This window comes from Chenopodium quinoa, unplaced genomic scaffold (assembly GCF_001683475.1).
Source record: "Chenopodium quinoa cultivar QQ74 unplaced genomic scaffold, ASM168347v1, whole genome shotgun sequence".
Taxonomy (NCBI): domain Eukaryota; kingdom Viridiplantae; phylum Streptophyta; class Magnoliopsida; order Caryophyllales; family Amaranthaceae; genus Chenopodium; species Chenopodium quinoa.
The window spans coordinates 741,471-802,418 of NW_018743977.1; the positions used below are offsets into that span (position 1 = coordinate 741,471).

General features: G+C 35.4%; 4 protein-coding genes across 12 annotated transcripts; all 4 read right to left on the minus strand.

Annotated features, from left to right (window-relative positions):
• Positions 1-5,571: 5,571 nt before the first annotated feature.
• LOC110689669 lies at positions 5,572-11,701 on the minus strand. 9 transcript variants are annotated; one of them, XM_021866445.1, is made up of 8 exons: positions 11,241-11,701; positions 11,080-11,137; positions 9,575-9,726; positions 9,362-9,394; positions 9,148-9,281; positions 8,554-8,665; positions 8,047-8,161; positions 6,191-7,103 (listed from the first exon to the last, which is right to left on the minus strand). In XM_021866445.1, the coding sequence occupies exons 5-8, from the start codon at positions 9,249-9,251 to the stop codon at positions 7,072-7,074; spliced, it is 363 nt and encodes a 120-aa protein (XP_021722137.1). In that variant the 5' UTR covers positions 9,252-9,281; positions 9,362-9,394; positions 9,575-9,726; positions 11,080-11,137; positions 11,241-11,701; the 3' UTR covers positions 6,191-7,071. The 9 variants fall into 9 exon arrangements, 8 of the variants coding, with proteins under 8 accessions (XP_021722137.1, XP_021722138.1, XP_021722134.1 ...); XM_021866446.1 differs by having other exon boundaries at positions 9,493-9,726; XR_002504932.1 differs by adding an exon at positions 5,572-6,115 and having other exon boundaries at positions 6,511-7,103; positions 9,148-9,726.
• Positions 11,702-11,776: 75 nt separating this feature from the next.
• On the minus strand, positions 11,777-15,108 carry LOC110689671 (pentatricopeptide repeat-containing protein At3g02650, mitochondrial-like). Its single transcript, XM_021866448.1, has one exon. It carries the CDS (start codon positions 14,971-14,973, stop codon positions 13,219-13,221), a length of 1,755 nt encoding a protein of 584 aa, XP_021722140.1. The 5' UTR covers positions 14,974-15,108; the 3' UTR covers positions 11,777-13,218.
• A 16,341-nt stretch (positions 15,109-31,449) lies between these two features.
• On the minus strand, positions 31,450-45,499 carry LOC110689672 (DNA-directed RNA polymerase III subunit RPC5-like). The gene is made up of 14 exons (XM_021866449.1): positions 44,624-45,499; positions 44,431-44,499; positions 44,234-44,341; positions 43,367-43,435; positions 41,478-41,627; positions 38,043-38,072; positions 37,573-37,679; positions 37,292-37,363; positions 36,441-36,492; positions 34,334-34,929; positions 33,386-33,595; positions 32,578-32,698; positions 31,976-32,094; positions 31,450-31,832 (listed from the first exon to the last, which is right to left on the minus strand). Exons 1-13 carry the CDS (start codon positions 44,948-44,950, stop codon positions 32,023-32,025), a joined length of 1,983 nt encoding a protein of 660 aa, XP_021722141.1. The 5' UTR covers positions 44,951-45,499; the 3' UTR covers positions 31,450-31,832; positions 31,976-32,022.
• A 12,252-nt stretch (positions 45,500-57,751) lies between these two features.
• Positions 57,752-60,626, minus strand: LOC110689918. The gene is made up of 2 exons (XM_021866744.1): positions 60,427-60,626; positions 57,752-59,418 (listed from the first exon to the last, which is right to left on the minus strand). The coding sequence occupies exons 1-2, from the start codon at positions 60,499-60,501 to the stop codon at positions 58,960-58,962; spliced, it is 534 nt and encodes a 177-aa protein (XP_021722436.1). The 5' UTR covers positions 60,502-60,626; the 3' UTR covers positions 57,752-58,959.
• Positions 60,627-60,948: the final 322 nt, after the last annotated feature.

The following is a 60,948-nucleotide window of genomic DNA, read 5'->3' on the forward strand; positions in this document are numbered from 1 at the left end:
AAGTAACATACAAGATTTTTAAAGATGTTCATTAAATAAATTTAAAATCTTTTTTTTTTTATAAAAAATTACATGAATCATCGTTAATAAATCTTACCTTTATTAATCTGCCAAAACTAGTCAAGTATTAAAAAAAAATTCCAAGCTTGTATTGAGAATCTGTTTAATTTACAACCTTTTTTTTTTTTAAATTTCATTTTCATATAAAAAAAAATTTATTGGATTATGGGTCATTAGGCCTTACATCACATTTTAATTTGGAATTTTGAATCAGAACCAAATAACTAAATTTTAATTCGGATTAGATTTGATGAGAAATTCAAATTGAATTGAATTAAAAATGAATAAATAAAAAACATACAAAGTAAATTTTATTTTGGATTTGCCCTTACGCCCAGATCCAAATGTAGTGATGTAACTATTTTTAAACAAAAGCTAGGTAGTATGACCCATGACCCATATGAAGAATCCTTTTTAATAGCCACATTTAATATGGAGGTATAAGAATCACATCCCTTTGATACATTCTCGTCCCAATATTCATTGGGCATATTAACAACCATCTTCATCCAGACCATGACTTAGTTCATACAGATTCATTTCCAAATTACCAATGGATCATTGTGGGTGACATGTATGTGATTATATATCAAACAATAATATGGAAAATAGGCTAGGTGATACATGCGTATCGTGAAAGCTTTACCTAATTAGGATTCGAACTTGTGGCATGCATCCCTACTAATCATAAGACAAGCTAATAATGTGAATTCAATATCTCAAAAGACCGACAATTATTTTACAATATTTATGTAGGAGATCTCATGTGATTTTTTTTTTTTTTTTTTTTTGTTTCAGACGAGGTGTCATTTATTTTTTACAAATTCGTTGCCAGTATTCACGGAAGAAAAAAAAAAATCTGATGTGATTCTCCTCAATTAGTACCTTTAATTATGTATATAATGATCCAAAGTATTACAATGTTTATTTCCATAAGCCAATCCATTTGCCTTGTTTGCAACAAGGTAAATTAAGTTTTCCTAAAAATTGCTCATTTTGTCAAACTAGCAAAGCCACCGAAACCCCTTCTCCACAAATTCAAATTACAACCTTCCATGGATTTAGTCACCAAAAATGTTCTGGACTTCAAGGTGACGAAGATAGATTGAGCTCACTTCTAACTTCAATTCTCATCGTTATTCTCTCACTCCTTCCTATCAAATCCGCTTTCATTACCGGTGTACTATCAAATAGATGGTGTCGCCTTTGGACCTTCATCACTGCTTTTCGCTTCGACGAATCAACTAGTAAGGCCTTAATGCATCTTCTATCATTAATCATGTTTTACCTCAACTTTTATCCCCTAAAATCCAAACCTTTGTACTCCTTCTCGATGACCACCCGTACCAAGCCCCTGAGTTTGGTTATTCTTACTCCTTATATAATCGCTACACAAGTCAAGAGACTTACCTTACAACTTTAGGAACCGATATCGCCTCGTGGATTCGATTTTTGCACACGAAAAGTTCAGACTATTGAGGTTCGATTTTTCGGAGATATTACTAGTGATGAAATTTCAACCACATTACCACCTTGTCTCTTCCAATGCAAGTCATTGGTATCTCTCATTTTGGGCATACAACTTGATATAATTACTTTGCCAGATGAAATTAGTGCTCCTAATCTAAAGATTATTAACATAAGTCATCTTAACAATAATCACGAAAATTTGTTGGTCAACCTGTTTAATTCTTGCCCTTGTCTTGGAGAGTTAAGATTGTATGGGAATTTTGATGAAGATTTTGATAATAAGGATGGGGATAAAGACATTCATGTGGCTCTTTCATGAACAAATTTAAAGTCATTGTGTATTCATACACGCAATGTGAGAGGAAGGGTTGGGACCAAACATGTAGATATTGATGCCCCTAATTTGACGGTGTTTGAAGCTTAAGATGTAAGTCAATCAGAGTTTAGGTTTGTCCGCGAACCAGGAGAGCTACAAAGTGCAAGCTTAACGTATTCCCAAGGTCGGATGAGTAGAGGCACATAGTTATTTTGGGCATTTCGCGGTGTTAAGGCCCTTATGCTGTGTTTTACTATGTTAATTGCTTTGAACGACTTGAATGGTGATATTCAATTGCTGGTATGTCATAATTTAAGACATCTTGAATTTACGAAAACATCTCATACTTGTTGGAAGACGTTGCTGCGTTTTCTTAATCATGCTTCCAATGTTGAGAAACTAACTATTAGGATGAGCTCAATTGATGAGATATTGGAAGTTATGTGTTCACTAAGTTTAATATCTACAACCCCAAGATCAATTCCTTTAGATACTCCACCTCTGTGCTCGTTGCAACGTGTAAAAGAGATAATTATCTGCCTTAAGGGGCTAGAATATGACCATGAGGCGATGTATTTGTTAATGTATTTATTGAATAGTGCAAGTGCCTTAGAATTGCTAGTTTTTGACGTTTCTGCTAGTGATGCTGATTGTCAGGGTGTTGGATATAGAGTCAAGTTGTTTAATATATACGTAACATTGTGGATGCTTCTACAGACTTCTTTGTCATGTCGTATTCAAAGTGTTTTGCAACGTGTTGAAAAGGAGGAATTGCCTTATATGGATATTTATGACAGTGAATTAGAAGAGAGCCCCAGTGAATTAGAGGAATAAATGTGTACCTTTGTTATGATGTAAGTGAGCTACATAGTAGAGAAAATTATACTTGTAGCCTAAGCTATATGTGTTTTATTTCAATGTTGATGCTAGTGATGTATTATAAGAATCAGCAATAAAATAAAAAGGTCAAATTAGAAAATAACACCTGCAAAAAAACCCAATTTTGATTATAACACCAAAACATTTCGAAATTTTATTATAACACCACTTAAAAAACAAAAAAATTTGGTTTCACCACCTAAATGGTGACGCCGTTAGAGGAACCGTTAGTGGGCCCCAATTATACAAGTGTCAAATATTTATTGGACAAAAAGCACGTGTCACTACACTATTGGTTTTTTAAAAAAAATATAAAAAAAAAAAGAAAAAAATCCTAAACATCCTAACCCAGCCCACTGCCCAGCCCACCACCGGCACCACCTGTCCCCCACCGCCAACTGCCTAACCCAAGCCGCCGAAACTCATGTCCCACCAAAACCGGCAAAACCCTCCCTTCCCCCTCCCCGAAAACCACCCTAACCCGACCTTATCACCGCAAATCACAACCACAACATAAAAATCACTCGGCGGTTTGGGGTGGTTTTAGGGGCTGGGTCTAGGTGGTTCGACGACGGTTTTCGGTCGGGAAGACAGCGACGGGGGTTGGGTTGGGGTGACGGCCGTGGTTTCATTACCTTACAGGCTTACATCTCCCAACGCTGGCGAGGGGCTGGGGGATTGTGCCGGCGAGGGGAGGAAGAGATAGGGATGTCGCCGAACTGATGCCAAGGAGGTCGTTTCGGGGGAGGGGAAGGGGAGAGGGTGGGTCGGGTTTTGGTTTTAGGGATGGTTTGGGGTCGCCGGTGAAAGGGAGAGGGTGGAAAGGGAGCACCGGAGGGGATCGAAGGTTTTCGATCGGCGTGGGGCTGGGTTGCCGGTAGTTGTTGCGTCGCTGGTCACCGGCACTGCTGGTGGAAAGTGGTGGCTGTTTTTTTTTAAATTTTCTATTTTTTTAATTTTATGGTTTTTTTTAATCCAATAGTTGATTGACATGTGTATAATGTGGAGCCCACTTAACGGTTTCTCTAATGACGTCACCATTTAGGTGGTGAAACCAAAATATTTGTTTTTTAAGTGGTGTTATAATAAAATTTCGAAATGTTTTGGTGTTATAATCAAATCGGATTTTTTTGCAGGTGTTATTTTTTAATTTGGCCAAATAAAAATTTGTCAAAAAAAATTAGATATAAATACTTTTTTTTTTCTTTTTTCTTTTCTCTCTTGTTCGCTTTTTTTATATAATGAAGATCATATCTAAGAACACCAAATGATATTCTTTACAATTTATACAATAATCCCATAATCCATGTATTTGTTAAGCTGTGTTCTCTACACCTTATTTTTATTGAACTGAAATTATTTTTACCAGTTATCAATTATATTTATTCTTTAAAATTACTGACTTTTACGATTAAAACTTATTTTTATTGTTTCTATATTATACTCATATTTAATTTTTAAAATTACTTATTTTTACTAATTAAATATAAAACTTATTTTTTGTTAATAAATCCATACATATAAAAAGGTTATAAGTGACATTTAAATATTTGGAGTAACTATATGCCTAGAGTGGACATTAAGTACAATGATGGAAGTAGCTAGAATGACCGGAGGTTTGTCAAGTTACTATTTGACGAAATATAATATTTAGGACGACATTATAAATGACCTATATACCCTTATAAATAATCCCTTCTCCCTAATTCAATCTACCTCATACACCACCATCTCCTTCACACTCTTCACCAAGCCGCCACCACCCACAATATCAACCTAAACGACAAAAACCTCTTCACGACGATAGCAGCCCACCACGCAACACCGGCCGAGCTCCGTTGACCAGGGCCTAAATGACAACAACCTTTTCATGATGGCAGTAGCCCACCACGCAACACGGGCGAGGCTCTATTGACCTGGGCAAGCGCGAGATAGACGCCAACACCATCATGCCTCGTCAAGGGAAGCAACTATGGGGGAAAACGCCGGCCACCGCGTCAGTAAGTTTTTTTTTTATTTATTTTTTTTGTTGGTTACAAACGTCTGTCGGAGACGTCCTCAATGTGGGAGACATTTGTCGCAGATGTCCCTTCCACTGTGGAGACATCTGTTGTAGATGTTCTTCCGTTGGTAAAGACATCTGTCGGAGATGTCCTTACCACGGTAGAGACATCTCCTACAGATGTCCACCGATATTTATTTATTTTAAAAATTTTTGAAATTCGTTTTTTTTTTAAATATTTTGAAAATAATTAGTCAAAATTAGTCAATTAGTCAAAATTAATGTTTTGCATCTAATTCGATTTTTCATAATTAGTCAATATTAATAATGCATCTAATATGTGTCGTCCTTAATTTGGTTTAATTTTGCATAATTATATATACGTTCATTAATGTGGCGGTGTGGTGGTGGTGGTAGTGGTGGTGATGGTGGGCGGGGTATTAGTGGTGGTGGCAGTGTAGGTGTTGACGTGTTGTGGTATAAATTTGTGGTTTGAAGGTAAGTATGGGTGAGGATATAATAATATTTGAAAGTAAGGGTATGAATGTAATTAACATTGCCAGCTTGAGTATGTTTATTTTGTCAAATAGCAATCCAGTTATCAAATCAAAGTGCATTTTCCACCGCCGTGATAGATGGAGGCATGGAGCCAAACTCTACAAAGTGGCTTTAAGCTCACGTGTTCAACTTATAAAAGCTACTAACCAACTGTCAATCTTTATTTATTTATTTTTTTTACACCAGAGAGTGTTTCTCTTTACACCCATAAATAAAAAATGAAAAATATTTATTTCGTACTTCGTTTCATTCTGTTAGAGTAAACGAAATTAGCCACTTTATATTACGAATTATACCAGAAATCCATCAAATATATTTTTGTAAATTAACAAGATTAAACAAATACAATATGATAATAGTAACTAAAATCCAAAATATCTCAAAATGTTTTAGTTTATAAAAAACATTGAATATACTATACATACAAATTTTGACCTTCTCGTTAGCTTTTCAAGTTGAATTATAAGAATTGCTTGATCTGAGATCATCAAAATTGAGTCAAGCCTTGATTGAGTCGAGCTTGGGAATTGTTTTACAACATTATCACCCATAATATTGTGGAAGAGTGAGGGAGAGGGAGAGTTTGATTGGGTATTGCTGATGCGACCGTAAGCGGGGAGAGAAAGGGTGTTTGGGATATAAGAAAAATTACAATACGGCAATACTCATGCTAATTGATACCGTTATCAAGCTAGAAACCCTCAAAATAACTGTCATTCGTAATTATCAAACAATTCACTATCGATAGGTTGCACTGGATTGAAACTAGTATAGTATATTTACGGCTGCATCATGTACTTCCCAGTTAGCAATTAGCAGGATCCCCCAGCCTACCGCAAAAAAATTATGGTTAGTGCTTCATTTATAATACTTGATAAAATTAATTTCACAGAATTCTAGTTATCTTGAAGGACATAACTGGCGGTTTAGCTTCTTTTTTCTAGGCACAAGCTAACCAGACTTATTATTAGAGTAAAGTTCCAATTTTTATATAAGTTGGAGGGAGTATATACACTTATAAATACTCTCTCTACTCCGCTAAGTACCATGGTCATCTCTTTTCTCTGAACTTCTGAAGCAGTGAAGTAAGTGGAGAGAAATAAGACGACCTGCACACCACCTATGCACCCTATATAATTCTCCGAAAATTCAAGCAGAATCTAATGTGTCACTTACAATAAAAAACTTGAGTATAATTCAGGTCACAAATATAGGAACTCCTTACCTGCAAACTTTGTGACATTGGAAAAGCCTTTTCAAAACCTTAGGTAGGGCTTCTTGAGTTTCTTTTGACATGGAAGTGCTTGCAGAGTGTGCCACAGTTGTTGCTCTTACAGCACCTTCATCAGAAGGCATTGAGGATTCAGCTCTGATGGAGCTTCTCGAACTTTGCCCTGCTTTACGATTGGCAAATTTTTGTTGTATCAGTTGCCCATTAACTTCCCATAGCTTCATTTGCTTCTCGACAACATCTGGATAGAGTTTCATAAACGAAACATCTGTAGCCTCTTTGAACTTCCAATCTTTACAGGATGGTCTCTCAACAGCTAATTCTCTTAGTACTACTTTCCCAGTAGATTTCTGGGATCCCAGGACATCTAATTTTGTGTCTTTTATGAATGGACTCTGGCTGAACAGAAGAAGAGCATAATCTGTTGCTAAAATTTCTGGTCCACGTGCATTTGGATTCCGGATGCTAGATTTTGGAACCCAGAGACCTTGTACTAAATGAGCATATTTTTGAAGGATTACAAGAACTTCAACAGGGTCATCAGGCGCAAGATGCTTAATGGTAATAAACCGTTGAATAGAAGGTCCCTGAAATATTTTGAAAGTTAAAGCTCAAAAGAATATTTTTTTGAATTTTTATTTTCTCCAAGATTGTTTTTTGCTTTTTCACCAAACAGGAACATAAACAAAAAAAAACAGATATAGTGCCCAACTTAACTAAAGCAGGTGCTTGTTTTGCATGCAACTATGAAAGGGTAACATGTACTCCCTCATTCCATAGAATACTACCCAAAAAAAAAAAAAAAAAAAAACCCTTTAATATGTGTGCAAAACAATAAAGATATATTATAGCATAAGAAAATAAGTGGACATACATAACACAATTTGCCAGATTGATTCACCCCCAGGCAAAAAATATTTTTCTATTATAATGATTACTTTTCAACAAATTAAATCCACCTCATCTGGTGACAAGAATCATCATCTCAGAGTCCATGACCATAGAGATTATCATGTTTAACAAAGTAAAATCCGACATTATGTGTAAGCGTGCAACTCCACACATCCAAATTCAAAAATACATTTTTTAAGGTTCTGCTAGACATAAGCTCCCAACATCACCTGGGGCACAATAGAGCAGTTCAAAATGCTCTACATGAGTTCTTGTGAGGTGTCGTATCAATCTGTCATTGACCAGATCTATTGACCCAGGTGAAACCGTCTCAGAAGAGCAGGTAAGCAAATTTATACCAAAAATCATGGACATAAGTGGCCTAAACTATCCAAACAATAATCTCTTACCTTTTTTCTTATACTTAATTATTAAAAGATAGACCCACATCATTCTTTTTTTTAAAAAATTGGGTATTATACTAGTCAGCATAATCCTATTGAGTGTTACTCTATAATCCCTAAAATATGGAATCCGTACCGAGTTCAGATAAAAAAATCAAAAAGTGCATCTTTCTAAACAAATGGAGAGGGGACTTCTAAGGTCTCAATAAAAGGCTTACAAAGAGAGGATACTTACAAGTTCCTCCTCTTCTTTTTGCCTCAATGTTGTTTTGATGATGGTGTTGCCTCAAAATCTCCTGTAGTCTATTTAGATCATTCCCAGATATGGCTTGAGCAAGTTTAGGATCCCTCTGCAAGTTTTATAGGCACGCAAAGGTCAGAATAAAAGAAAAAGGCAGAAACTTAAAATATAGATATGTATTGGGAGTTGATTTCCCTGCACGAACTTGCTGTTTATGAGGTCACTTCATGCTAGGAAATCAACTCTCATTACAATACTGCTTCTATGGCAATCAACAAGCACAATACAACAATTGATTTACATTTAATTGAACAGCCTAAATCACTAATTTTCCTGAATAAAGGTTTACAAAAACAAAGCATTTAAAACAAGAATTAATAGTTCCAATTTCACAACGTAACACAATGATAATAGTCCAATCGAAAGCTAAACAATTTTTGCTCCACTAGTCGTCTAGCAATTGCTATCTTATCAAAGAATATTATATGAACACATCAATACCTGATACAAGTCATACAACTGAAACATCAGATAAGAATCACCACGAAATTGCTGCTGAAAAACAGCAGTATTCATAGCAGAACCATCGAGGGCCAGGTCAATTGAAAATGGACTACAAGAGCAAAGGTAAGTTAGAGTAACAGTTCATATAGAAAGGATTGTTTATCACAAAAATCGTCTGAATTTGATATTAAATTGCATATACACAGATATTGACAATAACAGTTCTCATGGCACATTAGTAGCATAACAACATTATGTTATAATAAACATCCCTAAATTAAGAGTAAACATTGTTGTAAACAATCAAACATTCCTTTTAAACAGAAAAAAATCGTGATACAATTAGAGTAGAGTTTCCAGTCCTAATTGACATTTAAAACTAAAGCCTAATTCACAATTCGCGTCATTTTTAAAGCATCAAAAAAGTACTTGTAAAAGCAGCACTGACATAAATAATAATATGAAAAATTAGTTTCCAGTCCTAATTGACATTTAAAACTAAAGCCTAATTCACAATTCACGTCATTTTTAAAGCATCAAAAAAGTACTTGTAAAAGCAGCACTGACATAAATAATAATATGAAAAATTACCGAGAAGGCGGAGCAGCATTAGAAAGCATCATGATCAAATCGCCATCACAAACACCGAGTACACTGAGTTTGTCATGATTATTCATCTCCTTGCCTTTGTACATCAATTGTTGCTGCTACAACACCAGCCCACTCTGCTCCCCCAAATCAAAACCAGTGACTACAATTCAATCTGATCAAATTAACAAAGATAGATTAGTGGTTTTAATTGTACCTCGACTTCAACCAAAGCCTTGACATTTTTGACCTGAGAAATTCAATTAAGATCCATTAGAAATTCAATTGGAAAAATTGAAATTGAATGCAAAAATTAGGGTTTAAGAGATGAAAGTGTAATTTAATTACAGCTTCATCGGGGTCGACATCTAGGAGATGAATTTCTCATCGGCAATCAATACTGTAATCTTTATCTTCTTGTTGAACAAACCTGAACTGAAGAAAACTTTGTTGTAGCCCACAAATTGCAACCGCAATGGAGCCATCGCCGATACAATCCCACACAGACAAACAACCTTCAAGCCACTTCAATGGAGCAGAGAAGCTTCACACCACATCAATGGAGAATTTCCTCTCTGCCTTCTTCACCTCGTAGACAAAAAATAATTAGGGTTCTATGACTTCCATCAACATGAGTGAGGAAAGTGAGAATAACTTTATCAAAAGCAAAAGGAAAGGAAGCGAGGAAAATCAGGAATGACCCGTCAAGATGCCCAAGACAGCAGCTCACAATTGAGGGCAAAAGAGTAATTTCAGGGGAAAGGGCAAGGGAGGAAATTTACTGTTCATAAGCTACAGTAGAAGTTTGCCATTTAATACACAACTATTAAAAAAAAATGCTCTATCGAAATGGGCATAAAAGATTATACTACCTCCGTTAAATATTAGTTGCAATTTTGGAATATTTTATATCTCACAAATAATACCCCAAAGTTACAACTAATATTTAACGGAGGTAGTAGCTTTTTTAAGCCAATTGGTTACCTTAATGTGTTCTTCAGACATGCAAACAAATTAATTAGGAATCAACAACCTATCTGAAGAGTGAAGTACGCAACATACAAATTGACTGCTGGCTGGCTGAATGCCGACTGCTGCAGCAAAATCGTTCATACATGCTTATATATTTGAAGAGCCCTCCCCTAAAGTATCCTCTTCAATACACCTCCAAATATAATCTATGTGATATAGTAAGTCAACACCATTCTAATGCTTGGAACTTGGAAGAGTGATAATTCTTTTAAATATAAACTATTAATCATTTACTTTGCAGTACACACTTTGATCAGGTCATCAGTAGTCCTGAAATGCATTTGGTCATAGAGAATGGATGACTAAAGAGAAATGGAAGAAGAATAATGGAAATGAAGCTCCTTATAAGTTATAACTGAACAAATGTCAGAGCTATGGTACTTAGAAGCAATAAGCCAATAGAAGATTGGGTGCCTTGAATTAGAAAACGCAACACCAGGAAAGTGGACAATATCTGAAATTAGGATCATCAAAATGTTGCAGAACAAAATTGGTAACTTTTTTATTCCAGGTTCTGCTCTATCAAACTACAAGCCACAACAGCTTTGAATTAACATCCAATAATTCAGCTTGCCAGTAAGCAACTTACTACCAAGCCACCTTAGTCACCCAGTGCCACCTCCAAACACATATATGAAAGACAACAGAAACTACACAATAGCTTCAGCTACTACAGGACGAAAAAACCTTTTTAAATGATGATGGTGTCGCTTTCTAATCAGCACGACAAGTCTTTTGATGCTTTGTCCAATTTTTTTTATAACTATTGTGTTTTACTCAATTGCAAATTTGCAACAGAGCATGCCCAAGTAATTTTAAAATGTTTGATCAATTACAACAGTCACCTGAACGGCCAGCGGGGTAGGGAAAGCTAGAACTTAAAAGATTATAACTATAGTATACCTCAAAATGCCCCTTTTGGCATTCATTAGAAAACCGTCCAAGAAGAGCCAAATTACTCCTGAAAGAAGAAATTGATAATAATATCAGGAACTATGTATATAATAATGCATGGATAAGAATTGCATAAAGAAGCCATGAGATAATTAGTCATAAATTCAAACCTATAAAAACTCTTGTCGAATGCATGGACAACTTAACTGGTCAAAGTCCCATATCCCCTCTTATTCAAGTTCTTCTTGAAAGCAAACATAATTCACTCATTGGAGAGCCCCAAGAATGCTGCAACATGCTAAAGAAGGCATCTTGGTGGTATATTAGAAGATATCTATGCAGATAATTAAAAATATAACATTAAAAGTACATAAACAATGCAGATGAAATTTGAGCTTGTATATCCAACCCTACAAAAAAGACAACTCATGATAAGATGTACTCCCTCCGTGTTTTGATAAGCGTTACACTTACTAAATGCGGCCGTATTTTAATAAGTGTTACACTTTCTTTTTTGACTAAAGCTACATTTAAATATAATATCTCTCCCCTTTCATGGTCCCCACCCAAACCCACTACTACGTTTTTATTATTTTTTTCCTCTCACATTCATTACTTTTCAATAAACTATTAACCCCACCTCTTTCTTTTACAATTTTTTAATACTTTAACTACCACATTTACCTCTTATTTTATTTAAGTTAATTATATTGCCTAAAACTATGTGCCGGTCAAAGTGTAACACTTATTAAAACACGGAGGGGGTATAAAAAAAAGATTCGATCAACAAATTTGAGAAACAATTTGTAAATAATAAAAAAAATCAAAAATCAACACCAATATTTTAATCAAAAAAATACTTAAATCAAGAAAATCAGACTATTCCATCACAAAGTCTAAAGCAGCTTTGTTTCTACATCAAGCTTGATTAACATATCTGATTTCTTTCCAGTTTGTTGACACTCTAATCAACATTTAGGTCATACTTGTTTATCACACAATTAACCTTTTGTCATCTCAATTACCATAATTCTAAATACATAATATGTTCTGATTGCTCGTTGTCATAGCAGCTTTAATTTGTCATTGATCTGATCATTTCTTTCCTACAAAAGAAATCAATTTATATTCATACATGGCCATGGGTACTCAGAAACCATTATACACAAATAACATCAAATACTCAAACATGCCTTGACCATAGAAGCGATTAACATGGAAATGTCAAGGTCACGAGTCCTTTTTATCATTAAGATAGTTCAGTCAATGAGCTTTTCACTCCGGCTCGAGATGGTATTATTTAAGGCCAATGGTTACTGTCTTAATGGCAATAAGTAAGCTACAATTGTACCAAAAAAATTGATACTTAAAACCTAATCCTGCTCCAAATTGTAAAGTCAATTAGACATTAAACAATCCTAATCAAATAAATAAATAAAACCCTAAGTTTAGAATGCAAAAAAATAAAATCCCTTTTTTTTTTTAACAAAATTGAATCAAAGCCATCTGAAATAATTGAATTGAATTAGAAAAACTCCAATTTTAAAACGAATTGAATTGAGTCGAGAAAACCCCTAAAACTTAAAGAAAACCTGCTTGACCAAATAATAAAAGGCTTGGTTCTTAAAAGCAAAAGAAACGGGATGATTACAGAGTTTAAATTACATACCTCTACTACTACTGTCCAACTCTCAAACAAAGGCTGGTGAAAACCCCTCAAAAATATATCCACCCATGCACCCTTAGCCAAAAGAGAAACAATTAAAAGCCACAACCTTAGCTTCCATTGATAAGGAAATCATACATAGAGTTAGTGATGTGATTATTTTGCTCACTGGAAAAAAAAGAGCAAAAATTCTTTGATGTTTCCATACCAACAATTTCGCACATATATATATAAGCACTAACTTCCTAACAGATCCAGCTACCACAAACGAAATGGCATAGCCAGCCAAATCAAAGAAGATGTACTATTTGATTAACAGTTCTGGAATCAATGCCATCCAGATTAATGCCTAAGAGCTCCAAAATTTGATAACCAAATGAAAATGAAAAGAATAAAACAAAAAGAAATACTACCACATGAAAAGGAACAAAAACGGCTTCAGCCACTTCATGTTACAACACTGATCATGGTCCACTAACAATCTATGGTTTGGCATGATCATCTTCAGATCCAACTGCCTCTTGCTCCAACTCTTTAACTGCACTTACAAGACCTCGCGTAATACCAGGTAGATACAAACCTTTCTCTTTCATTTCTTCCAGAAGCTTCTCTGCTGATTTCCAATCTAAAGCCTTCAAACAAAGTGATTGGATAAACTTATTGTACTCATCTACATTAGGCTCAACCCCGGAGTCCTTCATCTCACTCAGCAGTTTCATAGCCCTGTCAAATTCTCCAAGGTTGCAATATCCTCGAATGAGCGAATGGAAAGTAGCAGGGCAGAGCTTGGAGTGTTTCCTTTTTGCCATTGACAATACTTTGCGAGCTTCTTCCATCATACCACCCTTTGCGTAACCACTAATTATGACACTATAAGTATAGACATCAGGTTTCAGTCCTCTAGTCTCCATAAGTTTCAGTAACCTCTTGGCATCTTCCATATCTCCAGCTTTGGAAAGAGAGTTAATGATAATATTAAAGATTGCATTCCCAGGAGGCGGACCTTTTTCCATCATCTCAGCAAACAACTTCTTAGCACCCTCAATGTCATTTTTCCTACACAAACCACGGATGACCCATGAGAACGGATTGATAGCATGTTTACGAACTTCATCAGAAACATCAACCAGCGTCTCCTGTGCTAAGTCCACAGTTTCATCCACCTTCGACAGACAACTTATCAAAAAATTAACTGCCTTCTGAGAAGGATACTTATTATCCCTCTTGGCAGCAAGATAGACAACATGGGCCTCCTTGGACTTGTATCCTTTGCATAAGAATGATATGATCTCACCAACCTTCTCACTCTCTGGAAGCATTCCAGCATCGAGCATTTTCTGAACAACTAATGTAGCCCAGTCATAAAATGACCTCTTGCAAAGTGCCTCAATCGTAAGATAATAACTGTCTACATTCAGGACGCAGCCAAATTCCTCAAACTTCCCAAATGCCTCATATGCAGCCTTTCCCTTACCCAATTTCAAAAACGCCGATATCAATTGATTTAGCATTTCAGCATCAACAACACCACTCTCTTTCTCACCCATTTCCTTCACCAAATCCCACAAAGCATAAACATTTTTCCTCTTGGGTTCAGAATCATTGCAAATAGCACGGACAAGTTCACTTAACAACAAAGTATTACCTTTAAATTCATTTCGACTCGAAACCCATTTGTAAAACCTAATCAAATGATCCCCAGGAATAAGCGGTGTTTCGAGCACTCTCACCACAAACTCCTCATTCAACTTCAAATCCATACTATCAAGGCTAGACTCTAAAGACCCATCTACATCATTTAGAAGCAAAGACAATACATTTTCCAATTGTTCAACATCAACCCCAGTAATTTCCTCACTTACCCCTTCTAATCCCTGATCATTTAACCCAATACCACTCATCTGGGCATCATTAATTTCATCAAAATTAGGGTTCAAACCAAGTTGTTGAGAAGAACTAACATCATGGGTATCATCAAAAACCCCACCATTTTCCAATTCAACGTCCTCAGAAGAAGTGGAATCATGATTCTCAGTCTCAATTTCACTTATTGAAGAAGAATGAGAGAAAAACCTGTGATTCTGATAACAAAACTTGCCGGGATTCTCGATAACTGTAAAATGTGATGAAATCAAGGGTTTATGGATTACCTGAGATGGTGGTGTTTGGGTAGAAGATATCAATTTTCGCCCAAAACTTCTGGTAAACGAAGATCTTGATGCTATGGATCTCCACATCTCTTCTCTCTACTCTCTTTTCTCTCTCCTCTTTCTCTCGATTTCTGCGAGCGTGGGCTATGCAACGTCGGAGTAGGGTTTTGGGGTAGTCCTGTGTTGGCTGTGTAATTCAATGTCGCAACTCGCCGTTTACTTTGGTAGTGTAAGGTCATTAAGCCCTATAATCGGCTGTTGGTGCAATGGTGATTGGAGCTGTACTTGATAGGGAGAACCGCGTGTTCAATCCCCGAAACAACAATGGGGAGGGGGTTGGAACCTAACCATCTAGAACTGAACCCCGAATCCGAATTATCCCAAAGGGTGAACCGGGTGGAAAACCAAAAAATAAAAAATTAAGGCCTCTAATCCAAATTTTATTGCTTTAACATTTTACGCTCCATATGTGTAAATATGATTTTCGGTTACTTTTACGATTTTATCTCTAATTCAATGTGATTGTATATTAATTACGATAACGAGGTGTTAAATAAGTGGTTTGGTTTGTATTCAACTTTGAGCTATTTGATTCTAATTTGCTTTATGTATGAGTTTTCTTCAGATTTATGATCATTAGTTTACCATGAAACATGAAATAGTCTATAAAATCGGGTCATGTTTATGTGAGCCTATAATTAGATATAACCAATTGAGTTTTGATTATGATCACATTTGATAATCACAGTTGTGTACAAACACAAAGTCACTAAAACTAAAAGATTCATGTTCAAACCATGTAAAATTGTAAATTGAAGCTAGGTTGTAGAGAATCTTAATAAAGAATTTAGGCCCAAGGTTGATAAACAAATGGTGGCCAAGATAGACCCAATTTTGGATCAAATTATTGCATCTGTACTTGGGGAAGGAAATTCTAATGTCTACCTATGAACTCATTAGACATTTGAATATGTCTCATGGGGTAAAATGATTATTTAATAAATGTTTCATTTAGAATAACACCTAGATGAGAGGGAAAGGGAAATATGGAGAGAATTTGAGATATATAGGAGAGTGTAAAATCACAATTGACAGAATAATGCATGAAAATATATAAAATAGTTAGTTGGAACCACCACACAATTATATTGATACTCCGTGATTTTGAATACCATTTTAAGCATCGTGTTCCTATGTGTTACGCAATTAACAAGATGCAACGTGACTACATTTAAAAAAAAAAAAAAAAAAACTAGTTGTTGGAGCGCCCGCAACACGGACGCCCCCAAATTTTGTGAAATTAAACGGGAAGTATAAAACGCGTATTTTTTTAATTTTTTTTCATTAGAGCAGTATTTAATGTATATGTAAGTTTAAAGAGGCTATGTGAAAAACTTTTAAAATAATAGCGGTGGTGTGTTTAATGTAGTGTGCATTTGCAGTTTTCAATATTTGCCAAAATTATTTACGAGTTAGTTAAGCTTGCTTAATTCTCGTAATGACAATATGTAATACCTAATGTAACATTTAATTAAAGTGGAGCAAAGTTTTTTTTTATAATAATCTTTGTTTAAAAAGAAGAATGCATGACTAAGTTTTTATTTTGGGAAAGGATTGTTCTAAAATTGCGTAAATAAATTTGATGTATAAAATGTGTACTCATTGATTGGTAAAACATGGACTAATGTAAAATATATTAGGAATAAGTCTAAGTTGCAAATCCAAAACAAATGTAAAAAAGGAACAACGATATTAGTAGGTAGGTTACCTTGTTGCAAGTAAACTATCAAAAAAAGAAAGTGGTATAGTAGGCAAAATTTATCTAGGTTCCTTAAATTGGTAAAATATTAAAATTCATAAATGAAGGAATGATGTTGATCAACTGCCCAATTTTAAATTGGAATCATCATGTTGAACTACACATAAATTATATATTACATTATTATTTGAAGAGTTAATGTTTTAGGTTGAATAATCTGAATATTGATCTTAAATATATTAATTTAGATCGTGAAAGTTGAAGTGGTGATTTTTATATTAAAAAACAAGCACTAACACATTTTTTTTTTATCTTCTCACTCCAATGCATACAATGAAACAAGTATTAGCAACTGTTAATTTGAATAAAAAAAACAACAAAAAGTCCAAATAACATTTATCAATAGAGGTGTATAAGTGTTTGCTCTTTTTTTCAAATACTCTATATAGTCACTTATGTTTAATGGATAAGTGTTTTTTTTTTTCAACTAATTACTTTGTATTGGTTTGAAGTAGAAAATGAGGAAGCCCCAGTTAATATCTGGATAAACAAAATTTATTTATCACATGACATTTTGGTAAATAAATGAACAACTTTATCTAGTCATCATTAATGTAGGACCCACTTTTATGGAAAAAGTTGTTGATTTATTTACAAAATTGCCATGTGATAAACAAATTTTGTGAATCTAAGAGATTAACTTGTATTTACCCGTAGAAAATGAATAGTTAGTGTAGTGAAAAGTCTCTGTACAAAATCTATAAAACGTTTTACTCCGTATTTTTGTGCATTTGATTACTAAACTCTAGCTAATTGAAACTCTGTCATTTCTCTTTCTTCCATTCTTCTCTTGAATTTAGACATGGCAGGTGATAGGGAAGGTTGATCTTCTAATTCGAGGGTTAGTAGGAAAGAAAGTGCGATGATCAAGTATGAAAATGTACCTTTGTTGAGCCTTTTGGTTTTGATGGACAAATTGACAAACTCGACTAATGAATGTTTTGAGTCTTTGGTGAATAAAGGATTCAAGCAAAGTTCGTTCCGGAGTAGGAACTTGGATGCGGAGTAGCATTCTTTAAAAAGCCTCGTGCAAATCTCACGTTCTAGTTTTAATTGTGAGCACTCAATAATATAAAGTCGGAAAGGAAATCAATGACTTATGTTAAAGACTACTGGAATAAAAGTTAGTTTTAAAAGATAATTTCTTAAAGAAAAGATAATTTGTAAAAGTTTTAATAAAGATAATTATCGAAGATAATTATCTAGTTGTTTTAATAAATAATAAATTTATCTTTTCAAATAAAATCTTTTTAAACAAACTTTTGATAATCTTTTAAATAAAATATTTGATAAAGTTAGCAAGTGGTTTTTCTGTGAGAAAATCTTTTATACGGCTAATGGTTATCAAGTTGTTAGGATAGTGGTTTAATTAGATAAGGCTAGGAAACCTCTTCATGATCACAATCTGTCAAGATAACTCCACAAGTTGTTAGTGGGTTGTTGACATGTGGACGTGATTATGGTGGAGGTTAATGACTAAGCCTTCTCTATAAATACTCGTGCAAACTATCTCAGAAAAACATAACTCTTAAGCATAAAAATTCCAGTAGCCATCTAATAACATAAAGAGAGTTATTTTCCTTCATATATTCTTGAGTGCAATAGGTATTTGTAATCACAGATTGTATACAAGTACTTTGGGGTTGGGATTGTGAGTTTGTAAGGTGAGGTTAAGGAAGCTTCGTTGCTGAAGTCTTCTGTGAGAGTTGGGAACAAGTTCCTAATTTGGGGAACTTGTTAACGGGTTTGAATCTTCACTTGTACAGAGTTTGATTACATAGTGGAAATTTAGAAAAGCCTATATCTTCTCTCGTCATTATTTCATTTAGTTAAATTCCGCAAAAAGTTTTTAGATTTCACCTCAAATACAATTCACCCCCCCCTCTTGTATTAGCCAGTTAGACTTACAGTTGGTATCAGAGCGGGAACTCAGAGCACGCAGGCAACCCTGTTGAGTAAGTTCCTGGAAAATGGCTTACACAGAGGAAAAGGAATTCGGGAGTACATCCATTCAAAGGCCTCCATACTTCAATGGCAAATTTTATCCTTATTGGAAGGATAAGATGGAAATCTTTATCCAAGCAGAGAATTATCAGGTATGGCGGATTTTACAAGTAGGAGATTACGAAATTACGAAAACAAATGCTAATAATGAGGTAATCCCTAAACCTATGGATGAGTATGAAAAAACTGATTTTGAAAAACTTGAAATGAATGCTACTGCCAAAAAATTTTTAATTTGGGGACTTGGACCCGATGAACATACTCGTGTCAAAGGGTGCAAGTCCGCAAAGGAAATTTGGGATCTTCTGGAAGTTACACATGAAGGAACGTCAGATGTTAAACGTTCCAAAATAGACATTCTTTTGTCTCAGTATGAGCGCTTTGAAATGGGAAACAAAGAATCCATTAAAGACATGTTTACTCGATTTAAAAGTATTACTAACGAACTAACGTGTCTTGGCAAGATAATTCCTATAGATGAGCAGGTCAGAAAAGTCTTAAGAAGTCTTCCAGACAATGACAGATGGAGAGCAAAGGTTGCAGCGGTGCAGGAATCAAAAGACTTCACCAAGTTCAATCTGGAACAACTTGCGGGTTCCCTCATTACTCACGAGATCCAGTCGAACAATCGGACTCAGGAGACTGTCAAAAGTCAAGGGCTAGCATTAAGAGCTAATGAAGAATCCGAAGAGAAGTCTGACATCGATGAAGAAGAAGCTGCAATGTTGGTGAGAAGGCTGAAAAAATTCTACCGTAACAACAAGTTTTTAGACAAGAAGAAAGGATACAGTAAAAGAAATCAGGAACCCAAAGCCAAGTCTTCTTGTCACAAATGTGGAAGCACCAACCACTTCATCAAAGAGTGTCCATTATGGGAATCTGAGAAAGGCAAGGGAAAAGAAGCTGATCAAAGCAGAAATTCCAAGCCTAACTTTTCTAAAACAAATTTCAGGAAAGCAATGATTTCCACGTGGGGAGAATCAAGTTCCGAAGAAGAGGAACAGGAACACACAGACGATGAAGTAGCCAATCTCTGTCTAATGGCAAAGCATGATGATGAGGTAGTCATTCAACCTAGTTATTTGAAATCTCTCTCAAAGGATAAATTAATCTCTTTATTGTTAGAAACCTTAGATGAATATAAAGAATTATGTGCAAAACTAAGGCAAGCCGAAAAGGCAACTGGAATTTGTAGAGATCATGTTAAGTATCTGAATAGCTTAAGAAATGATGTTCAAGGCAGATTCTTTGAATTGTTAGATAAAAATATTATGCTAAAAGAATCCCTTGAAAGAGTCAAGAGTGAGAATATCATGCTGAATATTGAATTGACTCAATATAAAATGTTGTGTACTAACATTGATTCTTGCAGGTCTACTGAAGTTCCTTTAATCATGTTTAATAATGAACTAGAGCATGTTAAGAAAGAGATAAAGGAAACCAATGATAAAAATGAGAAACTAGAAAAGGACCTAGAAATTGCAAGAAAAAGTAAAAATACAGCAAGCACGGGTGTTCCCAAGTGGGTAAAGGAAGCTCAGACAAAAAGAACAGAAGGTCTAGGCTATAAGAAGAAGTCCACTGGAAAGAAAAAGAAATATGTGAACTTACCTAGTGAGACCGTTTGTTCTTTTTGTGGTAAAAAGGAACATCGCAGTGAAGAATGTACTAAGAAAGCAAATCTGTACAATAAGAATGTGAACTATGTTTGGCAGAAGAAATCTGATTTAAATGTGTCAACACAGGAACCCATGAATGAAAGGGTTCCTGCTACTAACCCTTAATTTCTTTTGCAGGTCGCAGTGAGGGGGAACAACCAGTGGTACCTCGATAGCGGTTGTTCTAAGCACATGACAGGAGATGAATCCAGATTTCTCTCACTGACGGCCTATACAGGGGGAACAGTGACCTTTGGAGACAATAAGAAAGGCAACATTGTTGCTGTTGGCAAAGTAGGAAGGTCAAGTTCCCATGCAATTGACAATGTATTTTTAGTCAAGGGTTTGAAGCATAATCTACTCAGTATTTCTCAGTTTTGTGATAAAGGAAACTCTGTAAGCTTTTCTTCTGAAAAATGCAAAATCATCAACAATAACACTGGTAAAATCGTTTTGGAAGGAACTCGTAAAGGGAACACATATACCGTGGACCTTAACAAAGTTCCAAAATACAATCTATCTTGTTTAAGTGTTATTGAGGATGATCCACTTCTATGGCATAAACGTTTTGGACATGCTAGTCTTTCATTGCTTGACAAATTAAGGTCAAAGGACTTGGTAATCGGATTACCTTCTATCAAATTCCTAAATGACAAAATTTGTGAAGCCTGCATCAAAGGAAAGCATGTTCGATCATCATTTAAATCAAAGAAAATGGTAAGCACCACAAAACCATTGGAACTCATTCATATGGATTTGTGTGGCCCCGTTAGAATTCAAAGTAGAAGTGGAAAAAGATATGTCTTAGTTCTTGTGGATGATTATTCTAGATTTACATGGGTCATATTCTTACATAGTAAAGATGAAACTTTTGATATGTTTATGACTTTCTTGAAAAAGACACAAAAATCAATAGGTAATCAACTTATTCATATGAGAACTGACCATGGTACGGAATTCGAAAATTCCAAGTTTGATGAATTTTGCAGAGAACAGGGAATAAGTCACAATTTCTCAGCGCCAAGAACACCACAACAAAATGGTGTGGTTGAGAGGAAGAACCGAACATTGGAAGACATGGCAAGAACAATGCTAATAGCAAGTGGGCTTCCAAGGAATTTTTGGGCAGAAGCCGTCAACACAGCATGCTATATCGTCAACCGAGCCATGCTCAGACCAATGTTGGACAAGACACCTTATGAATTGTTAAAAGGGAGAAAACCTAATATTGCTCATTTAAGAGCTTTTGGATGCAAGTGTTTTGTTCACAATAATGATAAAAGAAATCTTGGAAAATTTGATGAAAGGAGTGATGAAGCAGTCTTTTTAGGATATGCATCTAATAGTAAAGCTTATAGAGTTTACAATAAGAGGACTATGTGTGTAGAAGAAAGTATACATGTGATTTTTGATGAAACTAATAATTATGAATGTGTACAGGAATATGAAGATGGAGATTTCGAAATTGGTCTCACTCGTTCAACAGACCAAGATGAAGAATTAACTCCCAAAAAGCAGCCTGTTCGAATTACTGAAAATGCTGATAAGGAACCTACTGAAGTTCCAAACAATACTGAAGCCTCTGATCAAAATACAGAAGAAACAGAAAATACAGAAGGCGAAGCAAATGCAGAAGCAGAACACCATGAAGAAATGGAAGAAAGAGCAACTCAAAATAACACTTTTATACCAGCTCAATCATTCCAACCAAAGCCATGGAAACATCAAAGGTCACACCCCCTGGATAAAATTATAAGTGACCTAAGCAAGGGAACTCAGACGAGATCCCAACTGAAAAACTTTTGTGCATTCAATGCCTTCCTATCAACACTGGAACCTCGAAATCACAAAGAAGCTTTGGAAGATGCTGATTGGATTGTTGCCATGCAAGAGGAATTAAATGAATTCGAAAGAAACAAAGTGTGGCACCTTGAACCTAAACCAAAGAATCAAAAGGTTATTGGTCTCAAATGGGTATACAGGAATAAGCTAGATGAACATGGCACAATTGTAAGGAACAAGGCAAGATTGGTTGTTAAAGGCTACAATCAGCAGGAAGGTATCGATTTTGAGGAGACTTTTGCTCCTGTAGCTAGATTAGAAGCAATTCGTATTTTAATTGCATTTGCTGCATTTATGGGTTTTAAACTTTATCAAATGGACGTCAAATGTGCTTTTTTAAATGGTTTTTTAAAAGGAAGACGTCTATGTTGAACAACCACCTGGATTTGAGGATCCAAACTTTCCTAACCATGTTTTTAAGCTCGATAAAGCACTGTATGGATTAAAACAAGCTCCAAGAGCATGGTATGAAAGACTTTCAAAATTCCTTTTACAAAATGATTTTAAAAGAGGAAAAGTTGACAAAACTTTGTTCTTAAAATCAAAAGGAACTCATTTATTAATTGTACAAATTTATGTTGATGATATTATTTTTGGTGCAACTAATGAATCCTTGTGCAAGTACTTTGCTGATTTAATGAGCAGTGAGTTTGAGATGAGCATGATGGGGGAACTCAACTTCTTCCTTGGGCTCCAAATTAAGCAAACTAACGAAGGAATAATGATCCATCAGCAGAAATATGTGAAGGAGTTATTAAAAAAATACAGTATGGAAAGCACAAAGATAAACCACACTCCCATGGGAACAACCACAAGGTTGGACCAAGACCCCAAGGGAACTCGTGTGGATCAAACAAAATACAGAGGTATGATTGGTTCCTTGTTATATCTAACTGCTAGCAGACCTGACATTTCGTTTAGTGTAGGTCTTTGTGCAAGATTTCAATCGGATCCAAAGGAATCGCATCTAACAGCCGTCAAAAGGATTCTACGATACTTAAAAGGGACGGAAGACTTGTGTCTGTTCTATCCAAAAAGTGACTCGTTTGACCTAAGAGGATATGCTGATGCTGACTATGCAGGAGATTTGGTAAATCGTAAAAGCACGTCAGGTATGGTCCAATTCTTAGGCTCTTGCATGGTCTCTTGGAGTTCCAAGAAACAAAACACTGTTGCTCTATCCACTGCCGAAGCAGAATATGTGGCTGCTGCTGCATGCTGCTCTCAATTGCTATGGATAAAACAACAGTTGCGTGACTATGGCATTATTTTAGAGTGCGTTCCTATTCATTGTGATAACACAAGTGCCATTTGCATTTCTAAAGATCCAGTACAACACTCTAAAGTTAAGCATATACATGTAAGGCATCACTTTTTGAAAGATAATGTTGAAAAGGGCTTAATTAAGCTAGATTTTATTTCTACTGAATTTCAAATTGCTGACATTTTAACTAAGCCTTTAAGCAGAGACAAGTTTGAAAAGATGCGTGTGGAATTGGGGATGCTACGGCTAAAGTGATTTTTGTTTGGAACCCCTAAGGTAAAATCGGATGTAACTAACGATGCTATGCTCAATCTTGTGTGCATAACACAGCTGAAATTACCCAGGGGAAAGATTTGTGAAGTATTGAAAAGTCACTTATACATACTTTTAATATGTTAAAAATATTGAGCCATGTTGTTTCAAGTTCCCTTTTCATCATTCTTTACTCTCTGTATCATGATCACGTAAATTATCATCATAATTTACAATCATTTTGCTCTTATTTATCTTTTTCATTTTTTATTCATCTGTTTTTCTTCTTGTTATTTTCTTTCTTATCTTTTATTTCTATCTTATTTTTTATTCTTATCTTTTTCCTTCCTTATTTTTTCATGATCAATTTTTCTATTCCTCATAAAATTCAAAAATACAAAAAGATTTTTTTTCACGTAAGATAAGGAGCAAACATATTCACTACTCCTTACCTTCCGTATTTTTATCTATCTTATTATTGTGATACGTTTGAAAGATGCAATTATTACATCCTATTAAACCCATACTACCCCTAAAACTACCCTACTACCTTACCATACAAACCGTCACTTTTTCTCACCCTTCCCAATTAAATTTTTTCTTTAACACTCCACCTTCACCCATCAAATCAATTAAACTCCCCATAAACTACCATAACCGGCCTCACTCTCTCTCCTCCCTATTCACACTATTCATCTTCTCCTTCCTTTCAATTCATCCTCATCACCATGAAAACCAACCTAACCTCAACCCCGAAACAACCAAAAACCCGGAAGCCTTCCTCTGCTGGCGGCTCCCCTGAACCAGTCCCACTTGCCGTTGTTCACCCTCAAGCTTCGACAAAGAGAAAGGCTACAACCGTGAAAGGAGGTGACAGAAAGAGGCAAAGCTCTCAAAAGTCTCCATCTTGGAATTACACTCACGGTTATCACATCAATTATGACTGGTGTACGGCAAGTAAGTTCTCCGAATTCATCTCCTTAATTGATTATCAAGAATGGGTGCATTTGTTCCAAAATTGTTCTCACTATCCAATTTACCCTAAGCTTTTGTTTGAATTCAAAAATACTTTCAAACACAACAATGGTGTTTGCACGGCTACGGTCAAAGATACTCACATTCATTTTGATATTGCATATTTAGGGAACTTGTTTCAAGTCCCCACCTCTGGCTATAGTTCATACCTAAAACACAAGCAAATTGTGCAAATTGGGCATTATGATGAGAATAGGGTTATTAAATTTATCGGTGGAAACCCGAAAAGCAAGACTTCGCATCATAACATACTCACCCCTCTTCACAAATTATTGTTCAATTTCACATGGAGAGGCATTGTTCCTCGTTTGCAAAAACGTAGCACAGTATCCCTACTAGATGCAACCATCATCTTTTGTCTTGCTCGGAAAATAAAAATAAACTTTCCAAAGTTGATGATTGAACATTTGGCTTTCTATGCAAATAAATCTACTATTCCATATGGATCTCTCCTCACTGTGTTGTTTAAGTCTTTTGGGATTGATGTTGAAAGTGAGTCACCCACTTATATTAAACCTGAGAACATTCTCTCGGAGCAATCTTTGCTTCGCCTGAGCCTTAAACTTGAGAGTGGGACACTTACTTTCTTGACGAGAGGAAGTGAGGAGAAAAATCGTGGAAAAGGGAAAACACAGGTTGTAGAGGGAGATACAAGTGAGTCAGAAGAGGAGGAAAGTGAGTCTGAAAAAGAGGAAAATAAAGAAAAAGGAGAGGAAGAAAAAGGAGAGGAAGCAATTTCTGAGGGGGAACCTCAGGAGGCAGTTTCTGTGGAAGAAGAGGAGACTCAGAGTGAGGGGGAATCTAGCTCAGAAAGTGAGAGTCTCGACCTCCCTTATACAGGAGGACTAAGGCGGAGTAAGAGGAAAATTGTCAAACCTGCTACTTCTACTCTAAAGCCTGTGATCATTGAAGACATTAGCTCTTCTGATCACTCAGACCCTGATTTCACCCCTACACAAGTTCCTTTTGCCTCCGAGCCATCTCCTGTTCCTGCCTCTCCCACAAACCAAGCTAAACCCTCTTCCCCTCCTGTTTCACCAAAACAGACTTCTCCCTCTCCCTCCCCAGCTTTTCCTACATCACAGCCTACAGGCTTTGCTGCCTTCTCTGGAACAAATGCTTCTGTTTTTGATATTCAACAGGTGAAAGCAGAAATGGAGAAGCTGGTAAAGATGGTGTGCACAAAGCTGGAGGACATGGCAAAGCAGCTGGCTTCTCTTCAACGCCAAGTGCAGGCTGTGGCAGATGCTCAGGCAACCAGTTTTACTGGGATGGAGAACAAAGTTGATGCTGCTGAGAAGAACATACTGCACAGCACTCAGGAGATATTGGAGACGATTAACAGGGTGGCTTTTGAAGAGGTGGAGGAAGCTTCCAATGACCCCAAAACCCCAGCTGATGAACCTACTTACTCACCATAATTGCAATTTCAAACTTGTCACTTTTACTTCTTTTGTTTTTGCTTGTTCCATTCGGATTTCAGTTTGTAACTCATAACTTTTGCTACTCTCTCCTGCTTTTGATTTTCGGCTATGGGAACTTGGCTCGTATTTTTCATATGATTGTGTGTGTTTGCTGATGATTTAGTACCTAACTTATTTTTGCCTTGCATTATTTGAGCTCACTATTCCCTACGTAGTCTAGTGGGAGTATAGCAAAATGTTTTTTTCAATCTTTTGATAATGCCAAAAGGGGGAAAAAGACAAACTTCATGGCGGCTAAGGTGTTTACCAAGGAACTCACACATCGAAGGTACAAACTTTTGCTAAGTTCAGTTTTTAAAGTCTTTGTTAATTTTTCTTTTGCTCAGTTTTTTTTTAAAAAAAAAAAAAAAAAAAAATAATAATAAAAAAAAAAAAAAAAAAAAAAATACTTTTTAATATTTTTCTAAGTTCTTTAATTGTTTTTTTGTTTTCATGCCTTACTTTAAATTTTTGTTGCATGCCTGGATGATTTTATTTACCTAAGTTTGTCAATGTTTGTCATCATCAAAAAGGGGGAATTTGTTGAGCCTTTTGGTTTTGATGGACAAATTGACAAACTCGACTAATGAATGTTTTGAGTCTTTGGTGAATAAAGGATTCAAGCAAAGTTCGTTCCGGAGTAGGAACTTGGATGCGGAGTAGCATTCTTTAAAAAGCCTCGTGCAAATCTCACGTTCTAGTTTTAATTGTGAGCACTCAATAATATAAAGTCGGAAAGGAAATCAATGACTTATGTTAAAGACTACTGGAATAAAAGTTAGTTTTAAAAGATAATTTCTTAAAGAAAAGATAATTTGTAAAAGTTTTAATAAAGATAATTATCGAAGATAATTATCTAGTTGTTTTAATAAATAATAAATTTATCTTTTCAAATAAAATCTTTTTAAACAAACTTTTGATAATCTTTTAAATAAAATATTTGATAAAGTTAGCAAGTGGTTTTTCTGTGAGAAAATCTTTTATACGGCTAATGGTTATCAAGTTGTTAGGATAGTGGTTTAATTAGATAAGGCTAGGAAACCTCTTCATGATCACAATCTGTCAAGATAACTCCACAAGTTGTTAGTGGGTTGTTGACATGTGGACGTGATTATGGTGGAGGTTAATGACTAAGCCTTCTCTATAAATACTCGTGCAAACTATCTCAGAAAAACATAACTCTTAAGCATAAAAATTCCAGTAGCCATCTAATAACATAAAGAGAGTTATTTTCCTTCATATATTCTTGAGTGCAATAGGTATTTGTAATCACAGATTGTATACAAGTACTTTGGGGTTGGGATTGTGAGTTTGTAAGGTGAGGTTAAGGAAGCTTCGTTGCTGAAGTCTTCTGTGAGAGTTGGGAACAAGTTCCTAATTTGGGGAACTTGTTAACGGGTTTGAATCTTCACTTGTACAGAGTTTGATTACATAGTGGAAATTTAGAAAAGCCTATATCTTCTCTCGTCATTATTTCATTTAGTTAAATTCCGCAAAAAGTTTTTAGATTTCACCTCAAATACAATTCACCCCCCCTCTTGTATTAGCCAGTTAGACTTACAACCTTGTTTAGTTACATAGGTACCTTTTGATCAAACTAAGTCTGGGTTTGAAAAGCTAGCTAATAAGCAATGTTCGTACCATTAGTAAGAGAGTTGAACAAGTTGTTACTGAGGAAGAGAAGAAAAGAAGCAAAGAGGAGTGGGAGGGGTTGAAGTTTTTTATGAATGAAGGTAAAGCTGGTATGCAAACTATAGTTGACGAATCTATGGCTAAGAAGAAGAAGCTTAAGGAAATAGTGGATGAAGAAGAACGTAAAGAACAGTTGGCTACCAAAGTTAAAGAGAAAAAGGAGGCTGCAAAGAAACTTGATGATGCTAGAATTCGAGAGGAAAAGAGGATTAAGCGTAAGAAAGATGTGGACTAGTATGAGCCCGATTCACCGATTTGACTTTCAAAGGAATCTGAGTATGATTCATACAATGATAATCATTCTATTGATGATTTCGAAAGAATGTATTATATGAATATTTGGGGTTAGAGTTAAATGATGTAAGGGTTTAAAGTATGACCTCTTTTTGGAAGCAATGTATCAGGGTATGGGGTAAAAGTTGAAGGTTTATTTTGCTAATTAAATTAGGGTAGCTTAGATCATGGATGATATGTATAGGTATGGGGTTTTAAGCTAAGTTCCTTTATAGTTATGTTAAGTAGGTGGCTAATTTTGTAATAGAATTGAATCGAACATATAAAATAGTTTTTGTTGCTTTTGACTTTTTTATGTACAGTAGAGCTGTAATGTGAATATAATGTGCATACACTACTTTTGTTCAATTTAATTGATTAGATTTATGTTTAATTATTAAGCTTTGTTTGATCTATATAATTTTGAGTTTGGAGCACTCTTGATCTAAATCTAGGACAAAATTTGACCCTTAAAGTTGTAAAAGATGGGTGTAAGGGAGAAGAGGTTGGAAGGACGGAGGAAGGGGGTAGAGAAAGAGAGACAAAGAGAAGGGAGATTTTGTCCACTTTCTTCCCGTTTAATTTCACAAAATCGGGTGTAGTGCTTTCCGCACCCGAAACCCCCTTGAAAATGAACCTATGTTCGGGTGTGGGTTAAAAGTTGAATAAACCAACCTAATTTAAAATTACACGATGTAAGCTACCCTAATTTAATTAGCAAAATAAACCTTCAACTTTTACCTCATATCCGTTTAATTTCACAAAATCAGGTGTGGTGGTTTTGGTGGAAAAAGGGCGGGGCTACGATGATTTCAGCGGAAGGAGGTAAGTCGGTGGTTTGGGGGAGGGGGTGAGATTGTGGTGGGTTGGGGGAAGGTTGAGGTAGTGGTTTCGAGGAAGGGGTGAGGGTAGTTTTGGGGGAAGGGGTAGGATTGCGAGTAAGTTCAAGGGAAGGGAGGTGGTTTCTGGTGGGGCTAGGGAGGGAGGAGGTGGGGCTGCAGTGGTTGGTGGCTAGGTTTTTTTTTTGGACCAATTAGCATTCGACATGTGACAAAAAATTTTATTTTTTTTTTACCAAAGAAAACACGCTCTAAAGTTGGAATTATTCCAAAATAATTGAAAATTAGTATTATAAAAATAAAATCGTCCAACATTGGGATTACTAAAACAAAATTTTCCTAAAATCAATTATACTATGACATTTGTCTATGCTTTAAAAATACAAAGTTGATTGTACTTGTATCTCCCCTTCTCACTCGTATGCTCCTTATTTTCCCTTCACTTTTCTCTTTTCAATTGTCTTATACATCTTCATGAATTTCAAAATATTTCTCAAAGTAATTTTTATCAGTTCTTCACACTATGTAAATGGTCCCATATAGTGCTTTTTACCTAATGTCCTAGTAGGCCCGAATCCTCTTCCTCTTGGCCATATCTCTTACTCTTATGATTTCAATTTTTAAAATCTTATCCTTGTATCTTCCTCCGGTTAATTTCCCTCTCTCTTATTTTAAGCATTTGCAAAGTATAAAAAGGCTTATATATTTTGTTCTCTTTACCTCAAATTTTCACTAAAATTTGTCTTAATATCTATGGTTCGTCTAAAACTCAAATTAAACTTTTGAATTTCTACTAAAAGGATAGAAAGTTCTTATGTGAGATCTACTTAAATTCGTCTTGCTATCTGTTTTTTAATATCAGCTTTTAATAGTTTTTAACTAAATTATAATATAAAAATATTAATGGCCAAAATAATGCATTGACAAGTGTAAAAAGTCAGCAACTCCTTTACTCTAAAGACCTTGAAGCCCATGAATTCAAAGAACTCTTAACACATATTCTCGAGGACCTTCCTACACAATTTGTTCCTCAACAACAAATATAATATCATAAAAGAGGTCATATGTCTCGGTCTAAGGAGCTAGCTGAACTTTATCACATATTCTCAAAGACCTTGTTACATGATTGGTCGATCAACAAGAAACATATTATCATCAAGGAGATCTTGTCTCAGAAGCTAGCCGAAGGAGAGAAATGTTCTATACACAATATGTATAGATTGCCTGATTGAATTGACAATCTCATATGTGAAATACTGTCCAAACTAATCGATATTCCATCCATGAAAAGTGTGTTTGTTGGTCCAACCAACCAACACATCTCCTGTAGCATCGATTTAAAAACTCCAAATTACTTATGTGTAGCAGAATTCCAAAAAAACTAAAAAAACAGAATTAAAAAAATAAAATAAAGATCATTAAGGAGCGAGACTAGGGGTGCTTATGAGACGAGACAACTCGCGAGCTACTCGAGTTCGACTCGGTCAAAACTCGACTCGTGCTCGAGATTGACTCGAAATGTTAATGAGTCAAGTCAAGTAGCTCGACTCGAAAGCTCGTAAGAAGCTCAAATTCCGTTATATAATATTATATTTATTAATAATTAAAACATTTTGATAAAAAACTTTATGTTACATTAATAATTAATAAATAAATATTACTTATTTACTCGTATAATCATATGTGTATTTCTCAAATGACAAAATTAAAGAGAATGAAGAGATGTTCCACTAAATAGAGAGTTCTACTAACACAGATCAAGTTGCAAGCTTCTCGAGATCGACTCGGTTAAAGCTCAACTCGGTCAAATTTGATCAAAGCTCGGTTAAACCTCAACTCGATATGTTAAAGAGTCAAGTCGAGCTACCCCAAACTCGAACTCGACTCCCATCATAAGACCCCTAAGCGAGACAATCAAAGGTCTGCGACTCTGTGGTGGACGCTGAACATCCCATGATTAACTGTCATGCAACTACATCCTTTTAGGCTAAAACTTTCTATCATCATATTGAGTGAACGAAATCAGCCACTTTATTTTCCGAATAATATAGTAATACATCAAATAGATTTTTATAAATTATAACAAGATTAAACAAATACAATATAATACTAGTAATTAAAATCCAAAAAAATTCAAAATATTTTGTTTTATTAAAATGTTGAATATACTATACATACAAAGTTTGACATTCTCGTTAGCTTTTCAAGTTGAATTATAAGAATTGCTTGATCTAGGATCATCGAAATTGAGTCAAGCCTTGATTGAGTCGAACTTAGGAATTATTTTATAACATTATCACCCATAACATTGTGGAAGAGTGAGGGAGAGGGGGAGTTTGATTGGGTATTGCTGATGCGACCGTACGCGGGGAGAGAAAGGGTGTTTGGGAGGGGGTAGGCAAGAATATAAGAAAAATTATAATAAGGCAATACTCATACTAACTATTTTTTGGCAAAAATTGGTACGGTTATCAAATTAGAAACCCTCAAAATCACTGTTATTCGTAATCATCAAATAATTCACTATCGATAGGTTGCACTGGATTGAAAACTAGTATAGTAATATTTACGGCTGCATCATGTACTTCCCAACTAGCAATTAGCAATTAGCAGGACCCTCTACCCCTACCGCGAAAAAAATGATGGTTAGTGCTTCATTTATACTGCCTAGCTCAATGGCCTGTCTTCCCATCCTCAATCAAGTCCACCCCATCTTTGCAACGCAGTACTATATGAGCTCTATGGTTTTCTTCACCATTTGATACCTCCAAGTCTTTTTGCAGGACAATATCAGCAGCAACAAAACTGCAAGACTCAGCATTTCAATTTGATGAACATGTAGATCGGGTTGCAGAGAAAAGCACAATTAAATCAGTATCTTTTTTTTTTTTTTTTTTTGGACAACGTAAAGCAGTATCATAAATTCATAACAGTACAATATCTTATACCTGGTATTCTTGCATCCTCTACATCGTTTTCAAGATAAGTTAATTGGTCAACTGGGGACTCCATCGCCACTTTTTAGCACCCAAGCCCCTCCCTTTGATACACATAATTCAGTTATGACCTACCACAATAAGAAGAAAATATAATTAGCGCATAGATAAAATTAAGCCAGTGTCGTAACCAACTTCCTATTCAGATACAAAGTATAAGGCACAAGGCATACAGAGTAAGCAAGACTTTGCTACGATATGGAATTTAAAATAAAAAAACTGATTCAAATTTTATTAGAAATATTCCACCATCAGCAAGAGTCATATCAATTTTGTATACATAAAGAGGTACTAAAGTATGTTGAAAGTTGGCAATGCTGAGTTCTTAATCTTAAACTCACATTCTATAGTTTCGATTGTTTTATTTTTTCCTCCTATGCCAATTTTCCTAATAACAATGCTCATTCCATTCATTTTATCTTCCCTACAAAATTAATGCATCTCTCTTCATAAAATCAGACTGTACAATCATACTTGTATAAGAAATCACTATTGTCACAAATTGGTAAATCACTATTCTGAAATATTTTTTGTACAAAAAGAATAGCACTGACCTTCTGAAATTCACTATTACTGGGCTCCTTTTGAAGTCTGATTTTAGCAGCTTCCATAAATTCACCTTTCTTAAGCTTTGCATTAGGCCAGCTTCCAAGAAAAAGGTCAACAACTAATTTTCTGCAGGGAAAATGAGAGGATTCTGAATCGCTACTAAGATGGATAGCTCAAAATAAAAATGAAATGCCCTCTTTTATAACAGCCAAATGTATGCTTACTTACAAATCTGTTAAAAGAGTGGGTTTTGTGAGGACTAATCTGAAGGGAGAAGCTAAACTAGTAAAAAAGAATGCCTTTTGATCTTTATTGCCAATGAAAAGAAATTCTTGAGAGTTGACACTGCATAGAGGCTGAATAGCCAATTGATATATTTTAAAGATCTCCTTTTCAAAAGGTAATTGCTCTCAGGTGGCCACAAGTCCACAGCACCCTAATAGAGGTGAAAGGAAACCAAACAAATGGCGAGAAGAGAGGGGAGGGGAGGTAATCCCCTTTCCTTCCCTTCCCCACTTCATGTCTTTCCCATCCTCCTTGTTTCTCTATCAATATTACAGGCATATGCTAACTTAGATGGATGATGCACTCACTAAACGCAGCATAAAAATTTGACAAATATTTTTCAATGTTCTATCAAGAGACAGACCTTTCCAAAATCCTTTTTTCCAAAGGACCATGCACATGGAATCACCCCAATAATTAATGTGATATAGTGACCACGAAGCTTCATGCCATAACAACCTCTCATTACTATAGTTCCTAGCTTCAAATAAAATATTATATAATGCAAAAAGATAAGAAAAAGAAAACCTCAATTGATCAAATTCTGGATGCTCTGAAGATGATTTCAACATATAGACACCGTGGACATTATACGCGATTTCACATATAGCGGCATGAAGCTCTTCTTGAGGGGCATCAACACCCTTTGCAGCAGCCACAGCAGCTCTGGCATCAGCCTTTGGGAGGGCAGACATAGAAACTGCCATGTCCCTCAGACCTCGGCAAATTGTTTGAAAGCTGTCAAAATGGTATAGCAGTCATTATCTAGCTCTGTTATCAAAAGCAATTGATGATGAGAATGATGACCAAAATCATGTACAAATCACAATAAACTGAAAACTAGGATGGTGGTCTGAGAGTATGCCAAACCGCATTGAATTATATTTAAGTAATAAATAGATAATGAGGATGATGGTCCAAGTATTCACATGGCTTTATATTGTAATTTTTATATTTATGAAAACAAAAACTCAAAATAATAAGTTAAAAACGATCAAACCTTTCAGAGATTTTTCAAAAATATGTCCACTTATGACTGCAACCACCTTCAATATGTGAAACATGCAATATTACGATGCTTTTGTTTCGAAAAAAAAGTGGTTGATATGATACTAGATAAGATTAATTTCCCGGAATTCTAGTTATCTTGAAGAACATAACTGGCGGTTTAACTTTTTTTTTTTTGGCACAAGCTAACCAGATTTATTATTAGAGTAAAGTTCCAACTTTTACTTAAGTTGGAGGGAGTATATACACTTATAAATACTCTCTCTACTCTGCTAAGTACCATGGCCATCTTTTATCTCTGAACTTCTGAAGCAGTGATATAAGTTGAGAGAAATAAGACGACCTGCACACCACCTATGCACCCTATATAATTCTCCTAAAATTCAAGCAGAATCTAATGTGTCACTTACTTACAAAAAAAAAAGCTTAAGGAGTATAATTCAGGTCACAAATATAGGAAATCCTTACCTGCAAACTTTGTGTGATTGGAAAAGTTTTTTCAAAACCTTAGGTAGAGCTTCTTGAGTTTCTTTTGACATGGAAGTGCTTGCAGAGCGTGCCACAGTTGTTGCTCTCACAGCACCTTCATCAGAAGGCGTTGAGGATCCAGGTCTGTTGGAGCTTCTCGAACCTTGCCCTGCTTTACGATTGGCGAATTTTTGTTGTATCAGTTGCCCATTAACTTCCCATAGCTTCATTTGTTTCTCGACAACATCTGGATGAAGTTTCATAAACGAAACATCTGTAGCCTCTTTGAACTTCCAATCTTTACAGGATGGTCTCTCAACAGCTAATTCTCTTAGTACAACTTTCCCAGTAGATTTCTGGGATCCCAGGACATCTAATTCTGTGTCTTTTATGAATGGTCTCTGGCTGAACAGAAGAAGAGCATAATCTCTAGCTAAAATTTCTGGTCCACGTGCATTTGGATGCCGGATGCTAGATTTTGGAACCCAGAGGCCTTGTACTAAATGAGCATATTTTTGAAGGATTTCAAGAACTTCTTCAACAGGGTCATCAGGCGCAAGATGCTTAATCGCAATAAATCGCTGAATAGAAGGTCCCTGAAACATTTTGAAAGTTAAAGCTCAAAAGCATATTTTTTTAATTTTTATTTTCTCCAAGATTGTTTTTGCTTGTTTCACCAAAGAGGAACATAAACAAAAAAACAGATATAGTGCCCAATTTAAAAAAAGCAGGTGCTTGTTTTGCATGCAAGGGTAACATGTACTCCCTCAATCCATATTCACCTAAGTTTTATTATCACCTATCACTGAAATGTCAATGTTTTGTTACTAATCAATTTTCAATATCAATAGAATACTACCCCAAAAAAAAAAAAAACCTTTAATATGTGTGCAAAACAATACAGAAATACTATAGCATAAGAAAATAAGTGGACATACATAACACAATTTGCCAGATTTATTCCCCCCCAAGCAAAACACATTGTTCTATTATAATGATTACTTTTTAATAAATTAAATCCACCCCATCTGGTGACAAGAGTCATCATCTCAGAGTCCATGACCATAGAGATTATCATGTTTAACAAAGTAAAATCTGACATTATGCACAAGAGTGCAACTCCACACATCCAAATTCAAAAATACATTTCTTAAGGTTCTGCTAGATGTAAGCTCACAGCATCACCTAGGGCACAATAGAGCAGTTCAAAATGCTCTACATGAGTTCTTGTGAGGTGTCATATCAATCTGTCATTGACCAGATCTATTGACCCAGGTGAAATCGTCTCAGAAGAGCTGGTAAGCAATTTTACACCAAAAATCAAGGACATCAGTGGCCTAAACTATACAAACAATAATCTCTCATCTTTTTACTTATACTAATTTATTAAAAGATAGACCCACGTCATTCTTTTTTTTTTTAAATTTGGGTATTATACTAGTCAGCATAATCCTATTGAGTGTTACTCTATAATCCCTAAAATATGGAATCCATGCCGAGTTCAGAAAAAAAATCAGAAAGTGCATCTTTCTAAACAAATGGAGAGGGGACTTCTAAGGTCTCAACAAAAGGCTGTTTCTTAAGCATATATTTACTTTCCAGTGTCAAAAATCAGCTCAATGTTTTTTCCCAACTGAATAAACCAACTACCATTTATTAATTCTCATTGTCAATCCCCTCTCATGACTATAACAGATGCATGTCTCAACTCTAGATTCCCTGCCCTGCTTCTCAAAATCCCTTGTCTACACTCCCCCTCTTTAAAGAATTTTAGCAATATGATTTGTTGCAAGCATAATTTAGAGGGAGAGCTTATAAAATTAGGTGTAACTTCTTGACTGGCTTACCATAATTAAATTGCAAAAGTTGTAATCAGCGTCATTGTCAACACCACAAAACAAAAGTTACATCACAAAAAGTCATCATCACTCATAGTGATCAGTCATGCGTAGAGAAAATGGGAAAAGCATCTGCTACTTGCCAAAGGTTGTGCAGGTTCAACAACATGCATTGACACACACAAGCAGGGTACAGTAACCTAGATAATTATGTTACTGATTCGAGCCACAGAAAATACTCAATTTATAAGACGGATAGCAGATCAAACCTCAACAAGCAACGTCTTAATTCGTTCCTCCAGTGGAAGGGAAAGCAAAAAACTGCATCAACCAAAACCTCCACATTACCATAAGTATACCTCAACCAAACAAGATAATAGCAACAAACCAATTATAAACTGCGGAAGACATATACAACCAGCACAAGCAGTGGCCATCAAAAAGTACCCCCCCCCCCCCTCTTTCAACGTCTTTAAGTCTTGTTTTCTTCCTTCCTTTTTTTCAGGTAGTGCAATTATGGGGACTAATAAGATTGTAACTTAGCAGCTTCCCAAGTTTACCTTGGACAGAGGAAGTAGTAAAATCCCGTCAATAGATTTAGATTGTTGAAAAGACAAAGACTGCTAACTTCATTAGACCTTATTGTTTTAACCCAAAAACTAAGTCGTCTAGATGCATGCATACCAGCCCAATTACAATTTCCCACACACACAAGGACAGAAAGTATCAAGGTGTGGGTTCATGTATACTATAATTGTGATAGATCTAAGAAAACCACTGGGGACTTCCAGATAATTTTAGTTTCACTGCCTCAGAATTCTACTTCACCAACTTTTAGTATTTATGTTGCAAATGGAAGAGATGTAGCTTGTGTTTCAAAAACACCTTCCGGGGTAATCAACCAGACAAAACATACCAGCTTAAGCAGTAGATCTTTATATCAACCTATAATTTGCAAAATCCAACTTAAAATTTTCAAACAACAAAGTTTTAAGGAATACATTTTAATGCACAGGCCATGAAAATTTCAACATCCAAGAACTCAAATAATAGTATATAACAAGACACCAACCACAGATGTAAGATGTACAAAAGGAGGACCAGAGTTTTGATAGCATACCGTTTAGATGGTCCTCTTGATGTCATCTTGTTGATCACCGCTTTAGGACACAAGGAGTTTACGTAATCATACCTAAAAAGAAACTTGATCATCATCCATATAACAAGAATACAGACACACACAAATTCAAAAACAAGGGAAAAAACGATTTTAATGACAACCCAATTTATTCTCGCCATTGGATGTAGTTATTGGTTCTTAAGTTTTCTTTGTTAACCATATTAAGCACTCAAGTAAAAAAATAATAACAGTAAACCAACAGTGGGAGGCAGAAGATATACGGATTCATCAAAAACTGCAATGGATCCTTCTGTTCTGTCACCATCTTCCTCAGATATTTTTCTGCGAGTCCAGTAGCTGAGCTGTGATACTTGAGGGAAGTCCATGGCTGCATTTAATCAGGCAGAATAATCCATAAGTTGTACTTGGTAAAGGAACAAAGCTCATTTCTCAAAGTATAGAAGCTTATCATGCACACATACTAACAAATGTTAAGCAATAACATAACAAAATCAAGTCAAACAGGGACACACAGAGCTGTAATTAACCAATAATCAAATGCTAAGAGAGGACACACTACAATATCTACCACCAAGGAATTTTCTCACTTATAGATTATACTCAGTTTGTTTCAAAACTTCCAGACAACGTTCAAGTAGCAGTATAACAAATCAATGAATACTTAAAGTCAAAAGATGTGCCTAAACTGATGTAAGCTATCAATTGAAATAAAGGACAATCATTTTCCTACCTCCACAGCTTCTGGATCCATTTGTTTCATCTGCACATCAGAACAGCCCCAGAAATTATAACGTAAGCATGTATGTGAAAATAGATTAAAGAAAACTTGCTTGAAAAAATAATTCAAACTTTTTATTTACAGCACATAATACAGGAATCAAAACCAGTGTTTGAAAAGCGTGCCTCAGGTGCCTTAGGCGCAAGGCGATCAGGGGTGAGTGCTTAATTTGGTCTGGGTGAGGCGTTTTGGGTTAGGCGCACAAAAAGCGCCCGAGGCGCACTTGAAGCAAACTTCAGCCAATTTTTTTTAACTGCCCATATACTGCGCCTCACTTCAAAGAGGTGCACCTAGGCGCAGCAGAACCCCTCTCGCTTCAGTGCGCCTTGAGCTTTTTTATACATTGATCAAAACAAATACAAACAATTTTTACCAAAATCTGCAATAAAAATAAGGCACCTTTGAAAATCTACAGACATATCAATACTTTATACAGCATTAAGCCTAAAATGTGGAAATCATCAACACCAACCAGGATAGAACCATGGGTGTTTTTTCCCCCTGAATGCAAAACCCATTCCAGAGGAAATTGTGCTCCTCAATCGGGAACAAATTCCAAAAGATCGAAGGTTCAATTAATTGAAGGTATCTCTTTCTATCCGTTCTAAGTGAATCATCAAGCCACGATACAACATAATTTTGTTAAACTAGTTTCAAGTAGTATGACTCTAGATACTGCTTATTTTGTAATTAAGTTTTCATTGTTTCCCATCAGTATGATAGAAATTCTATTTGTTTATCGTATTTCACTACATATATTGGTTCTAAGCTTTGTAATTATCCCCTTCACCTAAAATAAGATGATCGGGTCTGTTTATTATCTATTTAGTCTGGTGTATTATTCCTCAGTTTGAATGAGCTTAGATTGTATTTTTACGCTGATTATTAAGAAAATCATCATAATTGAAGATTTTGTTAGATTTGTCTCAAAGTGTAATTTCCATTATCTATTTTTCATAAATTTTACTATTACAAAAGCAAAATATTTGACTAAGTAAACTTCACAAGAAGATATGATCTAGTTTGAATCTTTTAGGTCTAATGGATTTGATTCTAACAAAAATAACTTCCTAAAGCATGGTGAAGATCATGAAGCCTAATTCTATCTCTAAATTCTAAAACTCTGCTTGCTTCTTGTAGATCGAGGCATTGAGCTAAAAGGGAAGAAGTAGAAAAAGGAAGGCTAGAGACTTTGCTTCCAATAGCTTGATGGTGTGGATAGACTGGGATCAGCAGCAACACCACCAAACCAAGGAGAAGGGGACCAACAGCAACAGTCACAGGTGGCAGGGACAGCAAGGACATCTAAAGGGGAAGCAGACAAGATTTATTTAACATTCCACTATGAAAGGGTGCACCATGAAGCCTGCAAACTGATTCTCTTTTGTAGTAGGACAATTTCAAATAATGATAGGGTATTGTAGTTGCTTGAGTATATAAAGGAAGGTAGGAGCAGTAGTAAGGTAGGAGCAGTAGTAAGTGACATTTTGAATGTGAGATTAGTAGCCTCAAGCTGCCATTGAGAGTTATAGCCTAAAGCTATATTTATCTTGAAACCCTTTTGCTGGTTTCAATCAAAAAGACTCAAGCTTTCCTATTAATCTTACAATCTGATTACAATATTTACAGCAGCAAACTTAGTCCATAACAGTTTGCTATCCACTTAAAAGAGAGATCTTTGCAAGATTCTTAAGATTTATGTATAGTGTTCAATGCTTCCCCATACTGATAACATAAATATGGTAAAAATCATAACAAAAATACAATTAGATATGCTTTAGGCTCATGTTGACCATGTATTACAAAACACTCTTACCACCCAGTTCTCCATACATGCAACTGCTTCAGAGTGGAAAATCTATGAATTACTTGAATGGAATTGAAGCACAAGCTACAATCTATTGCATGTAATTATTTGTATTGCAATAGACAGTTGCTCATATACAATAGTTGTTCAAATATAAACCTTCAGGCCCTTCTCTTACCAAAACCCCTGATTGGCAAACCGAAGGAGGTTCTAGATTGGCATATTAATGTCTACAACATTAGACAGAGTCAAGACAGTTTTTTTTGCGTTCCGTTAGTTTTCAACCTTAATGGATTTCTTCCAGAGGCCTTTACAGCAGAAGGCTAACAAGGATAAACTGGCAACATTTTTGAACCTAATATTCCTAAGCCTTCACTCTATGCATAGGAGCATCAGAATGCTTTACAAAAATTTCCAAAAGCCAATTTTCTTCCCCTCAGGCCTACACACCCAAATTTAACTCACAGATGACCTGCCTTCCATCCCTGATTGCTAGACTAAATATCTCTATGACCCTCTCAGATAAACTAAGAACAGTAACAGAAGGAATATGAGAATATGGGAGACACATTATTTTGAAAAGGAAATGGTAAAATTGTGAAATGTGATCCCTTTCTGAAAGAAATTACTCTTAGAGATAACAAGGATATACCACAAGGAAAACTTCAATTGAAAACCAAACTGTCACCAAAGAAGAGCTATTCAGAATTGAAGGATCAGAACTACTCTCACCCACACTTTCCCAAAGCAATTATATAAAACATAGCATTGTATCAACTTATTCACCATCCATATGCACCCTCTTAATTTTTTCCCAATCTCTCCCTTAAAAATAATTCAACATAAGAAACCCAATACCATAAATAACCATTAATAATTAAAAGTTAAAAGGAAGGCAAACCCAACTTCCCCATGTATAAATCTCAGTTCATTATGGTCCATATTGGAAAATATCAAACAGCAGAAGTCGTTGAATCTCCAAATCATCTCATAAATTCCCATATTTATCATTAAAGAAAAGGAAGAAAGAGGAGATAGACACAGGCAAAGGGAAGAGAGCAAGACCTGAGTTTCAATATTAATAATAATATGGAGTAACAAAAAAAGCAAGCACAAAAAGATGGCCTCAAACACCAAACTTTTAAATACTCCATGGGCTTGACATTAAAATCTAAATATCCATCCAATCCTTTCCGGATATTAACCTCAAAACCAATAATGCCATACCTAACCTCATTATCATATAGTTGAAAATTAGAGAAGCATCAGAAACCGACATCCTCAACTAAAGAACTCCATATAGATAATCACTTGTTCTTTCTTTGACAAAAGTTATAAGCTCCTTTAATGAATTAACACATCTAAGGAATTTACATAAGTACTCTCCACAGCACAAATAAATCCACCTGGATTCTCAAAAAGAAAGAAAGGACAAAATAAAGCAGGTGAAATATATCAATAAAATTTTTTATACTACATACATTCCAAAGTCTATAGTTCTATACATGCAAAATAGAGCAGGATTTTGAGCCTGAAAGAACCTAATAGTCGACCTACCATACAATAATATAAATCAGTACCTCCTTCCTTGATGGCCCAGCAACAGCACTATTATTAGATCCTTCTTCTTTGAAAGTAACGTTTGGTTGTTTTATCTTTGACCCACAAGAATCTAAAGATTCCATTGACGGTCGTAGCTGCACAACTGCATGAATGGGGTTCAGATATAGCTGCAAAATCAAAAAAAATAATAGACCTTGCTTTAAAATTATATCACGTCTTTAAGGCATAGGTATGATGAGCAAAACGTTTTTTTATTCAAAGAAATTAAGTCATATAGGACTTTATAATCATTTTTTACAATGAAAATATTTGTTGAAATAATCTAGTGAGAGCATGTTTACATTGTAGATTAATTTATTGTTTCAGAAATTAATGGCCAAAGTCTACTAAATTTGAAAGTTAAAAGCAGCCTATAACTTTGGGATAGAGAAAGTCTATGTAACAGCTAGAGAAAAGTCGAAAAATCACATTATAATATTAAATGCACAAACACCAAGTCACCAATCTGATAGCAGACTACACGGCAAGGAGCCTACGCAAATGCGAAGTCCAAGTAACCACTGCGCTCATCCTAATAAACTCTTAAAAGCTACACCATAGTAATAACTATTAATGCCACAATTTATTTATCTCTATTAAACAAAAAAATCACTAGCACTAATCAATGTCCAGCACTGATCAATGCCTGGTTACATACTTCCACTGTGTTTGGATAGAATTTTTGGAAGGAAAGGGAGAGGAAGGAAGATGAAGGAAGGGGAGGTGAAGGAAGGGGAGGGGTGAAGAAAACAGAGAAAATGAAAAAAGAGAGAGTGAGGAAATTTGCTTGTTCTTGAAAATTTTACCCATGGCTGAATTAATGTGTTTGTTGTTGTGATAATATGAATTAAAGTTCTCAATTTTTCAAAATCAATAATTCACATATCAAAATTTCAAAATATAAAATTCTTACATATAAATTTTCCAAAATCAAATTTTCTTCCTTGTCGATTTTCCAAAATGAAATTTTCTGAAAATTGATTTTTGAAAATTAAAACCAAAATTTCTCAAAATTGATTTTCGAAAAGCAAAACAAAAATTTCTGAATGTTGGTTTTAGAAAAAGAAGACCGCATTTTCTAAAAATTGATTTCCAAATATCAAAACCTTTTTTCCAGAAAGTCAATTTTTGTAAATCAAAACCAGAAATTTGTATATCAACATTTGAAAATTTTATACTATTGAATCAATTTCAGAAAACAAAATTCTGAAGTTTGAATTTTTAAAAAGAAGAAGAAAAGTTTGGATATGGCGGCGAATGATGTGGTGGATATGGCAGCGGAAAATGACGTGGCTTGTGGTGGAGGCGACAAACAGTAGGTACTGGAGAGATTAGTTCCTGTAGAAGCAGAGTTTTCCTTCCAAATATTCTCTAATTTGGAAAGATTTGTTTCTTAATTGTGGAAGGAAATAATTTCCTTCTATTTCTCTTCCTCCCAATTCCCTCACCTCCCATTTTTGCTATCCAAATAGAGGAAAACTCATCTCTTCCTTTCCCTCCCCTTCCCTACCCTCCATTTCTCTCCATCCAAACAAGCTGTTAATGATAATCTATCTTAAGAAAAAGAGTAATATAGACAAGTTTATTGAAACCATGAGCTATGCATAGATTCCAGTAAAATAGCTAGCTGCAGGAACTGGGAAGCTATGCATAGCGTTTTTACAATAATACGGGTCACTACCATCAATAAAAATGAATCTGTGCTTCTTACAAGTAATAATTTAAACCAAACAGCAATCTGCAGCAAACATGATCCTAGTGTCTTATTTGGATTAATTAGACGATGAATATCTTCCAAAATTGTCAATTAAAAAAAACCTAGTGCAGTTAGAATACTGTCCAGAGCATGAGTATAGAAAAAGAATACCTTCTTACCAAACAACACCCCAACAGCATAACTAGTTGTTTGAGGTGGCCTGCATGAAGACGACAAAGTCTGGAAGCATGACAAAGATCATGGGAAAGATATCAGAAACTTTTCAATGATAAAAAATACATAATTAAAATCAAAGCAAACTCGGGGCTTTTGACTCAGGAATTAACTCCTGAACATTAGTATTTACTACCCTTGCCTAGAAAACCTCAAAATCTTTGACATAGATGAAGAAAATCTTGTTACAAGTTGCACTAATATACAGAAAACACGTATGGTATATATAAACTCATCCTATGAAAATATTACTAGCCAGTTTTGATAACAATGCACAAGACCATAATTTAAGTGCATATCCTTAAAGCAAGGTTATGATTGAATGAAGGGAGGATATACCTACGTCAAGTGAAGCATAAGTGCTAAGCTGCATTTCTCAACCCTTGCAATAAGAAGCACAAACATCTTTTCATTTGCTCGCTCATTAACTTCATAGAATGAGTGACAACCATTTATAGTTGGCTCTAGGCTCGTCAAAATATTAGATTCACACCAACATGTACTAGATCGTGAACAAATAGCAATATAAGTACACAATAATTGAACTTCGGACTCATAGATTAAAGAAAGTCATCTACCGCAAAAGATTGAACCCTAGCGTGATTATATTTGATTTTTGTTCATATAGTGAATTAGTGAGTGTTTCAAGAAGCCAAGTCCATTCGCACATTCAATCAAGTGCTAGCTCATTAATCCGAAATCAAGCACTCAACACCATTTATATCCAACAACCAACAAAACTTGACTCCAATAACAAATCACTTCCATAATTTTCAGTACTAAAACACTAGTAAAAACACCAACCTGCGTGACCAATTTTCCATCATCCATATCAGATTTGAGATAATTATCAGAATTCGTATCAATCGACAAATCGACCTCCACCTCTCCACTCTTCGGCTTATATCTCACCTGTTCACCATTACAATTCCATCATAAACATCTCCATAAACAAAACATACTTCAATTATAACAACATCAAAATTCCTCATCAATAATACCTCAGTACATCGCTGCTCCAACTCATACGGCCGCCACGACGGTCTCAATGGATATTGCAGCACATACAACTACAACAATCATCACCAAACAAATAAACACAATATTTTCATCAAGATTCAACACACACAAAAAAAAAAAAAAAAATCAACAATTCAATCCAATATTGAATTAAATCAGAAATTCTTCTCTGACCTGAGTAGCAGGATCACGAGGAGTGAAATAAACATCATACTCAGCGACAACACAATCTTCCTCAACATCTTCCTCCATAGAATTCGAAGTTTCCGGAATTTCTCTCTCCTCCATTACCTCTTCTTTAAGCTCCACACTATCAACATCCATTTTCGCCGCCGCAACAGGCACCGTAGTATCCTCCTCCTTCTTCACCTCCACCTTCGGCTCCGATTTCATCGCACCGGAGTTCTTCGTCTTCGGCTGAAACCTAGCATTCTTCGGCGCGTATCTTGACGGTTTCGGCTTCGGTGCTTGAAACGGATCATCCAAATCTTCAAAATCCATCTTTCTCTCTCTAAAATTCACAGAACCTTTAACAATGGCGGTAGTTTCTCTCTCTAAAAACACACTTTAAGCTTCAACAATGGCGGTAGTTCCTCTCTCCAAAAAAAATGAAAATGAGTTTTTAAGGGTTTTGGGTTTAGGGGGAAGTGAAGTAATTATCCCACATCGAAAGATTGAGTAAGAAATGAAGGATTTATAAATGCAATGTAGGAAGAGAAGCTTTAATTCGAGTTTGAAGGTTGAAGTGAATGGGCCGTGGGCTTGCGTAATGTGGGTCCAGTCCCAGGAAAGTCCCCGGGCTAAAAAACCACAGAGATGTGGGCCTCGGAAACGAGTGTGCTTTACGATGGGAGATCCAGATTTGCATTCGTGTGAATCGGCGCTAAGACGAGTGTGGAGCTCTTATGGATCTTCTACGGAAGTGTTTGTGGCCGATTGTTACAGTTATTCACTTGGGTTCTTCCGAACCTACCTAAACGGGGCTTACAACCTTTAAACTATCTTTTCACTTGGGTTCTTCCGAACCTACCTAAACGGGGCTTACAACCTTTAAACTATCTTTTCACTTGGGTTCTTCCGAACCTACCTAAACGGGGCTTACAACCTTTAAACTATCTTTTTTTGATCAATTATATATGAAAAGTCGCGTTATTTTAACTTATTACAAGCAAGATGTCATCGAGTTCAATCCTATAAACCTTCATTGTTTGTGGCCGATTGTTACAGTTATTCACTTGGGTTCTTCCGAACCTACCTAAACGGGGCTTACAACCTTTAAACTATCTTTTTTTGATCAATTATATATGGAAAGTCGCGTTATTTTAACTTATTACAAGCAAGATGTCATCGAGTTCAATCCTATAAACCTTCAAATGTTTGGTTGAGATGTTTTAGCTTAGCTTTCAAACGCTTCATATATAGATTCATACCTGCTCTTAATTTCTGAGTGTTATAACCATAATTTGCCGTGTATAGCTATTAACATAGTCGCGTGAATGTTTATTTGAGTAATATTTATAGTAACAAAGGCTTACATAATAGATATCCAAACAAAGGCAGGAACCATCTAATAGCTATTACCATACATGTTAATTGAGTACCATCCACATTCTTGTTTTCTTTTCTGTGTATTATATACTAAAAGACTCCTTAGCGAAAGATAATACAAATAAAACCTGCTTAATTGAAGTAAACAATCATGTAAATGCTAGAAAGGTCCTGTACTGCTTGCTTTTTATACTGTACTCTCGTATATTTACTTCTGACTTCCTGTAAAAAAATTCAGTCAACTCCATCTGATAGCATTAGAACAGTATGAAATCGGCTAGAGACATAGTGACATTAAGCTACAAATATTTGAAATACATTCACCGAATTAAAGTTCCAAGAAGTGAAAATGATCACTGAAGAATGCCTCAAGATCTTCATCTTCTGCAATATTATCGCAGATTGGCATTTCATGGAGTGGACCAGATTTCCCTCAAGGAGATTAAGCACAATTAACAGTAAATTAAGACTAAAAGCTTGAATATTTGATTGCTAATGGTTGAACGATTACAAGGGGTAGTAGCTTGAGGCTACAAATCTCCTAGCAACTTGAGGTTGCAACTCTTTATGTGTTTCCTCACTTAATTTCTGGATACATACTACTAAGTTTACTACCATACTTATAAAATTTAACCCTAGGTTGATACATGTGAACATTAGCCTAAATAGCAAAACCATATTTAGACATAATTGAAGCTTTGTTGCTTGTTTTCCTTAGTTGCTTCTTAATGGGTTTTGTCCTCTTGATCTTTGTTGTTGTTGCTGACTTCTTGACCAATGATGACTCTTGGCTTGCTACCTTTGGACCTCCGGGTATACACTTGTATGGGTCGGGTCATAAGGTGATCCATCACAGTGTTGCCTTTTTGGGAAGTATCAGCATTCTTCTTGAAACCTTGTAATTCGTCTGATTCTGTATCACTAGCAGATAATACTTGCCCTGCTGTACTGACGACTGGTCTGTTGGACTCATCATCGGCAGTGATATTTCCTGAGGTCGAACCAGGACCACTCCCAGTTCTTTTACCAAAATCACCTTTGTTTTCACCATCTTTAAAATCTCTCGCGAGCAAAGCAAAAGCATTACTTGAAGTACTTCTGCCTCCCTGAAGAAAACCTACTACACCAGTAGAAGGCAATATATCAACTGAAGCAATAGATTTTTCTGATTTTCTCTTTCGTGTTTCCTGCATTGGAAAACTTGGATTTGGTCTCGGTTCTGATTGCATCACATTAGGTAACTCGACGTTTATCCACTGAACTTGACTTCTTTTTTCACCACCTTGATCAGCCGCCGTAAGCAGAACATTAGTTGAAGTACTTTTTGTTGCTTGCACTGTTAAATTTGGGCGCAGTGATAACCTTGACAGCTTCAAACCACGTAACTCAGCTTCCAGACTATGACATCGAGCTATGAGACCATCCACTACAGATAGAAAAATCCTATCCCTTTCCCTATTCTCCAGAAGAACCTTTAGCTTAGAATTCCGAAACTGCCATGCAAAACACAAGAAAGTAACAGAATAGATTATTCTCGGCTAACCTTTCTATATTAGTGCATTGCATATACAAAGAAGCATAGGATCAAATATAATTCAAAGAAAAGACTTTTAACAACTTTCATGAGTGACAGGATAGTGCATTGCATATACAATGTAGCACAGGATTCGAATACAAATTTCATGAGTGACGTGGTTTCATAATGGTGCATTGCATAGAAAAATACTACATAAGTTCACAAGGAAATGCATCTCTACTAGAAGTCTAGCATACATCTGCTGTTCTTCATTCATGTTCGCCTTTTCAACATTATTAAAACAATATGATACATGTTTTTTTACTCTTAATATACTTGTGTCAATAATAAAAAAACAGACCGGCGTTTTCATCAACTGAGTGTGAGGCCCTTGAGTACTACATGGTGGAAGGGGATTTTGCTGCACTTCATCACTCCGAGAAAAAATAATCCATTGTCGACCTGTACATTTACCCGATAACATAAGATTCATAACTTATTCATAAGCAGAAAAACAAGTATTAGTCGCTTAAAAGCGAAAATATGAATTTCTTGCTACCACCATATGCTGTTAGCCTAATCCTGTCAAGTGTATGCCTAGCAGCTTCCTGTTGAAAATTAAGTCGAATTTTAAATTATTAAAGTGCATAAGGCTCTCAAGCATACCTGAATCAGGAAATACAGATCCCAACTGATTAACATTAGGACTAAATGGGTAATGTTGTTGCAACTGATATGCTGCATCTCGATTGAAAGCAGGATTTGAAATTGATCCTGGTTGATACAGAGAACCAAAACACGGTAGCAACTGATATGATGTGGCTTGTTCAAAAGCAGGAATTGAACTCGATCCTGGTTGAAGCAGAGAACCTATACGAGGCCTGCCACGCCGCGACTGACGCAATGGGGCTCGATTGAAACCAGAATTTGAACTTGATCCTTGTTGAGTCAGAGAACCACTACAGAATTGATTACTCGTAGTAGCTGCCATTGCCGCGCTAAGACCTTCAGTCGAAGAGGATTGCTTATCAGGAGGATGGTAAATTACTCCCCTCAGCAGTTGCTGTCCTACTTTGAAAGAGACTGCATATCCGCAGTCAAATTTCTGATGAATTGCTCCTACTACTGAAGTACCCAAGGGAATAGAATCTGCATATCCGCAGTCAAATTTATTGACGTCATTTATCTGTACTTATTAGGCCTTATCCGAGCTTATTGACCCTTACCTAAACTTAGTTTAGTTTTATAAAGCTATATTCATAACATATACTTGTTACTAAGAAAGAGTGACAAATTATTAAGAATTTGACATGATATCATTGATTACTTATAGTAGCTACCTCTACCTTCAGGTTGAACTTGAGCTTCTCTGTGTTCCTCCATCCTAGCTTCGAATCGGCTGCTTGATTCAATAACACCCATTGAATTCGACTGAAATACCCAGAAATCAATCAACCCTCAAAAAAATCAGTAGCTAAAAAACCCACCAAGAAATAGACAGAATGTATGTCTCATTAAATGATCCAACAAATCAAACCCCATTTACTTTTTCCTTTTAATCCGCGATTGTTCACTAGTTCAGAAGGTATAAGTAACCCATTAAATTGGAATACATTCATAATTTGTAACAAGATTTATACCAAGAAATTGTTCTACAGTATGACAAAGTTAAATGAACCAATAATTTAAAACCCTCTTAATTAATGTACTCTCATAATCCACCATTAATAAGCAATACAGAATATCTAATCAACCCAGAAAATCGAAAATGCAGAAAATAATTGAAGAAAAACAGCAAGATTCTAAGAATATGAGTAGAAAATCTTACAGCAGAGGTGATGGGTTCAGATACTTGATCAGTCTTGTGGTCATCTTCTTCCAACTTTCTCTTCTTGCTTGCCATAAAATTTACGATCTTCAAAGATGAAAATGAATGGGTTCAATTCGTTTTATCAGTGGAAAGAGTGAATTTTTTTTTTTTTTTTGGCAAAACAGAGGTTTCAATGTTTTTTCAGAGCAAGAGAATTGAATGTCTGTTTTTGAGCGGCAAAATGTATGTACGGAGTTCATTATACTCTGTTTTTTTTTTTTTTTTTTTTTTATTGGGAAATTTTCAATAGTTACCCTCTATTTTCTTACTACACTGAAAGTCTGAAATGGTGTTATGTGGTCCAATGCAATACAATATCTTCAACAAAATGTCCTTAACTATTTAAATGACAGCAAAAAATGAACATATTCCATCTTCTAGCATTTCAATCTTCCTTAAAGAGTAAAAACTCAATTTTCGAGTTGCAATTTCTATCATACAAGAATCACAATCATTAGCTATACTATTATAACTTATACAATAAGACTGCATAAATTGGGAAACTTTACAGTTTACATCAATGAAAGGCTATTATCACCACCACCAATAAACCACGCGGATTGAACACTAGTTATAGACTCATAGCCCTCATATAACCAATTGGAACCACAGGCATTATACTAGTTCAAGAAAAAAACGGTCACACTAAAATGATAACAATAACATAGGTTTTGTTTGGATATAAATTTCAATTAACGGAGGAGTTATGTTTTGAGACAGACAAAAAATGCATCAATGCATAGATTACTTTCACTGATTTATAACATAAGGAAATTAAAGCAGAAATTATGCAAAGGCATACAAATGTAATGTTAAACAAAGGCAGGAGCTCAGTTTTTTTACCATATATACATGCTAATTGAGAATTATCTACATCTTTGTTTTCTTTTCTATGTATTACATTCTAAAAGACTCATTATTCCTTGACAAACAACAGTACTAATAATACCTGCTTAATTGCAGTAAAAAATCATGTAAATGCTAGAATGATCCTATTTTACTTGCTTTTTATACTGTACTCTCCTATATCTCTTATGACTTCCTGTAAAAAACTTCAGCCAATTCCATCTGGTAGCATCAGTGAAATATCTTCGCCGACTGGACCTTTTCTTTCGTCGAGTGTTGCCTTTTTGGGAAGTATCAGCATTCTTCTTGTAACCTCGTATTTTGTCTGATTCTGTAGAAGAACTAGATCCGTCTATATTAGTTGCAGATAACACTTGCCCTGCTGTACTGACTACCGGTCTGTTGGACTTATCATTGGCAGCGATATTTCCTGAGGTCGAAACTGTAACACTCCCAGTTGTTTTACCAAAATCACCTTTGTTTTCAGCATCTTTAGAATCTCTCGCGAGCAAAGCAAAAGCATTACTGCCTCCCTGAAGAAAACCTACTGCACCAGCAGAAGGCAATGTATTAACATTAGGATTAAATGGCTGATGTTGCTGCAAGGCCTGCAACTGATATGCTGCATCGCGACTAAAAGCAGGATTTAAACTTGATCCTGGTTGATATGGAGATCCAAAACGCGGTGGCAACTGACATGATGAGGCTTGATTAGAACCAGATTTTGAACTTAATCCTGGTTGATTCAGGGAATCATAACAAGGCAGAAACTGATATGATGGGGGAACTGATGCTGGTTGATTTAGATCAAAATGTTGCTGATAAAATGGAGAAACTGATGCTGGTTGATTTAGATCAAAACGTTCCTGATATAATGGAGCAACTGATGGTAGTTGATTTAGATCAAAACGTTCCTGATACAATGGGGCAACTGATGCTGGTTGATTTAGATCAAAATATTGCTGAAATGATGGGGCAACTGATGCAGGATTTGAACTTAATCCTGGTTGATTCAGAGAACCTTTACAAGACCTGCCACGCCGCGACTGACGCAATGGGGCTTGATTAAAACCAGAATTTGAACTTGATCCTTGTTGATTCAGAGAACCTTTACGAGGCCTGCCACGCCGCGACTGATGCAATGGGGCTTGATTATAACCAGAATTTGAACTTGATCCTTGTTGATTCAGAGAACCTTTACGAGGCCTGCCACGCCGCGACTGATGCAATGGGGCTTGATCATAACCAGAATTTGAACTTGATCCTTGTTGATTCAGAGAACCACTACAGGATTGATTACTTGTAGAAGCTGCCATTGGCACGCTAAGACCTTCAGCCGGAGAGGATTGCTTAGCTGCAGGATAATAAATTACTCCAGTCAGAAGTTGCTGTCCTACTTTGAAAGAGACTACATATCCACAGTCAAATTTCTCATGAATTGCTCTTACTACTGAAGTGCCTAAGGGAATAGAATCTAAGCAACAGGAGTCAGGAGTAGTTAAATTTATTTAGTAAATTTAGACGTGGTCACTTATCTGTACTTATTAGACCTTATCTGAGCTTATTGACCCTTACCTAAGCTTGATTTAGTTTTTATAAAGCTATATTCACAACATATATTACGTACTAAGAAAGAGTGACAAATTATTTAGAATTTGACATGATATCATTCATTACTTACAGTAGCTACCACTACCTTCAGGTTGAACTTCAGCTGTAGGAGGATGGTTGTCTTTCAGAGTGTTAGCTTCTCTGCCTTCCTTCTTCTTGGATTCGTTTCGGCTGCTAAATTCATTAACACCCTTTGGAAATACAATTTTCTTCTTCTTAGCTCTTAATCGGCTGCTAAATTCATCATCACCCATTGTATTTAACTGAAATACCCAGAAATTATAACACCCTTTAAATTGATTTCAAGAAAATCAGTAGTTACAAATACAACCAAGAAAAAGACAGAATGTAACTTTCTTTTATGCTACCCACAAATCAAACACACATTTACTCTTAATCCGCCATTATTTAGTAATTTGGAAGGTACAATTAACCCATCAAACCAAAATACAGTAATCAATTTCATAAAATATAACCAAGATTCATATATTAAGCAGTAAACTTAATACAGTTCTACAATATGACAAGTTAAACGAACCAATAAGTTCAACACCCATTTAATTCTCTCTCACTATACGCCATTAAAAAGCAATACAGAATGTATAATCAACCCAGAAAATCGAAATTGCAGAATATAATAGAGAGATAATCGAATAATATGAGTAGAAAATCATACTTGATCATTGTTGTCGTCGTCTTCTTTCAACTGTCTCTTCTCGCTTGCCATGGCATTTACAATCTTCGAAGACGAAAAATGAATGGGTTCAATTCGTTTGATCAGTAGAAAAAGTGAAGTTTTTTTTTTCTTTTTTTGTAATTATTTCTTGGGAAAACAGAGGTTTCAATGTTTTTTGACAGCAAGATTTTTTTTATTTTTTTTGGAGCAAGAATTTGAAAATCTGTTTTTGAGCGGTAAATCAAATGTACGGATTTCATTATTATACGACAATGGTTCGGTTTTCTTTTAAATAGTCTCATACTCTCATAAGAAGGTTGCCAATCATCTTCCTGCTAAAAAGTTACAATCTAGTATTCTATACTCGATTGTGTTGGGTCCGGGTCATTCACTTCTCCTTTATAACGAAGTCGTTTCTTCCTTATTTTTTCTATGTGGGACTTGAATTGCATACCCTAACATATTGAGTTACCACTTACCAGTACAACCTTTTTTTATTTTTTGGGATTAAATGCAATTTGAACCCCTCTTTCACAAAACTAACACAATCATCACATACATAGTACACCGTATGAATCTACAAAGTGCATTTGGAGCGTTAATTAATTAGCTGCATGACTAGCATGTAACTAACACACATAGCTCCGTTTCAACCAACCGATCAATGTATCTAGTGATAGAGATACTTGATAATTAACCTTTGATATTATCTCTTCTCCATATTTGTAGGGATATACTATACTTATCATTAGCTCTATGCTTATCTTTTTGTTATGTACACATAGTTTGTTGGCCTTTAATCAAGTAAATACAATTATCTTTCATGGTATCACAGCAGGAAGATCAAACTAACATAGGTTTTTGTTTGGATATAATATAAGGAAATTATAGCCAGATATTATGCAAAGGCGTTACATAATTGATGATTAAACAAAGGCAGGAGCTCAGTGTTTACCATACATTCTAAAAGACTCTTTATTCCTTGACAAATAACACTAATAACACATGTTTATTTGCGATATAAAAAAAATGTAAATGCTAGATAGATCCTATACTAGTTTCTTATACTCTCTTAGACATAAGACTTCTTGTTAAAAATTTCAGCCAAATTCCATCTGGTAGAATTAGAGCAGTATGAATTCTGTTAGAGACATCATGAAATTCAGCTACAAGTTTGAAACATTATCACCCAAGAAAGCCTGAATATCATCATCTTCTGAAACATTATCGCGCACGAGTGTTTCCATCTTGGGAAGTATCAGCATTCTCTTCCTCACCTGTATCAGTTGCAGAAAAGACTTCCCCTGCAGCTATACTGGCCGGTCCCTCGGACTCATCACCAGCAGTAGTATATCCTGAGGTCGAACCAGGACCACTCCTGGTTCCTTGAGCCGGATAAACAAAAGGCAGCTTTGCATTGTCAGAATCACCATCTTGAGCTCTCGAATTAAAATGATCAGCATTTATCCATTGAGGTTGACTTCTGTAGTCACCACCACCTTGAAAAGCACCCGGGGGCAGAACATTGTTTGAATCAATTTCACCAGTAGAAGGCCAAATTTGCTCCACTATTTGCTTCATAGCATATAACTCAGCCTCCATAGTTTCGTAAGTAGCTTTGAGACCATTCATTAGATCTAGCATCATATTAATCCTATCTCCCATATGATTCGAAAACTGGCATTCCAAAAAACATCAAAGTATCAGAATATGATTATCCTCAGCAAAACTTTTATATTAGTGCATTTCATCATATACAAAAGTAGCACAGGATCAAAACGAAAAAACTTCTAACAACTTTTGTGAGTGTCAGGACAGTGCATTGCATATACCAGTATAAATTAGAGTTGCCCGAAATTCATGAGTGATGAGGTTTCATATTGGTGCATTGCATACAAGATACTACACATGTTCATACAGAAATGTATCTCTACTAGAAGTCCAACATTGATCTGCTGCTGTTAAATTTGTTTAATTCCTTAATAAGCTTGTGTCAAGAATCAAAAACAAACCTGCTGCGAAGTCATCAATGTTGACTGAGTGTGAGGCCCTTGAGTACTGCTACATGGTGGAAGGAGATTTTGCTGCGCTTCATTACTCGGAGGAGGCAATGGGGGTCGATTGACAGCAGGCTTTGATCTTGACCTTCGTTGATTCAAGGAACCACGAGGAGGCTGCAACTCATGCAATGGGACTCGATCGAACATAGGCTTTAAACTTGATCTTGGTTGATTCAAGGAACCACGAGGAGGCTGCAACTCATGCAATGAGACCTGATTGAAAGGAGGAGTTGAACTTGACCCTGAACCATGAGGAGGCAGAAACTGAAGCAATTGGGGTCGATTGACAGCAGGCTTTGATCTTGACCTTGGTTGATTCAAGGAACCACGAGGAGGCTGCAACTCATGCAATTGGACTCGTTCGAAAAGAGGCTTTAAACTTGACCTTGGTTGATTCAAGGAACCACGAGGAGGCTGCACCTGATGCAATGGGGCTCGACTGACAGCAGGAATTGAACTTGACCCTGGTTGATTCAAGGAACCACGAGGAGGCTGCACCTGATGCAATGGGGCTCGAGTGACAGCAGGAATTGAACTTGACCCTGGTTGATTCAAGGAACCACAAGGAGGCTGCTGAAGCAATGGGCCTGGATTAAAAGTAGGATTTGAACTTGATGCAGGTTGATTCAGGGAACCAAAATGAGGCTGCCACTGATAAAAGAACGGGTCAAGATTGAAAACAGGATCAAAACGAGGCGCCAACTGATATGATAAGGCCTGATTATCTGTAGAAGCTACACTAACTGCTGTTGTTCTACACTAGTATCTTCATCTTCTCTGCTTCGGCTGCGAACTTCATTACCAGTAATAACCACAGGATTCAACTGAAATACCCAGAAATCAAACAACCACTAAATACTGTTAAATATATGAATTTCAAGAAAATCAATAAACTACAAACCAACCAAGAAGAAAAAGCATGTGTATACGTCTCATTAATTTGTTCTACAATATACTAAGTTGTATGATCCATCAAATCAACACCCATTTACTTTTTTTCGCACTTAATCCTCCATTATTGAGTAATTAAGAAGGTATAATATAAATACCCAGTAAATCGAAATGCAGTAAGCAATCAAACAAAGGAAGAAACAGGAATTTCATAATAAATAACCAAGATTCATATATTAAGCAGTACAAGTTGAATTAACCCATTTAATTTTCTCGCATTATCCTCCATTAATAAGGTGTACAAATTGTATAATCAACCAAGAAAATGGAAAATGCACAAAAGATAATCTAAAAAAAACAGCATGATTTTAATAATAAGAGTGGAAAATATCAAAATCTTACTTGATCATTGTTGTGCTCATCTTCTTGATCATTGTTGTGCTCATCTTCTTCCAACTTTCTCTTCTTGCTTGCCATTGCATTTACAATCTTCCAAGATGAAAATGATTGGGTTTAATCAGTCTTCACTATGCAGAGGAAATAAGAATTTTTCTTTTGTTTTTTTATTTTTGAAAAACAGAGGTTTTAATGTTTTTTGAGTGCAACAAATTTTAAATTGTGTTTTTTTAGCGGTAGAAGTGTTAAGTGATAAGCTTAGCATCAATATTCTGTTATTATTAATTATCCTTGTATTTGTTATTAGTCATTATCTTTGTATTTGTTATTTTCCTCCAGGCTGTATTTTAATAGTCTCCTAGGTTAGTTCCTAGTATCTAGCCTTATTCTTAGGCTTAGTATAAGCTACGGGTTTCATCCTATGTTGCTTGTACTTCTATATATATGGATGCTATTGCCTTCAGTAATCGAATACAAAATGTATTCAAACTCTAATAAGAAGGTCTATATTATATGCAATACAGTATACCATACAATGGCAAATTGGCAATGGACGCCATTTGGGCCTTGCTAATTTTGGGAATAACAAGCCTTGATCGAACGTCGAGCCTTGAGTCAAGCTTGGCTTCAAGCTTAGCCAAGCTTACCTTTAGGAGTTTTGAGCTCGAACTAAGCCTACCTAGGTTGGCTTGTTCACCAACTTAGTAAAATACACTAGCTTGGCAAGAAATGAATTGACTTATTCTAGACTTAATCATGGGCCGGGCTTTAGTGAAATAAGTAGGCTCATTTTGAGCTAAATAATTGGGCCAAGCTGAATCCAACTTTGGCCAAAAAAACTTGTGGTCAAACCCGCTATTTCGGGTTGAGTGGAAAATATGACTATAAACTAATTTTAGGTTTTCCAAAAAAAAATGTAATATAAAAAAAGGGGCCAAGTTGGCCCTAGCCTAGACGATTTTCGAGCCAGGTCAAACATTATCAGCTCTACTTTATTCCCTTCGTTGTTGATTGTTTTACTTATTCTTTTTTAAAAGTATCTACAGAATTTTATTTTTTTTTAATGCAATTTGGTTCAATTCATTCAGTTTCATTCACAACTTGGTTAAAAGGGATAAGCGAGGATAAATAGGGATAAGAGAAAGGGGTCTTGATATTCTTTAGTTTGTTTAAAGGTATGGGGATAATAAGGGAAATGGGAACAAATATTGTAGAGAGGAGAAAAATAAGTCAGCAAAGTTGGTTTTTCTTATTAATCTAATCTAATTTTTAACCCATAAACATTTTTTTTATCCTTTTATCACGCCTATTATTTCTTTATCCTTATCCCACCTTCTTATCTTCCTTGTTCATATCTCTCATATGAAACTTCTTGTCTGTCTAATTCATACTCGTGTAAGTTACAGCTCATTCACCAGAAATAAAGAAAATATTAGAGTATGTAGATATTATGGAAGCTAATATCAATAGTGTCCCTTGAATCATACTGGTTAAATCTGTTATTACATTAAGTTTTATTTTAATTTTCAACTAGTTAAACTGTGCAATGCATGAAGCTATAGAGCCTATATTTGATAGATTCTTGTATTAAAGATTTTATTTTCATTGTGAATCTCTAATTATTTTCAAGTAACAATAAGTACAGAATAAGATAGGTTCGGATTGAATTTTCAAGTAACAAAGGTAGTTGTGTTTTGAGATGGACACCAGCAAAATATGCATCATTTCATAATGCATAAATTGCTTTCACCGATTTATAATATAAGGAAAAATATGGCAGAAATTATGCAAGGGTGTACGTAATTGATGTCGAAACAAAGGAAATAAATGGCAGAAATTATGCAAGGGTGTACACCAGCAAAAGAGGCATCATCTTATTATACTCAGTTTTTACCATACATGCTAATTGAGAGTTATCTACATCCTTGTTTTCTTTTCTATGTATTACATTCTAAAAGACTCATTATTCCTTGACAAACAACAGTGCTAATAACACCTGCTTATTTACAGTAAAAAAAATCATGTAAATGGTTGATAGATCCTGTACTATATACTGTACTACTAGCTACTTGCTTTTGTATACTCTCCTATATATACTTATGACTTCCTGTAAAAAATTTCAGCCAATTCCATCTGGTAGCATTAGAACAGTATGAATTCGGCTAGAGACATCATGAAATACAGCTACAAATTTGAAATATTATCAACCGATTAGGGTTCCAACAAGTGAAAGAGATCACCCAAGAAAGCCTCAAGACCTTCAACTGAAATATTATCGTGCACTAGAATTTCCTGGAGTGTTGCCATCTTGGAATGCATCAGATTTCTCCTTTTCACCTTGTATTTCTTCTGATTCAGTAGTAGACTCTAACATGTCGGTATCAGTTGCAGATAACACTTCCCCTGCAGCTATGCTGACCGGTCTGTTGGACTCATCACCAGCAGTGGTATTTCCTGGGGTCGAACCAGGACCACTCCCAGTTCCTTGAGCCTGAAGAACACAAGGCGGCTTTGCATTATCAGAATCACCTTTGTTTTCACCATCTTGAGCTCCCGAGAGCAAAGCATTACTCGAAGTACTTCCACCTCCCTCATGAATAACTATACCAGTAGAAGGCAATCGATCAACTGAAGTAATCATTTCCTGCATATTTTCTTCTGATACTGTCTGCCTCAAATTTATCTCAGCATTTATATATTGAATTTGACTTCTGTAATCACCAAGACCATGAAAAACATTGGTTGAATCAACTTTACCAGTAGGAGGCAAAAGATCGGAAGGCACCTTTGCATTATCATAATCACCTTTGTTTTCACCATGTTGAGAAGCTCTTGAGTGAAAAACATTAGTTGAAGTACTTCTGCCTCTCTTATGAGTGCCATCGCCTATACCAGTAGAAAGAACTAGGTATGCAGTAATGAAGAAAACATATTCAATAGATTTTCTGAAAATAGAGAACACTAGTACAGATCAACTATCAAACAGATCCCAAGAAGTATAACATATATATGTACATACTTGCTTAAATACAAATATAAATCTCTAGCTACGACCATATCCTGTCAAGCATAAGCTTACATAAAGCCATGACAGCCTCAGATCAGTTGTAAGGCGAATATAAATAATCTACCTGCATCAGGAGATATAGTCACAGATCCCAACTCATTGATTAGTGACCGAAGCTTTAGGCGGCCTAGTGGTGAATTCAATACTCCAGGTAGGTTTAGGGAATCCATATGCAATAGAAACTCATTTGCTGCAGCTGGATCAATAACAGGTTTTGAACTTGACTCTGGTTGATTCAGGGAACCATGATGAGGCTGCAACTGATGCAATGGGTCTGGATTAGAAGCAGAATCTGAACTTGATCCTGGCTGATCTATATCAGAACGAGGCGACAACTGATCTGATGAGGCTTGACTATTTGTTGTAGGCCTTGTAGCTGACACTGGCTGCTGTTGTGCCTGTTGTTTCTCACTACCATCAGGTTCTAAACCAGTACCTTCATCAGTTTGGCTTCGGGTTTTAACTTCATCAACAACTACAGGATTCAACTGAAATACCCAGAAATTAAACAACCTTTAATACTACTATATAAGTATCCCAAGAAAATCAACAATTACAAATCCAACAATGAAAAGACAGCAAGTATGTTCATTAATTTGTTCTACAATATGCCAAGTTGAATGATCCAACAAACTAAACACCCATTTACTTTTTCCTCTTAATTAACCACTATTTAGTACTCCCTTCATTTTTAAATACTTGCTCCACAGCTCCACTTTCCATTTCCGACCGTTTTTAATACTTGCACCATTTCCTTATTTGGAAAACTTTTACAATATTTAATTCATTTCTCTCAACTAGTGGATCCAATATAAATTATATTTTATTAGTTTCATATTCTCTCTACTTCAATTCTCTCAACTACTTTTGCGCTTTACAATTTTTCATTCTTCTACCTACCCACTACCTCCATATTTTATTATTTTACCCAATTTCTACTAAAACTCCGCGTATGGAGCAGAGCAAGTATTTTAAAAATGGAGGGAATAATTCAGAAGGTATAATTAACCCATTAAATCAAAAAACAGTAATCAATTTCTTAATATATATATATATATATATATATATATATATATATATATATATATAACCAAAATTCACATAATAAGCAGTAAAATTAATAACAAGAATTTGTTCTACAATATGACAAAATGAATGAACCAATAAATTAAACACCCACTTGATTTTCTCTCATGATACACCATTAATAAGCAATAAAGAATATTCAATCAACCCAGAAAATCGAAAATGCAGAAAATAATAGAGAGATTATCAAAGGAAAACAGCAAAATTGTAATAATAAGAGTAGAAAATGTCAAAATGAATGAACCAAGAAATTCAACACCCATTTAATTCTCTCTCACAATCCGCCATTAATAAGCAATAAAGAATGTATAATCAACCCAGAAATTCGAAAATGCAGAAAATAATAGAGAGGTTATCAAAGAATTACAGCAAAATTGAAATAATAAGAATAGAAAATGTCAAAATCTTACAGCAGAGTTGGTGGGTTTAGATTCTTGATCATTGTTGTCATCGTCTTTCTCCATCTTTATCTTCTTGCTTGCCATTGAATTTACAATTCTCAGAAAATCTTAGAACAAAGAATTTTTGTATTTCTTTTGTATTTTTTTGAGAGCAATAAAATTGAAGTGGTTTATACTTTATATTACTGGCTCGCGTTCTTTTTTTTTTTTTTTTTTTCTTATTTTATATATATATATATATATATATATATATATATATATATATATATATATATATATATATATATATATATATATATATATATATTTTCTTTTGGCAATTAAAAAAACCCTACAATAGTTGATTTTCTCCCCTAACCGCAAAATTGACTTTGACATTGTAATACTTCGTACTTATTATGTTGTTCAAGGCTTCAAGCTTAGTTAGCCTAGATTGCTCTCTTGTTTATATTTAACTAGAGAAAGATAAATGTAGCCTCAAAATTATACAGAGTTACTAAACAAAGAGAAGGATACAACAAATTGGTGTTG

Coding starts and splice junctions, on each gene's coding strand:
- LOC110689669 (XM_021866447.1), bottom strand. CDS start 9,251: ATGTACAAAGGCAAGGAGATGAATAATCATGACAAACTCAGTGTACTC. Junction 8,666..9,147: donor AATGCTGCTCCGCCTTCTCG/GTAATTTTTCAT, acceptor TTGCTCTTGTAG/TCCATTTTCAATTGACCTGG. Junction 8,162..8,553: donor AGTTGTATGACTTGTATCAG/GTATTGATGTGT, acceptor TAAAACTTGCAG/AGGGATCCTAAACTTGCTCA.
- LOC110689671 (XM_021866448.1), bottom strand. CDS start 14,973: ATGTGGAGATCCATAGCATCAAGATCTTCGTTTACCAGAAGTTTTGGG.
- LOC110689672 (XM_021866449.1), bottom strand. CDS start 44,950: ATGGATTTTGAAGATTTGGATGATCCGTTTCAAGCACCGAAGCCGAAA. Junction 37,680..38,042: donor TGGATCCAGAAGCTGTGGAG/GTAGGAAAATGA, acceptor GATTAAATGCAG/CCATGGACTTCCCTCAAGTA. Junction 37,364..37,572: donor TTGCAGTTTTTGATGAATCC/GTATATCTTCTG, acceptor GTTTCTTTTTAG/GTATGATTACGTAAACTCCT.
- LOC110689918 (XM_021866744.1), bottom strand. CDS start 60,501: ATGGCAAGCAAGAAGATAAAGATGGAGAAAGACGATGACAACAATGAT. Junction 59,419..60,426: donor CTAAACCCACCAACTCTGCT/GTAAGATTTTGA, acceptor TGGGTATTTCAG/TTGAATCCTGTAGTTGTTGA.